The 58510-nt window shown below is 43.5% G+C and overlaps 2 protein-coding genes and 1 long non-coding RNA gene across 3 annotated transcripts; 1 reads left to right on the forward strand and 2 right to left on the reverse strand.

Annotated features, from left to right (window-relative positions):
* Positions 1-206: 206 nt before the first annotated feature.
* On the reverse strand, positions 207-26439 carry LOC142362191 (uncharacterized). Its single transcript, XR_012764786.1, has 4 exons — positions 26222-26439; positions 2209-2379; positions 1569-1678; positions 207-283 (listed from the first exon to the last, which is right to left on the reverse strand). It is a non-coding gene; the product is annotated as an uncharacterized LOC142362191 (long non-coding RNA).
* DBX2 (developing brain homeobox 2) lies at positions 25555-48471 on the forward strand. The gene is made up of 4 exons (XM_075428542.1): positions 25555-26333; positions 38268-38363; positions 43020-43207; positions 46386-48471. The coding sequence occupies exons 1-4, from the start codon at positions 25769-25771 to the stop codon at positions 46704-46706; spliced, it is 1170 nt and encodes a 389-aa protein (XP_075284657.1). The 5' UTR covers positions 25555-25768; the 3' UTR covers positions 46707-48471.
* A 5746-nt stretch (positions 48472-54217) lies between these two features.
* On the reverse strand, positions 54218-58283 carry LOC142362252 (prolactin-like). The gene is made up of 5 exons (XM_075428980.1): positions 58246-58283; positions 58003-58154; positions 57794-57901; positions 56456-56635; positions 54218-54748 (listed from the first exon to the last, which is right to left on the reverse strand). The coding sequence occupies exons 1-5, from the start codon at positions 58274-58276 to the stop codon at positions 54554-54556; spliced, it is 666 nt and encodes a 221-aa protein (XP_075285095.1). The 5' UTR covers positions 58277-58283; the 3' UTR covers positions 54218-54553.
* Positions 58284-58510: the final 227 nt, after the last annotated feature.

The following is a 58510-nucleotide window of genomic DNA, read 5'->3' on the forward strand; positions in this document are numbered from 1 at the left end:
GGAAAGAAAAGCTTTCACTTGCACAAATGAACCTGTGTTACCAAAAATTTAGGTTTGCCAACCCAGCATGGGGGGTGCAACATAGAACAGCACCGCTGTTCACTGCACGAGAATCTGAGAAAGAGACTTCTGGAAAACTGTTCTCCAGTGCACGTGGTGTTGGTCCTGGGGAGTCCTTTCTTGACATCTGTGTGCTGGAAGCACATCCGCAACAAGGAGTAGACGCCCTGCTGCAGCGTACTCATGGAGTTTCCACCCATTCTTCCTCCTAATGATCATCATACTAAGAATTAAAAAATAGGCAAAATTTAACAAAGTGAAAATTAAGAGTGAAATCCTGAACGTTTTGGTCAACTTTAAGCATTTGTATTTTTAGATTTACCGTCTTTCCTTTCCAGCCTTAGCTCACTGAACCCACCCCACCAAAGAGAAATAGGCATTACCCCACATCTTTTTAAAAAATACATTCTTTTTTTTTTTTTAGCTGGGCCACTCCAAGTTCCATTCAGTACAGCTGAGTAGAAGAGGGAGGGTACAGGAGAAGCTGCCAGGGAGGTTACAGCAATTTCTTGAGTTTCATTCACTTACTGCTGTTAGAAACTCATGTTCAGAGACAGGCTTGCCCTGTCTTGTCCTGTTTAAGTGAGCTCTGTCTGGGCCTCCCGTCGGTGGAAAACCAAAGGTGTAAAGTTCCAGTTTGCTGTGTCCAGCTACTCTCAGTCCCTGGTAAGCTCCTTCCTCGACTCAAACACACCTGATTCCCTTTCCAGACAGAAAAGCAGCTGCTTCCACCACCTGGATCTCAGCATAGGTTGATTTTACAGAGAGGGACAGGACTTCCATCATGGAGAGACACCAAGGTGAGTAATTGCAGATGAACACCTAGAGGAACTTTCACTTAGCAATAGATAAGGAAGCAGGACTATGCAATAACATTTTGGGGCTTTGCTCATTTGTTTGCTTTCAAAAGCAAAATCTTGAGTTCTGACCACGAGTCCCATGTGCTGGATAACATGCTTGCCGTGTTGAGAGTGGTGCCTAGAGGCTGCGTGTTCACTACGTCTTCAGTTCAACATATTTTCCTCTGTCTTTGTCTGCAAGGGGCACTATTTTTTCCCCAGAAAATAATAATCCAAAATGGAGGTTATCCTTTTCCAGTACTCCCATCTTTGCCAAACGCTTAAGCAGGAGCAGTAGCCTTAATGGAAGAAATGGGGTTCCTATAGGACCCTATGGGGTCCACTATGGGATCTCTTCTTGCTGTGAAAGTAGTCCCCTAGTTCTGTGTGCTGAAGTAAAGTAACTGGATTCACACAGTGTTTGCCTTTACATTTTACAGTCTTCTTCCTCTACTGTCAGCCAGGAGAAGCAGCACGTTACCTCTGCTGTCACTGTGACAGACCGATACTGGATCTGACTCCCGCACCAGACTGCAAATCCGTTTGTAAACAAAAGGGATTCAGACAGGATGCAGCTGTTATGCAGGGGTGATTCAGATGCTTGATTTTTGCCTACAAGGGAAATGATGTCTCATGGGCTACGAAAAGAGGAAAGGTAGTGGTGCTCACGTGTCCTGTGTTGTCCCTCAGAGCCCTCGTAAGGCTTCCCTCTAGCACACGATGATACACTGCTGTGGTGCTTCTTCCAGGGCAGAAGTAAGAGACCCCTCTGTACTCAGCTGGATGGGAAAATAATTGTTGTTACACGTTTTGCACCTTCACACTAGGAAGAGAAGAGCCATTATTCCAGTCACTCAAGTGTAAAGTTTTCAGGACTTGCCTAGGTTTTAGTCTAGAGTATTTATCCTTCACTTTGTCACTGGTTCTATTTTAATACTTTCTATGCAAATAACTGTTAGTTTACAATTACTGGAGAGACACCCTAAGCCCAGGACACTGACTGTTGAACAGGCAGGCTTTTCCCCCAGGTTACCTATACTCTTGGCAACGTTGGTGGGCAGAGCTCTTGCTACCATTGTTATACTGAAAAATCGTGGTTTTTCACAATGCAAAACTCGATTACAGTATACCATTTTTGAGAAATCACCCTCTTCCTGTAACAAAACAAGCTACTACAGGAAAGGAGATTGCTGATTTAACTGTTGACACTGCAACTTTCAGCAGATGCGAGCCTTTCAGTCTGGGGTCACATCTACTTCTACTCTTGACTACTGTGAGTTGAGTTCGAAGTAAGTCGAGTCAGCCTTACCCTACACATTCTTCTCCACCTGGGAGATGCAGCCCAGGATTTCGGTGGCAGCTGGATGAGAAACCCGGCCACAGCCCTGAGCGGTTGTCTGCCAGCGGACTTGTCTGTTGGCGTCAGCGTGCAGCCGCGTGTGAAGGTTGTTACTGGAAATGCATTTACCGGGCTCTGTCGCTGCAAAGGAATGTGACAGGGTAACAGGTTATTGCTATATTTTTCTTCTGTCATCTTTGTCAGGTAGAAGATTGTGCTATGTTTGCTGTCAGACTATTGCAAAATGGCATATGTTATTAATGTAAATATATTAATATGAGTACATATATTAGACACTACCTCATTCCTGAGGAAAGCTCCCTACAAAGCTAGAGTTGTGTGTACTTCTGGCTGCTGCATCCTGTTTCTGTTCTCTCCATCACCAGAAGCGAGACATACCACCTCTGATAAGATCTGTTCTGGACCCTGTGAGCTGTTACAGTGCTTCTTTGACTGCTGAGAGCGAGAAAAATTTCAGCTAAAAGCTGAGTGATACATGAAACAATATATTATTGGAATGGACACTTACTATTTAAATACAAGAGACTTCAATATCCAAGACATACAGCGATACATGTTCTGGAGAGTTTGCTCCAGTTGCTCCGCGTTTGTTACAGCTCTCTCATTTATGCATACCAGCATAAACCCAGGTAAATAATATTTTTTTTTTTATTTACAGTAAAGCAAGTCTTCTGTAAGAGACTGTGTGTTTATACTCCTGCTCTTCAGAGCCCTGCATAACATAACAGGTTTTCAAAATAACTACTTCCCTTTCAAAACTTGCATAGACACATAGGTCACGCCCTCATATCTAGGCAGAGAGATATAGACTGGAATAAAACTTAGCATATATAAATTTCAGATTCCTGTATTTTACAAGGTATATTTTTTTCCCTAAGTTGTATAATTTTAATATATATATTTATATATATGCACACAGTGTTCTTATTCCTTAGGATGGATTTTTATTCCTCAGACTGAAGCTGGGAGAGATAGACAAAACAATTTCTGGAATCATCTGTGTCGGAGTTTATGATTTCTGTATTTTGAGTGCAGGTCTGCTGCATGCTAGACTGATGTCCAGTTGAGTATGTGCCTCTGAGTGTGGACTGTACTTTCTTACTGAGTTAGAAAACCTGGCACACATGGTTTTCTCTGGAAAACACCAGTGTCTTTAGGCCAAATGAGAACAGCAAGAAGACACATACCACGCTACCCTGAGGAGCCTCATGATTAAACTGCACGGTATGAAATATCAAACAAAAATGAAATTGGCTGAACACAGCTCTAACCCTCATCCTCCAAAGACTGTACAATCTGAAGATGTGATCTTTCTCCTTAACTACTGTGTGACCTACACCAGAGTTCACGAGACATGTGGTCTGAGCCAGATTGTGAAAAATAAGAGCATAGGTCTCTAGTCAATCAGTGTGTCTCAAACTTGCTACCTGAAATCACACCTGATGAGTGATCTAGGAGGCAGAAGTGATGATCAGGAAGCTGTCTAAGCTTAACCAGTGGAAAACACCAGACAGAAAAGCCTAAGCCCCTTCCTTGCCTCCTTAGCTAAGGCATATTTCATGTACTCATGTATACTCATATTTCATATACTTCACATAGCACTTGTTCAGGAACAGCGAGCAGGTTTCAAGTCTTCCTCTGAGTCTGCGTTACTTAAATTCATGATATAATGCACACAGTGTTTCCTTGATGATTTCACCCAATGCTCAAAATAACTTGTGACTTCAGAACATTTTATTCATACAATAATTACTTTGATTCTCATTAAGCTTGATTCATAACTAGATTGCTTCATTGTACCTAGTTTTCCTAAAGTTAGAATAGTTTGGTTCAGATTTTAATTAACTTTGAACTGCTGAGTTCATAATTTTTCAATAAAAAGCTTAAAATCCTGCAGACCTGTTTTCTTTCAAGGCTGCAACATATGTTCACCAACTGTGGGTGGTATGAAGTAACCTCAGATGATAAGCTTGAAAGCCACTTTGTTCTCCTTCTGATCTGATAGTGGCTGGTCACTTTGCTCACATTGCAGTGGGGAAAAAGGCACCCATTGGACCTCTGAGCATGACCTCACTGGCAGATGGAGGAAGTTGGGTTTTTAAGTGCCCGAGTCAAATTCAAAATGAAACAGAGTCCTCAGTCAGCGAAGATGTTCTGAAGATGTTACTGTAATTTCACTCAGTATTCACAACATTTAAGCTCATAGTTCATGCAGACATGCATACTCCTGCACTAGAGCTGCATTTCCATCCAGCATGGTGGTCTTGCAAAGCCTTCTTGACTATAATTTTGGTGGCCTTGTTCTTGAGGTAACTTGCCAGTGGTGCTGCTACTGGAAAGGCCCAGGTTTGGCCAGGTAGGGCTTCTCCATGCAAAGCTTTGCACTATACCAAAGTCTGGGACATCACATTAGAATACGTGAGTTCAACAAGATTTCCTTCCCTCCTCAAGAGCTGAGTTCAAACTTTTAAAACACAGGGACCCAATTTTTTCCAAAATAATTTAAGAATAATGATTAATATTTAAAGGATTATTGTATTTTATGATGTTTGACTGATTACATGAAATGTTAAACCACTAACTTTAAAAAATGGAGGATGAGCATCAAATACTTCTATGAGAGGCAACATGAAGTCATAGAACCATAGAATCATAGGTTGGAAAAGACCTCTAAGATCATCAAGTCCAACCATCCACCCAACACCACCATGCCTACTACACCATATCCCAAAGTGCCACATCTACACGTTTTTTAAACAGCTCCAGGGATGGGGACTCAACCACCTCCCTGGGCAACCTATTCCCATGCCTGACCACTCTTTCAGTAAAGAATTTTTTCTTAATATCTAATCTAAACCTCCCCTGATGCAACTTGAGGCCATTGCCTCTCATCCTATCATTAGTTACTTGGGAGAAGAAACCAACACCTGCCTCACTACAACCTCCTTCCAGGTAGTTATAGAGAGAATACGGTCCCCCCTCAGCCTCCTCTTCTTCAGACTAAACAGCCCCAGCTCCTCCTCATAAGACTTGTGCTCCAGACCCCTCACCAGCCTTCTTGCCCTCTCTGGACACACTCCAGCAACTCAACATCTTTCTTGTACTGAGGGGCCCAAAACTGAACACAGTACTCCAGGTGTGGCCTCACCAGTACCGAGTACAGGGACACGATCACCTCCCTACTCCTGCTGGCCACACTATTCCTGATACAAGCCAGGATGCTGTTGGCCTTCTTGGTTACCCGGGCACACTGCTGGCTCATGTTCAGCTGCCTGTTGATCAACATCCCAAGGTCCTTTTCCACTGGGCAGCTTCCCAGCCACTCTTCCCCAAGCCTGTAGCGTTGCATGGGGTTGTTGTGACCCCAGTGCAGGACCTGGCACTTGGCCTTGTTGAACCTCATACAGTTGGCCTCAGCTCATCAATCCAGTCTGTTCTGACCCCTCTGCAGAGCCTTCCTACCCTCAAGCAGATTGACACTCCCACCCAACTTGGTGTCATCTGAAAACTTACTGAGGGAGCACTCAATCCCCTTACGTAGGTCATTGACAAAGGTAGTAAACCAGCCCAGACCCAAAATTGAACCCTGGGGAACACCACTTGTGACCGGCCACCAGCTGGATTTAACTCCATTCACCACCACCCTCTGCACTCAGCCATTCAGCCAGTTCTTTATCCAGCAAACAGTACACCCATCCAAACCATGGGCAGCTAGTTTCTCCAGGAGGATACTGTGGGGAACAGTCTCAAAGGCCTTACTAAAGTTCAGGTAGATAACACCCACAGCCTTTCCCTCATCCACTACGCAGGTCTCCTGGTCATAGAAGGAGATCACACTGGTCAAGATGGACCTGCCTTTCATGAACCTGTGCTGGTTGTGCCTGATCCCCTGATTGCCCTTCACACGCCCGGTGAGCACACTCAGGAGGAATTGCTCCATAACCTTGCCCAGCACCGAGGTCAGGCTGACAGGCCTGTAGTTCCCAGGATCCTTCTTCTGGCCCTTCTTGTAGATGGGCATCACTTTGGCAAGCCTTCAGTCATCTGGGACCTCCCGTGTTAGCCAGGACTGCTGATAGATGATGGAGAGTGGCTTGGCCAGCTCCTCCACCAGCTCCCTCAGCACTCTTGGGTGGATCCCATCTGGCCCCACAAACTTATAAGTGTCCAGGTGGCATAGCACAGAATCACAGAATCACAGAATGGTAGGGGTTGGAAGGGACCTCTGTGGGTCATCTAGTCCAACCCTCCTGCCAAAGCAGGGTCACCTACAGCAGGCTGCACAGGACCTTGTCCAGGCGGGTCTTGAATATCTCCAGAGAAGGAGACTCCACCACCTCTCTGGGCAGCCTGTTCCAGTGCTCCGTCACCCTCAGAAGGAAGAAATTCTTCCTCATGTTCAGACGGAACTTCCTGTGCTTCGGTTTGTGCCCATTGCCCCTTGTCCTGTCACTGGACACCACTGAAAAGAGCTTGGCCCCATCCTCCTGACACCCACCCTTCAGATATTTGTAAGCATTTATAAGGTCCCCTCGCAGCCTTCTCTTCTTCAGGCTGAACAAGCCCAGCTGCCTCAGCCTCTCCTCGTAGGAGAGATGATTCAGTCCACTTGACATCCTCGTAGCCCTCCGCTGGACTCTCTCCAGTAGCTCTTCATCTTTCTTGAAGTGGGGAGCCCAGAACTGGACAGAGTACTCCAGATGAGGCCTTACTAGCAGGTTTTTAACTGCTTCCTCCTGGATTGTGGGAGGTTTGTTCCGCTCTCCTTCCCTGTTTTCCAGCACTGGGGGCTGACTACCCTGGGAATAACCAGTCTGACTATTAAAGACTGAGGCAAAGCAGGCATTAAGTACCTCAGCCCTTTTCTCATCCTTGTTGCCAATATTCCCCCTCGGATCCAATAAGGGGTGGAGACTCTCCTTGGTCCTCTTTTTGTTGTTGATGTAGTTGTAAAAACATTTTTTGTTCCCCCTTACAACAGTGGCCAGCCTGAGTTCTAGCTGAGCTTTTGCCTTTCTGATTTCCTCTCTGCAGTCAGTAGTAAGTCAGTAATATTAACCCTCTTTTGGTGCCTTGGCAATTACCCTGGTTCCCCATCTTTCCCTAGCAGTCACGAGAGAGGTCAGTGAAGCAATTTGTCTCTTTGCTTTTCATGGCCTCCTCCTCCATTGTACAGCCTGGCTTGCCGTCCAGGCCTGAGAAGTCTGTAAATGCAGACAGGCTCATCAGTTGGCTTTAAAAACACAACTGCTGGGGGCTCAGGTTTTTTGTGCAGTTTCTGCTTCCACCTCTGGACGTTGGGCCAGCCCAGCTCAGCATCTCTGGCCATCTCCCTGGCCAGCTCATGGAAACGCTCAGCAGTGTGTGAGTTTCTACACAAATTCTCTGTGGGAAGAAAGGCACCCCCAGAAGAGGACACGTTCTCCATCAACCCACCAACCTTTAGTTAACCTCAGAAGGAAGAAAAAAAATCTGTATTTTAGATGACCTGTTTGCAATTGTCCTATGTCAGAAAAGCAGGCAATGCTGCTCCATCGTTTTCACTTGCTCACCAAGAGAAGAGACCAGCCCTCCCGTCCCTCCAGAGTCCTCAGGCAGGCTGGGGCCATTCTTTGTTCCCATCATGTGCAAGCACATGCTGGTGAATGCCAGGTCAGAATGATGTCAGGTGCCTACGTGTAGGAAATTTTCTTTTTTTCAAAGTAAAAAGATTTTTTTATTTTTGTGAAATTAAATATAATTACTAACTTTACCAATACTTGTTTTGCTTAATCTTTCTGTTCCCCATTTCAAGCACCACATGTCTATGTGAGGCCTTATTTCAAAGGCACAGCACACACTCCTCATAGAGTACTGCTCCTTCAAGTGTTTTATTGGAAAGTATTTTGCTCTCAGTTAGTCATTAAAAGAGAAAGCAAACTTTGCCCATTGAAAAATCTTTTTTTTTTTAGAAATGCCTTTTTGCCACTTTCAGGAAGTTCGTCAAATCATTATTTAGCTCTACATTTTAATTCTTCTAACTGTGCAAAGTGGAGATTATAATAAAAGCTCCTTATCTACAAATAAAGTTTAATATTTGGCTACTTCAAATATAGTGTTCAGCAGTTCTGGGCTTACAAACATATGCCTATGAAAAGAAGACAAATAATTATTCAATAAGCAGTTGAATTGCTGATCCCTGGTGTTCCTAAATAACTGTATTTATTCATTTGCTTTAATTAGGGCTTTCATTAGCACATGTTACCTTATTGTTTCATATTAAAATGAATGTTAGAGTCAAGGAGGCTCAGGCCCCACATTGGTTCATAATTTAGCATGAGTTCTCAATTTACTTCATTAGTCAGATGAAACATTATTTGCATAAATAAGCATTTCAGGGCTAAACTAGAAGTGAGAATCTCAGCCACTGAATGAATAAACTCTTTGCTCTCATATGCAAATATTCTCTTACTGCAATCTGATAGAGAGGTTTTCTTACATGTAGGTTTTTCAAGGTCCAAGATTAATGAGAAGTTCTGATGAATATTGTTGGCTGGATATGACATTTAACACACATTAATGCAATTAATCATTTAGAGAATGTAGGTAAATTATGGTGTTTATAATACAAGGATGCATTGCAAAGTGTTTCATACATGGGGGATTTTCAAAGTCCCGCTTGATGACATTGATATAGTGCTACTACTCTGTTATAATCTTTGTATATTATTTAAGTGTAACAAATACTTCATTCATTGCCTGCCCTAAACTTTGCATTTGGTGACATTCTTGCTGCTGTGTTAATATCGGGTCTATTAAGCTGGACCTCATGGTCCATTACCCTTTCTTTAGGCCTGACCCCATGAAGTTTAAGGGTCTTGAGCACAGTGTGAAAAAGCAAAGGGTTTCACTCTCACCCAAGGAGCTCATTAGGACTTTATAGAAACACAAAAAATACTCACACAGTACCAACATTTGCACTGAGGGATACTCACCAGACAAACAGCCTGGTGTCAGGAGGTGTTCATTGTTCTCTTTTTCCAGGCCTGCACACCAATTTAGCAGGGTAACTAAAGGGATCGCTCATTTGTAATCCCCCATTTCAGCCTTTGTAGCAGAGATTCATTTGCCAGCATCTTTTAACTCTGCTTCCTTGAAATTCTCATTTCACTTGGGACAGGGTATTTGAAATGAACTGAAATGTGCTGGCTAGGATTACACTTGCCAATTGCTATAGCGGGATTTGGAGGTTGTCTTTGTTTGCTGCCTCCAGGCAAGTAAACAGTCATTCACAGTACGTTTTTAAAAGACCTTTCTGCAAATCACTTATTGACCGAGGGCCAGGTTCTGCTCTGTTTACCTGACTTGAATAATGCTCCTTTTCTCCTGCACTGCAGTTGAGTTACCGAAGGAGTAAGGCTCTACAAAAGCTGCAGAGGCTGTCAGAGTCTGACCCTAACCAAGATAAAGAACTGCTCTTCTGCCATTAACAAAACAAGTTTGCTCTTCCTGGGCTGTAGTCCATCTGTCTACAAGTGTCAGCATCTTTGGCAAATATCCTGTGTGCCACTAGTGGATGGTAACACAGTTCACTATGGCTTTGGGTTCAATATAAAACATCTCCCTATACAAGACACTGGATCGTTAAGGCTTTTGAAGCATTCAGCCTCCGAGCACAATCATGTAGACAGTGTCTCAACCATGTTTTAAACTGGAGTTTTTCATATTTAAGACTCTGACATGGAAACCCAAAGTACTGATTATTAGATAATTTTGCTTTCTTTGAAAGCTGGCACTCATTGCCTTGGGCAGCAGCAAGCAGCTCGCCGGGCAGCAGACTTCAGCATCATTTTCAGAATTCCCACACTTCCTGTAGTAACAACAGATTTGTAAACCAGAGGGACCCACTTTATATCAAACCCCAATGGCTTTTTATTTTTCAGGGAAAGAGGAAAATTGTGTAGATAATTTTGGCTGGGAAAAGTCCTTTTAATATTTCACAATAAGTTATCTTTCCATCAGGAAAACCTATTTAGATTCCTGGCCATTTTCCACCCTCAGTGTGCAAGGTTCTGCTCTAAGAAAGGGCAACTGACATAAAAATAACTACAGCTTTGGGTTTGGCCAGGTGTGGGAAGCTGAAGTAAGAAAATCGTTGTTTGTACATAAACGGCATCTAGGTGGGGTATTCCTTTTATCTTCTTCTGTTGATATACATTATGCTATGAAATCAGTGGAGAAACATATGGCAAGTATTTCTTATTCTGTTTTAACTCTTTTCAGTGGTGCCCAGTGACAGGACAAGGGGCAATGGGCACAAACTGAGGCACAGGAAGTTCTGTCTGAACATGAGGAACAACTTCTTCCCTCTGAGGGTGACGGAGCACTGGAACAGGCTGCCCAGGGAGGTGGTGGAGTCTCCTTCTCTGGAGATATTCAAGACCCGCCTGGACAAGGTCCTGTGCAGCTTGCTGTAGGTGACCCTGCTTCGGCAGGAGGGTTGGACTGGATGACCCGCAGAGGTCCCTTCCAACCCCTACTATTCTGTGATTCTGTGATTCTGTGATTCTGTAATATAACAGCAACACAAAAGTAGCACTGCATGACACCTGTGTATCTTCAGTATGAGCAAACCTAGTTTTCTTAGCCAATGTGGAATTTTTCTACTTGAAAGAGAGCTACCGTGTAAGTTAATTTGGTGCCATCAGTGGATACAATGTAAAATAAACACAAACAAAATAGTCTGGTAAGGAAATGTCATATCCCTTCAGACTCATCAGAATGGATTTGGGTCACTGGCACAGTGCAGGAATGCTCTATATTTGCTGACAAATATGTTCGTAGTCAATTCTTGGTCAATGAACCCTGCTTGCAAATCAGGTGTGATTTATTCCCGATCACTGCCTAACACAGAAAAGCCTGTACCCTGATTGTTTGAGCGCCATTACAAAGCAAAATCCTGGGTCTTCCACAGCCACAGGCTGGTTATTTTTAAGTTCCAATGCCATCTGCGTATAACTGCCTCAATTCATACGATTACAACTCTAGGAGGTCCTTAGCTCCAGCCCCCAACTCTTTCATCTCAGCTTACCTTTAACTAAGCCAAAATAGTTAATGTAATTTTGAAAGGAACTACAGGGAGGAGGAAGACGCCAATGGAAAATTCTGTGCCTCACTCAAAGGCAATTAAATGCGTGGAGGGAGATGCTGAGAAGGGTGCAACTAGGTGAGGTGGTAGACAAGGGAAGGAACCACTGGTTGTCTGGTCACATGCAGTATGAACGGGGAATTTTTGAAGACAGCTGCCAGCTACAACTTCACAGTACCTTCGACAAGTGGGAACGCCAAAGGACAAAACACGAAATCAGTTAACAGCATTCTCAACACAGCCTCAAACCCCAGTGTGTCCAAAATGGCTCACGCGAGGCCTCATACTGTCTTCACCGCAGTCACTGAGCTTATCCTAAACAGCTTTTCGCAGCAAATCAAATTTATCTGATCTTGCTGATATGTGGCTTCAGGAAGGTGCAGAGCCACTTACACAATCTACTTCGGCATCTCGGCTTTGGGGATGTAGAGAAAGGGAGCATGGGCGGGCAGCGGCATTTAAACAAGCACTGGCATTTCTGCAGTGAATGTCTGACCGTGGCCTAGGATTTTGGCCTTTGGCCTCCAAATATATTTAATCTGAGACATGGTCAAGACACTGTAAACAGGAAGGGTCCTCAAGATATCAAATCAATAATCTGGCATTTTCACGTTGTTCTCTCAGAAGCAGCACAAATAAAAAAACAAATGCAGAAAGTGTTCGTCCAGCTGTTGTTTTTAATTACAATGCAAACGAAAAGTTAAGTCAGCAATTAATTGAACTGAGCCCGCTAACAGTCCTTGCTCTTTTACAGCAAAATTACATGGCCTGAAGGCTTGTTAGATAAATTGTAGCATAAAAATCACCAGTAGGTCATTGATGATTTTAATGTTTCCTGTATGGATTTATTGGCATTCTTAAACAGAGGCTGTGTGCAACATTATTCTTTCAACATTTTTCAGGATAATATTAGATTAAACTGTTACTTGAAATAAGCTGCATCTTTACTCTGGGTTCTATTGTGTTCACCAGAATTCCACTCCCAGGTGCTGTGGGACAAGTCCTTGGTGAGACAGGAGCAGCAAAAAGTGAGTGTCTGTTGCACACCACCATGGATGCAAGAAATCAAGTAATAACGTGTTAAAATCTTACAAATTGCATGGGACCCTCACTGCTGCGTTTCAAGGGTCCCCCCTCTATCTGATAGTACTGCTCAACTTAAAAGTTTTCTTCAGACTTACTTGAAATAGAAATGGAGGTTTTTAAATGCTATCAGTGAATAGTCGTAATGTACCTACGCTACATAGAACTCATACCAATTTTCATATCTGCATATACAGCTCTTTGCACAATGGACCACAAACAGCTGATGTCTAGACTTTCCAATTATATTACCACTAATAAGGTAAAAATAATACAATATAGTAAGTATAATATAATAACAGTAATTTGGGTAACTAATAGGACAACTACAATAGGTGTAAAATAAATTGTCACTTTCCAGTGTTACCTTTATAAAAAATAAACCAGATGTACAGCACCTACAATGGTATCACACATGAAATTCAGCAGAACCCCGTACAATAGTATGATCCCGCGCAATGACATAAGAGTGGTAGGCCTTCTAAAGTGGTATCGAATGGCAAAAAAATCATAAGGGCAGGTTTAACTAAGACCAAAGAAAAGGGTGATTGCATGAGATCTGAAAAGAAGCAGAGATTTATTGTATGAAGTGCAAAGGCTGGGCAGAAGTCTAATAAGGGCAGACGATGCTAGGATATTACAAATGCATCTTCAAGCAGAGTTATGAGAGCATACTGAAGTACAGCTATGGGTTTGTTATCTAGAAAAAAAACACAGAGGTAACTGGACTTGGAATCAAGAGAGTAACATTTCTGTAAGTTAGACATGATAGTAAGAGAAAATCCCACATCATCAGCAGCTGATGAGGTATTGCCTGCAAGTGTCAAACAGAAGATCCTGTAGTGGTGACCGGCAACACTGTATTTCAAGTAGCTCGAGAGAATAAAAATGGCCCTCCCATGGAGGCTTGCATGAGGATCATCAGAAAATGACATAGCCATAGACCCTACAAGTAATCTATTTCATGATCACTTCTGATCTTTTGAAACTGCATTCCCAACTGGAATAATAACTTGAGACACTATCATTTCCTACAACGGGAAATTTCACGTTAGTGTTGCCCCTGAAATGTAGATGATTTCACTGTTTCATTTTAATGGGAGTGATTACTTGCCATTTTAGCATCAAAATGAAGTGCCAATAGTAACAAAATCTAAGTTTTCAGTTTTGAAATAAACTTCTAGACAAAAATGATGTGGTGTTTTCAAATTAGTGTTTTCCAACCAAAACCATTTTGTCAGCACGTGTTTGACTAGCTGTAATGACTTTAATAATGAAAAGCAAATAGTTTTTACGTGATACCATTGAGATGTTCTTCATTCTTCTGCAGAGTAAAAAACCACTTAAATTATGTGAGTGCATGGAGAAGAAAGAAGAAGTAATTGTATACAGGGGAGTAGGTGCTATGCAAACACCTGGCTAGATTACAATCTACCTTAATTGAGTAATTGATCACATCCTTTTGACTTCTATTTCAATGACCTGAGAAGAGGGGTTAAATAGGGGTTACTGGGTGCAGTAAAGTGCTTATAGATGGCTAAGGTAGAATCAGAGTTCATGTACATAGGACAGACAGACTGACAGTGAGAGGTTAAATAATGCATGGTAAACATGTCAGAGGGCTATTCCCTGGCAATTACACCTCTTTGTAACATTAGGATATCTCCTAAATAATTTCTCCCTGTTGGCTCAGTGTTTCAGCTAACTGATCTCGTCCCAAGTACGTGCTACCTAGGTATGATTTGTTATATCTAAAAAAACCCCAAAACAAAACACAAAAAATAGTTTCAGTAATTATTTGGAAAGCTAACTGGGAAACATATGAACAGATATGCACTAGTCAGCATGGATATATCAAGGGAAATTGTGTTTAACTAACGTGATTAACTTCTTCATGGGAAAGACAATAAAAACTGACAGATGTGAAGTAGGAGACATCTGAAGTTGACTACAAAGAGGCTTTTTGATTTAGCACCACATAAAAGATTGATATGTAACATCATCAAATGCAATATTGATGGTGATATTTTACACTGGGGAAAAATGGTTCCTTAAATGAAATGAGAGCTGTATTAATGTATAAATTGAGGGACATCATAAGAATTGTAATTAGGCATAGAATTTTTTCCAGTAATATATAAACACTCTGTAACAGATAAGCATTTGTGCAAAGCCAAAAAAAATTGTAAGGCTAAATTTTAGTGAACAGAACCAAATGAATAGTTCAAAGCATTGGAAAAGATAGATATTTTAAAGTAATGAATCTTAGATCACATTTATTGTCAAAATTTATTCTTGCATTTCTGTGAAAATAATCAGAAAAAGGTTTTTAGAGTAATAGCAGAATTTCAAATACATCGATTGATACATGTAAAAATCTGGGAAGGGAAATAGCTTCCTTGCTGTTTGTTTGCTTGGAGAGCACAATGTAAATGAACATCTTCAGCTTGGTATGCTAATTTGGCAGCACGTTAAAAGCAGACAAGTAAGGAATGCAAAAGACACCAAGGGCAGGTAGTAACAGCGCGTATCTCACATCTGAGGAGCTTCGAATCTACAGAAACAACAACTCTTTTCATGCCAACCTGTAAGGTATGAAAAGAAGAAAAAGAGAATTTCTTATATGCAATCCTGTATTTTCACCACAGAACAGTTTTATGCATACAGCCTTGCACTCCATGATATTCTGAATCCCATCACTCTTAAAATATTTATGGTATAACCTTAATCTTAACTGAAAGCTTAAAAGTATTAACACATGCATGAAATAGCATTCCATGTCAGAAAAAAGCCATCAGTATACCAAGACAATGCACATTATTCTAATCTGAAAACAAGTATTCCTAAAACAGATAATGATCTTTTCACTAATTTTGACTTACTCTAAGTCAAATGCCCAAATTGGTTAAGACTCACAACAAAGGTGAGACGGAACTTTCATTTTTATATTTGACTTCACAAACCCTGAGTAACTCTGTGGTTAGGACAAAAAATACTATTGCTGGTTCATACTGTTTATAAAATAGTTAATTTCCAAAGACATAAGTACCCTCCTACTGACTATAATCATACTAGCTACGATTAGCTCCAACAGAAACCCCTGGAAATTTTCATCATATGCTTTCAACCAGATCCTTATCAGATACAACCTTTGAAGTATGTCTGCAGTGCCCTGTGTCTACGGCATGGGCCCCATCAGACTTCTCGCCAGCTTTTGGGCAAGTACTGACCCTGTGTTTTTAACAGTTGAGTGCCCCAGGGGCTCCAAGTTCTCCCAGGGCCCATGGGAGTCAGACACCCCCCAAGGCAGAGCTTGGCACCCCAGTGTCCGTCCCATGCCTAAGCCTTCACTGGAGCCCACACATAGGTTTGGTTTTGCTGACATCTCTGGAAGGGCCCGTTTTGTTCAGCAGAAACCAGGTGTGTACAACGGATGGAAAACCTCAAGATTAAATATAGCAGTTCAGGCCTCTTTTAGCCAAAATACATTCAGTGACAAAGGCAAAACCCATTTTTATACTTTAGCCTTGGGCCAGCTGATGCAAAGCCTAGAAGCAACCTCACAGCAGAATGCGACGACTCGTCCCCAGGTTGTACAGTGGGGCTCTTCTTAATGCCTTCTCTCCCGCCCCAGAGGCCTCCTTAGTCTTCACCGTGCCCAGCTTAAATGCCATGGCCTGTGACATATGAAATAAAAAACCCAGTATTTTGGTCTAAAAAAGGGTAATAGGAGCTTATAATCTTTACACAGAAGATGCCTAAATACAGAAGGACTTGAGGCTTTGTGGACCCTAGTCTTCTCCCAGTACAAGGACCCATAAGTAAGGGCCATAGAGATTGTCCAGAAAGATCTAGGAACATTCTTTCCTCACCACCTTCACTCAGCTTAGGCAGATCTCTCTCAAGGTCCAATATACATTGTAAAGCCTATTTACATAGAAAATTCCCAATTAAAACATTATTAAAAATTTGTTTGATCTTGCAGCATAGTTTACACAGAGCTGTCATCAGGAACTTTGTTCCTGAATACTAGAAATGGCTCATAGGATAATTCAGGCTGGAAAGACCTCAGGAGGTCTCTAGTCCAAACTCCTGCTCAAAGTAGGGTCACTTCTGAGCTCAGATCAGGTTGCTCAGGGCATTATCCAGTTGGGTCTTGAAAACCTCAAGGGATGGAGACTGTACAGCATCTCTGGGCAGCCTCTTCCACTGCACAGTTGTCCTCATGGGAAGAAAGTTTTTCCTTCCATCCAGTCTGAATCTCTTGTTTCAAATGATGCCTGTTGCCTCTCGCTGTCTCTCCATGCTCTGCTGTAAAGAGTCTGAATCTACCTTCTTGCTAACCTCCCCATAAGTACTGCGGGGCTGTTGGTTGCCTCCTGAAGCTGTGTCTGTTTCAGGCTGAACAAGCCCAGTTCCTTCAGTTTCTCGTCACTGGTAAAGTGCTCCAGCCCCTAAGCACCCTGGGGGCTTCCGCTGAACTCACTCCAGTTTGCCAATCTTTTTCTCGCACTTGTGGGCTCAAAATTGGTCGCAGTATCTCACTGAGGTCCAACAAGTGCCGAGGAACGGGGAACAATGCCTTCCCCCAGCCCCACGGCTGCCTCCCTGTCCACACGTGAGGCAGCTGGCTGTCCTGGGTGGGCTGTTCCCGCTGACCTGCTCCCCCGCCTGGGCTGCTGCAGGGGGGGCCTCCCTCCCGGGGACAGCACTTCGCATTCGTCCTTGCTGAAGCTCACAAGGTCCCCTTAGTTCTTGCAGCTCCTCAGCTTGTCCTTTCTGGGGATGAGTGCAACACTTGCCTTTCTCCAGTTGTTATGGATCTCTACGTCTCTAGCACCTTTCAAAGATGACAGATAATAGAGAATCATGTTGTATACAGGAGGACCTAGTTAAATACAATTTGCTCCTATTTGTTATGGGAAAAAAATGTTTTAATTGTGATAGGGAGACATCATTTTGTCCAGAGACCTCAAATACAAGCAGTGAAATCTTGGCTCCCTGGAAGCCTCTGGCAAAGCTCCCGTTGCCTCCAGAGGGAAATGTAATGGCCTTTCTAGTTCAGTTAGGATGTGGGTTTCCTTGCTCCGAACCTGTATTTGTCAGAGTAATCAAAAGCAGCTTTTCTTTTTTTAAATGTACTGGTGTTTGCTCTAAGCATGACTCAAAGCCCCCCAACAATGGAAAGACTATATTTTTTAATGTACATTAGATCAGATATTTAATATGAAAATGTCTGTAATTAATTAATTAACCTTGTTAATCAAGGAAAAAATTAAAACTCTGCAGAGACCTTCTAGCTGCCATGCAAAGTTAGGAGGGTTAGTACTGCTGTGCTCTATATATCTCTGCTATTTTGCATTGCTTTAATTGCAAAAACAGAGTAAATTTTCAGAAGAGATTAAATTGATGCAATGGGTCATTTTTTCTAATTAATCTTAGGAAACTATGCAGGCTTTATTGCTGCAGGAACACTTGTGCTAAGCGTATTTATTGTACTTTGACTACATCTAAAAGTTACTTTATCTGAAATTGTCTTTCTACCTGACAATCAAAGAAATCATGGGTTCCTGTAGGGATTAAGTCAGGAAGCAGTTTTTAACAACAACAAATTGAAACATTTACACAAGGAAGTGTTGCTTTTATAAGTGATGGGAAACTTCAAATTTGATTACAAGCAACCTTTGGCTTCCTATCTGTTCAACAATAGGCCATGTTGTTAAGGGCAATTTCCATGCACAGCATGTGGGTCCCATTTTTTCATCCTTAGACATGGTTGTTTACTGTTCAGAACTGTTTATGCATTTTAATCAGGCTTATTCAGCAGCCCTTAATAAATCACCACTAAGTGAATGTACCAAAACAAGAACTATTATACAGGATTTGTTCCCCTTATGCAGTATTTGCTGCCTCAGGTTCCACTGGATATAAAAATAAAGAGTAAATGGGTAATTGAGTCAAAAGAATAATTATGAGACATATGATTTTAATGCCTTTTGCTGAGCCGTTGCCTCCAGCAACTTCCGCTAGCTACAGGAGCCTGCCTTTAAATTCAGTCCGGGCCAGAATGACTTAACAATTGGAACCTGCCTTCAGCTCATGGCACTGGAAGGCTTTTTGACGGGATGAAGCTGACAGCCCAGTTCCTGCCTGGCAGACGTTCACATGAGACAAGGCTGAAGTCGTATAGATAAGCGCTGCAACATTCAGGTACCTTGGGCTCTGGAAACAATGGAGGAGAGCACTGTTGGTAAGAAATCGGTACACAGAAGAAAATACTTCTTTTTTGTTATTCATATAGGGAACAACCAGAAAAATATTTTTTTCAATAGTCTGGTGAACAAAAAACTTCCAGAGGAATTTTAATAAATGCTAATGGTTTTCTGTGATAACTCTAGTTCATAAACAGAAAGAATTTCCAGAAATGAAGTTATTTAATTTTCAATAAAAGAGTATTTAATCCTGAACGATTTTTTCAATCCTGCTTTTACTGGATTTTACTGGATTACTGTCCCTTCCTGTGAAAAACAGGGGAATTTTACAGACCTATAGATCATGTGCAGGAAAGATGTGACACACATGGCATGGTGCCCTACACATGTCAAAGAGTCACGTCTGGGAAAACCAAAGTAAAACACAACCATAAAAAAGGCTTGCACCACTTAAGGCACACTTTCCCAGAAACCACTACTGAAATGCAAAATATCATTCTGGAGATTACTTAGCAGGATCCTTGCCTCAGTCTGTCAGTTTGCCCCACTGAAGCCACTAGGAGAACTCTGGGTGGGTAGATTTGAGCTCTCTTCTCTTTCCTTTGGGTCAGTGTGCTCGCTCAGGCTGCCCGGTCTCTGTGTTGCTCATAGCAATAAAAGTTTTGTCCGGCAGTCAGCAGCCATGCAAGATTTCCCACCTACTCGCCTGCTGGACCATAACCCCTACTGCAGCTTCACAGACCTTTTCTTCTCTCTCCCTGCCCCCCAGATTGTTTGTGAAGCATTTACGCTTCTTTCCTAAGAAGCAGGATATTTGGGGGTTTTGCTTCAATCTGTTATTGTTTACCATGATAATGAAAGGTTGCTTTGTGAGCAGAAAAATTGCGACAACATAGCAAAACTCTGATAGCTAAATAGTGAGATTTCCTTTGGGAAATTATAAGGGCCAGTTCTCCAAAAGCCTAACTAATACGAACGATTATCTTGACTTTAGTGGTGCTCAGCTACCATGATCAGCACGGCATGTAACCTTTCAGCTAGCTGGTTCAGGTAGGCTTGAACCTTTCAAGAACACCAAGCTGAAATGCTACTGTTTTCTTCAGTAACACCTTGGCTAGACCTTCACAAAAGATGGTCCCTAAATTGTGCAGGCAAAGTGCTCAATTACTAATACCAAACTGGCAATTGCACCATTCTTCCTTTGAAAATAGATTACAGTCATTCCACCCGCAGAAAGAGAAAAGATGTTGTCCTTGGATAAATGAATGGTTATATTCAACAACAATGCTGTTTTATTTAATTGCTTGTTATTACGCAAAATGTGGCCAAACCTCTGCTTCTTGTGCACCACTTGCAAAGCATGTCCAGCTCAGACCACATTGTCCTCTTTGCTCTGAATTTAGATTTCTTTCTTGCTATTCTGGTAACACCCTTGCTTGTCTCGGTGAAAAAAATAAAATGTCCGTGATGTTATGATGGTGTGCGGTGAAGAGAAACTGCCACAGGACACCAGTCCAGTACTTTCTATGCAGTGTTACCTGAGCGGGACTTTTGCTTGACTAATGGACCACGTAATTGTATTGTAAATGTTGGGTTGAGACCTAGCTGTCAAGATGTTACTTCTTTCACAACTGCAGAAGCTATTTGTGTTTTTCTTTGCCTTGAAATTTCATTATACTACCTAACACTTCAGTTACGAAGTGCCAGAGTCATCCAAGTCAGCCATTTGGGACCTCACCAAATTATGAACCTTCACCTCTCAAATGGTAAAATCCTTCTGAATGCAGTAACACACCTCACGTTTGTAACGATATCAGTAAGTGGGCAAATATTGTCTTTTTCATATGCACCCCGCCAACTTGATTCTCTACTGTTTTTTGGGAAACAATTATTTCTAATGTTTGAGGAATAATGTTTTACAAATAACTGAAGTTGTTTTTTTCAAAGGAAGCATGAAGAGGGTACACGCCCTCTGATAATATGATGGTAACTGATTTCTCTTTTAATAGCATTATCTGCATGTGTCTCCCTGTAGGGCCCTTCTAGATGCAGTAGAGAAACTAGTACAGTAATTGAAAGATATGCGGGGAATAGAAAAACTCTGTTCATCTGTCCCAGTTCTCTTGAGACAGCCTTACCTGTGCTGGAGCAGTGCAGCAGCATGCTGCACCCTCTGACCTGAAGATGTTAAAGCTTTGGGAACTGTGGCAGCAGCCATAAAACAGGAAATAGGGGGAAGATGAACCATAGGAGAGAATGGACAGAGGAAGCCTCCTGCAAAGGGAGGGGAAATAAAGAAAACTGTGACTCTCTCGCCTTCTTTAAACTAGTTAAATCTGTAACTTGTTAGAAGGACATTTAATAATTTAGTCTTTTGCTAAAAATACAGCCTGAAACTATGATCTGTGAGAGGACTGCAGTGCTCTGATCATAGAAATAGCTGGTACTTTTGAGGACTACTTGGATTTCAGCTGGTTAATCCAATATTGAACAACATTCTTTAAAAAAAACTACACAAGTCTCTAACACCATTGCTTTCCCAAGAGGATGAAGGTACTCACTAGAAGCTGTGTGAAATACCCAAGACATTGTGAAAACACCTTGCTCTGTTTTTTATATCACCAGATGCCTTAAGTATCGACACTGCTGTAAATCATACCAAGGTATAGAAGACAATGCTGGACAGACTATTGGATAAGCTCTGTATTTCACATCAGCAGAGCTGTAAATATGATTTATTCTTAGGAATATAAGTCATCTTCTGAGAAATTACTGTATGTTTTATATACTGCCTTCTGAATCCTTTGTATCAGAGTGGGAGCAGTAGATCCTGCTACTGTCTAATTAAATGTGAATTACAAGTTCCATTACATAAGCACTCTTTCACATGCTCCGCTTTATTCCTGGTATGTCACAGAGGTGAAAAAAATTCCAAACTATGAAAATGAAATTTCCAAGTAAAATCCTGTAGGATTGAAGTTTTCCATGTGTGGTTTCTGCACGGAGAAGCATAGTTTTAAAAGCTTGAGTCGCATCCATATAGCTAGCTTTCAACATGTGTTAAAATCATGCACGAATGTCAGGGTGCATGCTGTGCACATCTGCAACATAACTTCACAAGGAATCAATTTCTTTTCACACTTCAGCATTTCACTTCTGTGTATTTTTTTGCAACTTGCTGAGATTTAATGCCAAGTCAGATTTGACGGAAATGACTTCAGTCATTTGAAACTGAGCTCTTGAAGCTTTTTATGGAACTGGATTGAAAGACTGCTAATTCCATCTGTGTTTGTTCAGAATGATGGTGATTCCTAAGCACAGCAGAGTTTCCTGGTGAATGGTTAAGTTCAGCCGGGAGTGCTGTGAAATGCTTTAGCTAAATCTAGACTTCTCAAAAGCCTGACTAACCTGGCAAAGTTTATATTGCTTTCAGGATGTCAGGACTGTAAAAAAAAACCCAGCAGGAGTCAGGAAGAGAAGTAAGTGTCAAGGCGAACTGCCTCCTCAGAAATTAAAATGGCAACAACAGGGTGCCCCAAATCTTCTAACATTGTGGGCTGGATGCCAGTTTTGCTTCTCCCTTGTAAGGCAGCTGTGGCTTTTGAGGTTTGGGAGGCTTGCAAGTGGCTTGTGTGGTCAGCTACAGTGGAAGCCCGTACCCAGCACAAGCCCACCCAGGCTCTCCTTGAGGCTGCCCATGTCTGCTGCACGCAGAGCAAGACAGCAGCATAGTTTCCTACTCTGTTTTCTGAATGCTGCCTATGTCTCCCAAAGCACATAAAATATTTCCAAGCCAAATGGAGAAAATGCTGAGCTGTGACAGGACCCCAGCCTGGCCAGAGTGCACAAATCTAATTTTCCTCTCTGTCCGCACCCTGCACTTTCCTGGAAAGAGATACCAAAGGCTTCCCCAGGCTGCCTGTGGGAGACCCATTCATAAAGCAGTGTAGGAAATGCTCGTCCAGAAAAAGTCTGCACAGTGTAAGTCACTGCAACATTATTTGGTGTAAGCTACGCATAAGAAGTCAGCTTATAACAGGTTCATGCCTCACATCAGGCAGGTTCCATACTTTTTATTTGAACTGTGTCCTAAGCTTCATGGTACACCAAGCAGCAGGTGTAAGTCAGAATAGTCTGGGGATGGCACAAGAACAAAGAAACAAACTTATGGTCAAAACTTAAATCCCTCCTGCAGAGCTGGAGCTGTGCTCCTAGTTTGCTGAGTACTTGTGCTACTTCTGCCACTGCTGTTCTGTGGTATCTTGGGGCTGGAACTAAGCAGAGTGGTTTGCACCCCGGTTAGCACAACCTGACAGCGAGTTGCTTTCTCAGGCCAGGACACTCCTCCTCCCCATATATGATCCCCCATATATGATCATCATCACAATGTCAAGGGAGGGATTTTTGAGTGGGGAGGGGAAATTTAGAGCAAAATCTGCCTAAAAATCTACAGCAGCTCTGCAGTGATGACACCACCCAGCCTGAGCTTGCCAAGCTTGCTATTACTTTGAAGAATGTACTTTTGCAGACTGCTGTCTACCATGCTTAGGTCAGACAAAACAGTGTGAGACACCCACCTCCAAGGCTCTGGAAGACGCATCTAACTTAGAAGATGGCAGAAAATTCTTTTATTAGAAGTGCATTTAGATGCCTAAGTCCAGGGCATTGTTTTTGCCAGAGAACTTCAGGATCATTCTCAAGAAGTGCATGTCACTGACAGGATTTGTGTATTATTGCTTTGGCTGGAATATGTCACTCCAAAGCTTACAAGCAGCAAGTAGAGAGAGTGTGGCATTATTTTTGCCGGAAAAGCAAAGTTGGAAATAATGAGTTCAGATAGATGTCTCTGAAGTGTCATACACAGAATCCAGTAAAATTATGACAAAATTTGCTAGCTATTACTCAGCAGGGCCACAGGCATATGTCTCAGAGACAAAGTGCTCAGAGGCTGCCCTGGTTTAGTGAGTTCATTCAGCTATTCTACTGTACCACGCCTACTGAAGCTCACACCAATGGCTTTAGGTCTGCACTGGGAATCTCTTGAAAAATAGTATTTTCTGTGTTATTGAAAACTTGGACGAGTTCTCTGATCTGGTTCATGGTGCTTTGTTGGTACAGCTATGAGAGCAGAGCCAGAATATGAGTGAGAGGCCACTGATAAACAAAAATAGGAGAGAGGAAGGGAACTGCTTGAACACACGTTGCAATGAATGGGTTGAACCCTGGAACTACTGACGAAACCTGACATGAATTGTTAACCCATCACATGGCAACCGATCTCTCTCTTCCATGGAGCAGAGCAAATTGTCAAATGCTACATGTTTTGGGCTTGTAATTCACAGAAATGCGCAACTACCTAATCATACTTTACAGAACTACACAGCTGAGATTCACACAATAGTAGCCACTTTGGCATGAGAAATGGCTTTGGAAGAAACCAAACCCCAAGCTGGTCTTTGAAGGCTACTGTCTTTGACAACCGTCTCTTCCTTGGTGAATACCTTTTATTCATGCAGCACAGCTGGATGGACTAACTGCACTTTCCCAAGTGTTGAATTATGGTTTTCAGTGTCTCAGGCTCTTGGGAACTCTGTTAGAACTCGATCAGTGAAAGGAAAGACAGAATAAATCATTAAGTGTAAACAAATTTATGAGGGGTAATGGGAAAGGCAGCTACTTGCAATGCTCAAAAGCAGGTGCTCTCCTGGGACGACTCGCTTCTTTCCCTTAGAAACATGATTAATATGTATCTGTGAATCTTAATATTGCAGTGATGCATATTATCTTCAGATGTACTTTGGGATCTGCCAGGCTAGATTCTGTCCTTTTCTATGGCAAGAGGCAACTCGGTCTCAGAATGCTCACAGGCAAAATACTGGCATTGGTATCTTGAATTTACAAAGATTAAGGCCTTCAGATCTGTAAACTTAAGTGCTTAAGCTGTGGAAATCCTTTCAGCTGAGAACAGTTAGATAATGGGAGTGTATCAAGGTAAAACTATCAGATAAGCTCATCTTGGTCTTATTCTTCCTCATACTTTGAGGCACTCCTGAAGGTAGAAGGTCAGACTACATGGGCCCCTGGTGTGAAGCATTCTTATCAACTCCTGGGTTGCTGTTCACCACAGGTAACATCTTCTTGCTGCCAAGGGAGTAAGTGCCAAAACTCCGGCAGGGCCAATCTACCCAAGGATATGAAGGAAAGCTTGGGACATCCGAGCGCTTCATTCACATCTCCCACGGTTACTACTTAGTCCCGCATCAGTTAGACCATCCTCCTAGTTTTGCTGCCTGAGGACCCACTTCTCCAGCTGGTTTTAGCTATGAACTACCCTGACGTCCAAGGGGTGACGCCCCCACTGCTATACAAAAATAAGGGACGCACCTGCTCCAGAGGATTTTGCAGGGAATATCCCCAAGATGAGACTGGTGAACAAATGCTTTGAAATAAAAGGCTTTCTCTGCGAAACAGGGAGGTGCTTTCAGGTCTTTGGGAAGAGCATCCCATTTTAACTTTCTGCATCTGTGTTTGAGCTGGAAAGTGAGACATCTTTGCCACATTACACGGTTTGTAAGAAAATAAGAATACATGCAAGGAAGCAGAAACTGAGCCACCCCCGCCAATGGGTGTTTATGCCCACAGAAAGCATCGTCCCACATCTCAAGGAAAACACAATTAACAGCACTGCGCTGATCCTCATCAGATTTATTAAGACAAATGTTGAAAAACCAGCGTGCATCTGTGTGGGTAACTAAAGGCGAAAAAAGAAAAAAAAAAGGCCAGATAAAAATGCCCAGAGGGAGTGAGCTAATGACTATCTTCCCATTACCTCATGGGATCATTAGGTCGACGTGACCTCGCCGCGGCCAGCACCGGAGCCACCTCCCCGCCGGGCCGGAGGCCGGAGGCCTTTCCCTTCCCCTCCGCACAGGTGCAGCCCTGCAGCGGGAGGCCGGGGCGGGTACGGCAGGGCAGCCACCCCGCGCCAGGACGCTCAGCTCCCCGCCCTACCCCCCTTCCCCGGGGGGCTGCCGGGCACGGCGGCATTGTTGGCCGCGTCCATCACTCCCCGGCCCCGGCTGACATAATGAATGCGCTTGGACACACCTTCCAGCCCGGCGAGGACGCGCGCAGCGAGCCGTCTCCGCGGAGAGCCCCGCCGAGCTCTCCCGCTCCCTTCTCCTCAGCCCTCGGCGACGCGTCCCGCAGGCCCGCCCGGCCCCGCAGCCCAGCGCCCCGTCCCAGCCCAGCGAGGGGCCGCGGCGGCCGGGCCGGGCCGGGCCGGGCAGGGCGAGGGGGCGTAAAAGCCCTCGCCATGCTGCCCAGCGCCCTGTACTGGGACCTGGTGGGCTCCTCGGCTCTGCTCAACCTGCCCGCGGCGCCGGGCTTCGGCAACCTGGGCAAAAGTTTCCTCATCGAGAACTTGCTGCGGGCCGGGTCGCCGCCGAGCCCTGCCCAGCTCCGTCCCCTCCCCGCGAGCCCCGTCCCCCTCAAGCTGTGCCCCGCGGCGGAACAAATCAGCCCCTCAGGGGGTCCCTACCCGACGAAATGGGCTTTCCAAGCGCTTAACTCCTCCGCGGCGGACAGCGGCCGCCCGCCACCGCGGGCTTCGGCGGCGGAGAGAGGCGGCGTCTTGCCGCCGGCGGCCACAGGTGAGCGCCGGCCCCTTCCCGCGTCCCGCCGCCGGGGAGACGGGGCAGAACGGGCTTCGCGACCGCTCGGCTCCGCGCCTACGCGCGACGGGGAGAGACGCGGCCGTTCCCCTCCGCCCCGGCGAGCCCGGAGGCGGCGGGACGCCCTCCCCTCGGGGGGGGGTGCTGCCGGCGGGCCGCTGGCGACGGGACCCCGGGGCGCGGGCGAGCGGCCGGCCGTGAGGGCAGCGGGCCGGCGGCTTGGAGCGGCGCGGGCCGGCGCACCTGCGGAGCCGTGCGCTGGTGGTGACGGGCGCTCCTCACAGCCATTAATCGCCGTTCCGTCAGGTCTGCGAGTTCTTGCCAGCCTGAAGGGATGGTGCAGGAGCTTCGCCGCCAACAGGCGCTCCGGGAGGGTCTGGAATTCCTGCTTTGGGGAGAACGACGAGCGGTCGCGTCCCCCGCGGTAGCGACAGCGCGGGAGGCGGGAGGCAGCTGTCCCCTCCCCGGGCGCCCCGTCCCTGGGTGACAGCGAGGGCGGAGGGACCGGGCTCTTCCTACCAAAAAGAAAATCGGCTCAGGCAAAGCAGGCAACTTTCTGGAAGTTTTGACAAAACCAAGGGCGCAAAATAAGGAGAAAAATCTTTAACGCTGTGTAGAAGGTCTGTAGCTGGCAGTCGGGTGGGGTGTTGGGGTACCAGCCCGCGCCTCGCTGGGCGCTGAGGGGAGCGGTCCCGGCCTGGGCACGGCCCGGGCTGCCGCCGCCTTGCCGCCCCCCTCGGCAGGCCCGCGGCGGCGAGCCGGGCCGTGCCGCTCGGCGGGGAGCGGTCGGGGCGGCGGGACCGGCCTGGGGCTCGCAGAAACGCGCGCTGGCTGGACGTGGAGCTGCTTCACGGCGCAGTGCAGGAATGCGCGCTCTGGCAGTCGGGGAGCTGTTGGAAGTTGAATTCAAAGTTGATTTATAACATTCAGTATTAAATGACTCGCTGTGTATCTTGTATTTTGCCTTTCCGTTATGATATATAAATTCATTTCAGTCTTGTGTGCTGTCTTCAGAGTTGTTATATGTGATCATGCAGTTTTAATTGTACATAAGACAAACAGAATCATGTTTATTGAAGTAAGGCTCTAAGGTATGAAGCCAAAAGGCTCGTTTTAGAACCAGAATTAATAACAGTTGTTTTCTTTTCAAACATAATTTTACTTGAATTAAATCCTGCAAACTGTTCTGCAAAATCCCAAACAGTTTTTGATCCTTTAGCATGATGTACTTTAAAGGTAGGCAAGAGAGAGTCAAAGAAGTGTACATTAATATTTCCAACTATTCCAGACCACAGCTGCAGAAAGTGTTAAGTATATCAGTTATTTAAATATGTTTATTTTAACCAACTATAGGCCAGGGCAGAAAATAGGACAAGTATCATCTTTCTGGAATTAGGTGCGTATTCTTCACCCCCAAGAAAAAGCTCTAGAGAAAATGCTACATTTATGCGTACAGAGCACATGTAAAAGGGGAGATAGTAGGCGCCCCAGCACCCACTGCTATAGGTGAACTTTTTCTAAGTATTACAGGAGTTCCCGAATGCCAATTTTTTCAAATGCTTGCTTCCAGGATTAGTTCTTTATTTGATTGGCCTACAGTGGTACTTGTGAACTTAGGAAAGTGTTGTAGGTCTGCCTAGTGATTCGGAGCCCGATCCTACATTTCTTCTGATCCCACACCTCCCCGGGATTTCAGAGGGAGCTTTGCACAAAAGCACCAGGCTGTTATGTTTGAGCAGTGGGAAATGCTGGGTTTCCTCATGCATTATGCACTCGGAAAAAAAGTCTCCTGCAAATGTAGATGTACAACAAAGGTGTCTATATTCTAACAGAGGTCTGTTGATTCTGATCTGAATTACACGTCTTAAAGTGATGAGGGCTCTTAGGTGTCTGAACTTTAATAAATTTAAATTAGATTTGAACTGGTGTGCTAAGCCAGATTTTGTGGTTTCTAAGGAGTCTCTTCTTTCTAGTGTAGGTGTACACTGGGGGAACTGTTCAGACTGGGCACTTGCATTTGTGAGTAAGGCTGGGGTGGTCAGTCTGTGTGTTATATTTCTTGTTTATGCAGTGACAGGAACAAAAGAGTGTTTTGCCAGAATAAGAATTTTAGCTTTGAGGGACTAATGAAGGTATTTTAGCTAAGGAGTTTGTACTAGGTAGGGTTTTTTAATTTACTGATTTTTGTGAGTGTTCACTGATTTTTGTGAATTTTTTGAGGAATAAACTCTTTCCTATTTGGACCCCTCAAATCATACGGCATTTTGGAAAATTTTGGTCTAAGTTTTAATGAGACTGTAGAACATGATAAAATGTTTTTTTAATATTTCTGAACTAGCAAGTGCTTTATAGATCATGCAGGGACTAAAAGTGCTCTAACAAACCATCTTGCCATAATCCAGGATTTTTAAAATTTAAAAAAAAAAAAGACGTAGAAAAGAGAATTGAAAAAGGTCAGATTTTTTTGAGTCGGTAATCTGTATTGCTCCTATAGGCCCAAATTCTGGTAAGGTCACCAAAGTTCTCAGAAAGGAAGAAATATAAAATCACATCAGGGACTGAACTGAACAAGCTGAACCTTTTTACAGTTCCAAAACCAACACACATCCACAGCACCTATCAAGGAAAGACATGAAGAAAGCACTCCATTTTAATGTAGCTTTTAACACACCATCAAAGTGCTAAAGAATGAAAATCCTGTGTTCTTGCTGTAAGCTGGAAAAGCCTTATCCATGGCTGCAAAGGAGACCAAGTGGGATGGCACTCTTGATCTGTGACATTTGGTCATGGTAGCTTTTCCCTTTGTAAACTCCTCAGCAGCAGAGTTTTATCAGCAAGTTTCCATTCCCATAATTTACAGGTTTCAAAGGATTTAGTTCTTCCATTTAAAGTGCTTATCTGCATACGTATTTTGAGAGTTCTTCTCCAAAATTATCCTAAATGAAAAACTGAAAAAGTACTCGCAAAATATCACACCATAAGATACATCATCTAATGACTGGGCTTGAAGCAAATATGTTTTTGTTGTCTGTAAAAAATTAAAATCACCACTTTCCATTGTTACACTGATTTTTAAAACTGCAAAGTAATCAAATCATAGGTTTTAAAAATTAATTTTATTTTCACTTAAGAGTACAACCACATGAACAAGCAGCAAATTACATACAACTTAAGAAGGAAAAACAGAAGGAGCATTATTGCTAGATCATAAACTCTCTTGCCTTTTGTGATGGTGTGCTGGTTTATACTAGCTTGGGATTCCTGCCGGCTTTCTGGCGTCTTGCTCTGAAGTCCAAGTGCTGGTAGTGAGACACTGAGCATGGCCCGCTAGCTGCAGTGGGCATGGTGAGCGCTGTGTTTCTGTCTAGCTGGACTGAGTTTCTCCTAACCTGTGCATTATGGGCCTGATTCTTCTCTTTCAAGACCTTTTGCAGCAATAAAGTACGTGCATAATGCTGTCTTCTGCTTTGTGAGAACTTTGCAGAGAGCGTGTGTTCATAGCCCTGACTGCGTAAAGCCGTGCAGAATCTGGTTGTGCTTTGTAAGCACTGGATGCCCAGACTGTTCTGTGTGGCTAAAAGCTTTTAAAAATGCAGTGTTGTAAAGCAGCGTTTCCCGGTGAAACATATTACAGCTAGGCAGTTTATACTTGCACTGCCTCTTAAAGGTTGAGGGAAGCTCCAGGTAAAAGTTCTGAGCAAGCTAATAGACTCTTAGGTGTGGAGGAAGTCCTCAGTTTCTGCTTGCTAACCTGGGATTTGGTCCCTCTCCTTGTACTCCAGATTTATCATTATCATCTGGATAAATCAGAAGACTTTATAGTTTTCCTCAGTGTTTTCTGACATAGGAAGATTATCCAGAGGATGCTGAGATGCAGTGTGCCGTAGCACAGGTGCTTTACAGAGGTCTACTCAACATCTTTCCTCGTGACTTGGTTTCCAGAAGTATTGGCTGACACCAGGTCAGGTTGACCTCCTTGAGAAATGCAAAGTTACTCTGCTACCTGAAATTATTTTCTGAAAACCACTGCTCTTCTCAAGTAATTTGCCCTGGAGAAGGATGACAGTAAGCGTATATGTGGCAAGAATCTGGCTTTCTACTTTTGTTTTACCTCAGCTCCCTCTAGGCTTGCACTAGCCTCTGGAACGTGCTACCCTCACTCAGGCAACAAGCTGACTACCAAGTCTCCAGATTTTCTTGTTTTGTAGGTGTTTTCTGGGGATAGATAGTTTCTTTAGGGCGGGGAGATCTATTTGGCATCTTTTCTTATGTCTCGATTGCCAGGAGCGCTGAAACACCTTCATTCTTTTAAAAGTTTTTCTTGGGAGATGGAGTAGTTTCTGTATCAGAAATCCCTGACTGTGTGCAGCATTTTTTCCTGCTTCCAGTTAACTCTCTGAGCCGTTTGATGGAATCAGTTTGGGGTGCCCAGCATAATTAGAAGAGTGGTTGCAAAGTGGCTGTTGAAGAACAATCGTTGTCCTCGCTGTAAGGTTGCCAGAGCTAGACCAGCGCCAGCTACTCTCCGAGCCAGCCACCAGCCTGGCAGCCTGGGCCTGGCAGGGAATACGGGCGTTGGCTGCGCAGTGCTCTCGCCTCTGGCGACTCGTGCTGTGCCGTCTCTGAGAAAGGAAGAGGATCCCCAGTTTGGTCCTTTGTAAGATTTAAGCGCTGCCAGAAGATCTCAAAGCCGCACTAGGAGGACCAGTGGTGGGCTTTGCAGAAAAGCAATTCATTGAAGGGAAGCCGTGGAATCAGTCATGTCTACAGTTAGGGAATTAATTTCTGTAAAATCTGTTTTGTGTTGCAGAGTGAGCTGGTCATCTGAATCTTGTAGTATATTCTTTGTGTTTTTAGAAAACACATGAATGTGATCAGGCAAGTTCGCTACTAGAGTGCAGATTTCAGGTTTCGTTGTACTGTGATTTTTTTTTCACAAATTGCCCTGAATTTTGGAAGGCGAGTTCTCTGCCTCCATTGCCCACCAGAGGTGTTATGCGCTCTTGTATAATACAGCTCTGCAAAATAATTCTTACTCTTAAATTTTCTAAATGGTACTTTTGTGGTCAGTTGTGACCCATAGCAGAATTGGGAAGATAATTTTTTCAAAATGAAAAGCAGTGCAGGTATGTAGAGCAGTAAGAGGCTGTTTCAAATGTCAGATATGTAGACCCTGATCCTTATAAAGTTAGGCACCTAAATGTTTTCAGTTACTTGGTCTGTGTTTCTTTGAGATGAGTCATTGTGTTGGAGGGTAAGTGGCCTTTGCTTTGTGCTGAAAAGCTGATGAAAGTTTCCCTTGAGAGATTGCCTGTTTCTGAAGTTACACCACGTAGTTCTGTAGAGGTGTTTTGTATGTATGTTGAGGATTTTACTTCTTCTGCATGAATCTTAGACAATTTTGTGTTGTTAAAGTCCCCACCTCTGGAGTCTTGTGACTATGTGAATATCTCAGATTTCAACTTGAAAAAGTACTTCCTTGTACAAACGTAAAAAGACTAAAAACCTCATTTGTTAAACAAAAAACAAAAAGAATCCACTGTTTGGTATTTTTTCATTCAGACAGTGTTTAGCCAGTCTTAAGACTTTTGTCTGGTTGGAGCTGGCAATACTGCAACAAGTACAGATTGGTCCAGGCAGGAAATTTTAGCTAATCAGTGCATACCACTGCAATAAATGGTGCATTTTGACCTATGGTAAGATTTCAAATTAGGGCTGCAAAGATGACAAGACAGTGAATTGTCCTCTTGCAGCATATGACCCTAATTTTGCCTTGCTTGAGGAAATTATTTCTACACAAATTGTAATATGTTGAAAGTCAAAGAAAATAACTTTAGTGCCTTTATGGCTGAATTTCATCATTTTTTACAGAGTCTTTATGACTGTACAGAGGATTGTATTCTTTCAGTGTTACCTATGAATGAGAAGAATGTCACAGTAATTCAGATGTTTAATAAAAAAATAGTGTCTTGTCTAATATTGTTGTCTAAATAGCTTGTCTAATCCATAGTCAATAGAAAGAGACACCTCTGGAGGATGACGCAATTTATCTTCTTAGATGTCTGTTTTAAGGTGATGAATCATTGTATAGAGCTACTTATCTCTTCTCATTGCCCATACAGGAGGCCCAGAGAAGGAGCTTAGGCAACACACTGAACTTTCAGACAGAGAAATGGCAGTAACACCCCTTTTGACAAGAGCTGGTAAGCAGAAAGTGCTGAAGCACACTAGCACGTGGGCATCTCTTTCAGGAGAAGCACAAAGCTGGTAAATCCACAGCTTTCCAGATCCCCATCTTTCTTCTCAACAGCAAGGCTGTGTACAAGGCATGGAGAGGGTGGAAGCCACCTTTGCTGCTGACCCCAGGAGACCAACGGAGTCTTTGGCAAATGGTGTAGGGTTTGGTTGTTGCTTTGGGTTGTCACAAAGGTGAAATTTGACCAGGCATTGTCACCAGACTGAGGCATCTGTGTTTCCTCAGGTGGAGAAAAACCGATCATACATATACAGCAAATCATGTCCTAATGGTAAGGCATGTGAATGATGCCTCTGAAAATTGACAGTGATTTACATGATCTCCACTAATCCACAGCATGGTTCTGTCAGCCACTGCGTTGCTACAGATGCAAGGAAACGATGCATGCTGCTAGCACATTTCAGGCCCTTTTTGGTGTGATTACTCTGCTATTTTCTGAAAGCCCTACCGAGACCCAACATAAAAATTCAAGCCCACTCCTCACATCCGCTTTTTGTGTAGGATTTCAAAATATATATTTAGAACTTCAGAACAATTTCTATAAATGCTTGCCAATATTTTAAAACTGATCTGCACATGCTCCTCTGGTCTGCCCTTTTGGCTTGACTTCTTTGAGCATTCACACAGCCGTGCTTTACAGGGATGAACAGGAAGCGAATAGACAGTGACTTTGGGAGTGCTGGAATGCCAGCTCTGAGGAATCTATACCACAGGCTCTTGCGGTAACTTTTGCCAGGTCCATGTGGTGGTGATTGCCGTTGGTGGGATATGGCAGTGACTGTTGCTCCCTTCTCATGGCCGGGGGCTCCCCTTTGTGCTTTGGGGCTGCACAGCTGCTGCTGGAGCATTGCACTCTAAACACGGTAGCTGCTGGGGACAGAGCCATGGTTCATTGTGAGGCCCAGGGCTTGTGGTCCAAGAGCAGAAATGGTGGCATGTGGCTCAGCTGGACCACTAGCCTGGCAGAGCTGCTGCTGGGCTGTTTGCAGAGAGCTCTTCATCGCATGAAACTGTCCTGCAGCTTTGCAAAAGCCTGCTTTAATCACTGCCAAGAATGGACGTAGGCAGCAAACTGCAGTTTACTTGTGCCCATTCCATGGGCAGAAACCATCCAAGTTTCTCAGCTGAAATGGGATCGTTTTAATGGTAATATTTTTAATTTGCCTGGCAGTGTTGGAGCCTGGGCATCACTGTGGAAAGCAGTTCATGTGGGCTTAGCAATACTTGGAGAATTTAAGGGCTATGTTCATGCAACTTGGAGTCTGGCTGTTCCTGTGCTTACTGTTTCTTGTTAGCTGGCTCTGTGCAGCTTTCTGAACACTCTTTGGAGGTGTTGCAGCTCTCTTCACAGGATTATACCACGTTTTTATCAGTTAGCTGATAAAAAACCCAACAAACTAACAGCATGTGCAGTGAAGGAGCCCTGTAAGGGTAATAGCAGAAGTTGAGCGTCGGTTCACTTTTCCTCAGTAGCCATTTTACCTTTGCCCGTTTCCCCTTTCCTGCTGGCTAATGGCCTACACTACTTCCCAAGTAATTTTGTAACACTAGGATTAGGAAAAGCAAACAGTGTCTGGAATAATAGACCATTTAAAAATTACATACCCATGTGAACTGAATTGTGCTTAGGAACCTTACTCTCAAAATAGTGGATAGTTACAGGGAAAGCTTCTAGTCCCACTGTTGGCATGGCTTTTTAGTATGGGAGGGCTTTTGAATTTAGAACACCTTCAGAGCTGGCAGTATATTTTAAAATATCAGTATCTGAACTAGTCTCTGAGTTTTAGCACTGGATGAGCTTGAGGTCCATTTGCATGTTTAGTATCATTTTATTGTCTGTTTGTAAAATGCTTTGAATTCACAAAGCTGAATGTAAATGAACATTATTACTAAAATTTTGTATGCAGCAACAGTGTCAAAAGAATCTGTTTTGAAAAATAGAAATAAATTATTGATTTCATTTTAGATATTTCATCCTATTGTATTTATGACCCAATAAATTTTCTTTTAACACATATAGTATGTTTTTTGGAGTGTCAAAAGGCACTTATATGCTACTCTGATACTTCATTTTCATGCATCTGTGAAGCTAAACCTCTGAAGTCTCACTCTTGCAAAATGCTTAGTTCCACACAGTCTGTGTTTTTATGAAATGGGAATGCTAAGCAGTAAAAGAATTAGGTATCTCGAATATGGATTACTAGGATTTGGCCCATGGTTAATGTATATTCCACATGGCTGGAAGCAACAGCTGCATTTTGGTTACAGTGTACTTCATTTTGGCCAAGCAATATAGAACTAATATTCTGACATTTCGGCAATTTTCAGCCTTATGTGAACAGCAAGCAATGTTTGCTTCAGATCGCTTGACCAACAGATATTGGTAGAGTGGCCATGATAAAAGTTCCCAGAAAATAAAAGCATAGGCAATGCTTTCTGTGTGTTGTCATCAGCACTGATAGGTATTGTGTCATTCCTACATGTACAATCCCAGTATAATTCTGAATATAATTCTGAAACACATGTAAGATACATAATTTTTCTCTGAGTAATTTTCATTCTATTAATGCAGTTTCATGCAGACGATGGAAGCCATTTAGTGCAATGAGTATTCTCTGCTCTTTCTATCAAAGATACAAAACACACTTGCATGTGTTAGCTTGAAGAATTAACATTTTTCTCTGCATAGGACTCCTAAGGTAAAGTCGAGTATCCCTGTATTATGCCATATTTTTTACTGATGTAACTCTGCATAACTGCCACACATTGGTTTGAGTACAACAGCTTCAGCAGACATGACCTGAGGATGTAGTTTGTTATACCTAATGTACAATTCACTTGTGCATCAGTGTAGCTGGATCGTGTTAAAGAAGTTTGTAAAATAGACATACACATTAGCTGTAGGCTTAGGGAGACATAATGCCATTGTTTATTCCACAGGGTCTAGAATAACTCAATCTTGAGAAACGGTCTCAGAAACCACTTGGTTCAGAGTTATTTGAAGGAATCACCTGTATCTTATTTCTTAGGCAAATGTTCTGCCTTTGAGGGATATGTGCCATGCAGGCAGAAAAGACAGCAGCAGTTGGTTGAGGGAATTAAATAAAATACCCAAGAAAGAAGCGTGATTTCTGTCAGCTTGAGCAGAATTAGGGCACATGTGCGTCATGGTGCTGTGCTAGTGCATTAAATCATTACCAGCAACATCCATGGAAATATGTGACTTGTTTGGGGTTTCCTTAAGCAGAATGTGTCATGTTTTGACCCTGATCCATCTCCTGACCTTTATGCTTGCAGCTTGCTTCTTCAGAGGTTTAGTGAATGGCGAAAGCCTATCCTTTCCTATTCCTCTATCTTTATTTACAGGAGCATGCTATCCATCTGAAGCAGTAACTTATTCAATTCTGATTTATCCAGATATCTTCTGGCTGTATCACATAGCATTATGAACACTGCATTATCAAAAAAAGAGCAAGGAACTGGAGAGAGCTAAGAAACCATAACAGGGAATCTCAAACACAGGCCAACATGTCTGATGGAAGTTGTATGGCACAAATAAGGTGCTGGAGCAACGATTAAAGGGAATAGGGCATTGTGGCAGCCAACAAATATTTGAGATGTGTGAAAAGGAAACAGAGAAATGTAGGGTAGGACCTTCTGTATATGTATATGTATATGTATATGTATATGTATATGTATATGTATATGTATTTTTAGAAGTGGATGACTGTAAGGGAAACTTGATAATGGCATGAGGAACATGGCTGTCAAGGAAGGGAGGAAAAGCTCTTCACCTGCGAGTTTGGAAACTGGCAGATAAAACGATAGCGGCAGATAAAATGTATTGTCAAGAGCAAGCTCTCGTGTTCAGGAGGGTGGCTGAAGTTATCTGGCTGGTGTTTTCCTTCTCCATCTCCTGTGCTCCTTCAGTTACAGTCAAATGCTTTCCAACTTAGACACCCCACCAGCTGCATTGAAGCCCCTTGGATATGTAGAGATAAGTAAATTTGCCTGCATGTTCTTGACTCTTTTAAGCTCCCTAGGATACAGTTCCACATTTGATGGTCTCGTGTGAAAGAGAAGTTTTAGAATACTAATGCCTGATGTAAACTATTCCTTTTTGTAAATGTTTTGCAAGCATACACCTCAAAATAAGAAATTAATTCCCCTTGGAGTATATTTATGTTTCATTAGAAATAGTAAAGTGTTGATGAAAAGCTGTAGTAATAAAAGGCTTATCAATTTGTAATTACAGTTAAAGGGATTTTCGCCTAAGCTTGTAAGAATTCAGAAACATATAGAGGTAAACATTTTAAAAATGTTTAGACTTGGGCTTCTACAGCAATAGTTTATTGCTTTGGAAGATCAGCAGATTTGACGGTCAGAAAACTTATTACGATGCCCTCAAATGTACTCGGGAACCTAATTTTGAGTGTTCTTTGTTTTTAATTCTAGTTGAAAAACCTTTAAAAATTAACAACATGGGTTAGATATATTTGTCTGTTTGACTATCTTTCTTCCTGATTATTGATTTCCTAAATTTTTTAAATTTAGATATGTAGTTACTGGTTTTTTTTAATTAGTCAAGTTGTTTCTAGAGATTTGGACAAACTACAGTACAGAATATAGAGCTGTTTGTTTTCTACCTAAACCAAAACAGGAAGGTGACGTAAATGTTTTGATACTGATCACCTTTTACAAGCCTATAGTTCTAGCAAGCTTGATGTATCTATTTTCAAAAGAAAAAATATTCCAAATTTCGTAGTTGACTAGTATGAGCAGAAATTAAAAGGTAATTAAGATTAATGGAAAAGCCCATGAGCTTTATAGAAAAAAATTAAAAAGTTATTAGATAATGAAGGCTTTTCTAAGATTTGGAAGCACTGTTTAGACGTAACAGAGACTTGATTCATTGGTTACAAAAATTCTGTAGAAATTTTGCCAAATATTACTTAATTCTGTGGCATGATTTTACCATTTTTTATTTTATTAAGCAGAAACTTCTTCAGCAAGTGGTTTATTTAAATTTAGAGCACTTTCCCAGCAAGAACAAGTTTACCATCAGGATAGCAGAATCAGGCCCTGTAGTTTGTGCCTGTAGAGCTCAGCTGGATCATGTCATTGCATTTCGTAGAATTTGTTCATAAAAGTTTCCTATTTATCAAAGTCCTTATTGGTTTGGGTACTAGTAACAGCATTGGAGCACAAGCAGAAGAGACAGGATTCACTTTTAGATTCTGTTTTTCCAGGGTGTCATGCTTACTAGAGTTATTTAATATAACTTTTTCAGATGCATTGTGCTCATTATTTTGACGATATATTATTTAAACAATGTGTTCAATCCAAATATTTAGGAAAAAACCCCATAATTATAGCAATTACAGAAGTAAATTTCAAACCTGCAGAGTTTCATTCTTATGATAAATGTATCGAGAGTTTTGCATATTACATGTAAGCTACATGTGTAAAATGACCTTGCTAAATTAAAGAGCAGTTACTTGGCTTATCATTGTTTGCCTGAAAAATATCACCATCTTGCAAAAAAGGAAAAAGAACTTGTGGGGCAGGACTTTACACACTGACTTTTCGGAGGACTGTTGTTATGAATATCACGTAAGCTCAATGGATAATCAATTAGATCTATGCTTTCTCTGCAGCTCTTTGCAAACACTTTTTTCTGCGAGCCCCGCCATTCTACTCAGCATGCTGCGGTGGGTCCTGTCAGCACCCTGCGTCCCCCACTGCTTTTCCAAGTAAGTTTTTATGCTTCATCAGTAATGCTTGAGTTATTCTGTAAACCAAAGCAGCGGGATTTAATCTCTTCTGGAAAACTAATTGGTGATGCAATGGCAGCAGCTAATTCCTTAGTAAAATCACAGCAATCCTATTCAGAGGGCTTCCAAAGATTTATCAAACTTAAGTACACTGAGCAATTGTGAGAGGTTTCTAATGGCATTGAGACACCCAGACAGAGCTAGCCTAGGAAAGCTCCTTGTTTTCAGTTTGCCAGAAAAGATTCTTTAAAATCAGTAACTCCTTTAAAAATCTGTCTCAATAAATGTTTGCAAATAGGAAAAGAAAAGAGCTGAAAGATCTTAAAATGGATGCTGCATTTTAATGTCTCTTAGGGATAAATTATGGTTCAGGAAGCCCTAGCATTATTTAATTAAAACAATCATTCTTTTCATAGCAGTCAAATGCATGCACATGTTTAATTTGTTTTTCTTTTTTTACTTATAATGTAGAAAACTGAAGAAGTAAGTGGAGGACAGTTTTGGCCAGTATACACTGTACGTTCAGGATTAAGACCTGGCACGCACTCCCATTTAATCCAAATCTAAATTTAACCTTTATTGTGAAGGTTGCGTACCATAGTGTAAGAATGGATATTCATGATTTTATGTGTTTATGGGTCAGGAATACAAACAGAAGAGGCATTTCCTAGTCTTTCAAAATGGAGAAGAAGCACAAATTGCCTTGCAAATCCAAATGAAAATTGGAGCTTATGCGTGCTCCAGCATATACTTTTTTATCACAGTTGCATTCAATCCCTTCCTGACTACGTGCATGCGTTTTATGAATGTTTCAGAAGGGCAGTTGCTAAGTTGAATATTCTTGACAAGTGAGGCAGCAAATGCTGGCAGTTTAATGAGCTGCAAGTTTCTGAGCACCTCTTTAGGGGGCTGACACTTTCCCACAGAGCGTTTTACATGGCCCCGGCTCTCCCACAATGGCTGACAGCACCATGACCAATCACTGCTTTCACTTTACTCATCCACACGCGACCTCACCACAATTTTTCACTGTGCAGATGAACTTTAGGAACCATTTCACACTGAAAAGGCCTGGGCAAGGGTCAGTTGCCCTTTTGTATGGCCATAAAGCAATACTCTGTGTGCCAGTCTTTTCTCCTGTCTCACATTCCAAGAGATTTTCTGGACACCATTTAAAGCACTTGACTGAAAAATAAAGCAGTGAATGAAACTGACTTTTATAGACTCATTCTAGCTCATCTTCCCATATAACCCTGTCTACCTGAAAAGGGATTTAGTGGATGAGCTGAGTGTATACAGGGACTTGCTGAATACATAGGCCCATTATCAACTGTGGGGATTGTTTATTAACCAGGACTGATACACTACTATTTTGGAAGTGACCTATTAATTGTCCATTTAACTAGAATGTATTGAATTCAAATGAAAAAATGGAAACCATGACTAAAGCTTTTACTTGCTCCTTCAAGGTGGTCTCTGCCATGAAGGCAAATGAAGATTGTTCCACAGATTAAGAGGACATTTATCACTATATATTAGGATACAAAGGAAAGACTTAAAAAAAAACCCCAAAGCAAAACAAAAATCAAATCAGCACCGTAGGAAGTAGTTGGTAACAGATTCACATTTACGTCAGCAGGGCACTGAACCTTTTCATGCACATTCAGAGCGACAGGCTGCAAACTGACTGATTTCATTTTGGTAGAATTGTTGTAACGTATGAACGGCTGCCTGTCCCAACGTACTGAAAAATCCTTTAATCCACAAACCGAAATTTAGATTTTGTGTGAACAGTTGGAATGCACTTTGGAGTATGGGGTATTCCTAAAAAAATTCTCTAGTCCAGTCAGTTGGGCGTGAGTATTTGTTATCCCAAACACGAGTTTCAACTTTTTTGACCCAGTGGCTGTTTGTAGTGAGCATTCTGCTCATCATTAAATTTTGTTTAGTTAGGCTTTTAAAATCAGTCACATACTGTGCCTTAGAGTGTGTAGATTCTTCACTATTAAATCAGTCTAATACAGGTGTTAAGCTGTACCCTGCGTACTGCCTGTACGGGAATTAATTGGCGCCTTGGGGCTCCAGCAGGAGGTTTTGCTGATTGACTGTTAACAACCAGCCAGGCAAGACAAATTTTAAGGTGTCACATAATCTGATGCTCTCTATCCTTGGCTGACAACTCCATTGTGGCATGGAGGCCAGGAGGCAAGGACCAGCCCTGTAACGCCTCTTCCCTCGCTGGTGTCTCTCGTCCCACGGTGGGGATAAGAGAAAGTACCAGCTCTTCTGCTGTCAGACTGTACCTTCTGGTAAACTCGAGGATGGCTGATGATGCATCAGAAATTACTCGGAGGCTACCTGGAAAAAGGTATCTAAATTCACCAAATTCGAGCAAGAAAGACAGAATACATGCTTGAGGAAGAAGGGCCAGTGTTTTCCCCGGGCTTCATGGGCAGGATGGGAGCTCAGGGTGAGAGTCGTGAGGGAGCTGTTCTCTCCTCAGAGAAATATGAACCCAGCTTGCCCTTTGCAGAAACCTCCATCGTGGCATTTTGACTTTTGTTCTGCAGATAGTTTATTTTTGTTTGGATGGAGTCTGTGTCTCACTGTGTCATAAATATCAGGACAGTAACCAGTAGGTTATGATTTTTGTGTATGATCTCAAATATGATTTTGAAAATTGAAATACATCTGTATAAATTTCGACTTCTTTATGTTGTAACATTTTAAATCCTAATAATTACTTATTGCCACAGGCTGTTATGGAGGACACATGTAAAGATGGGTTCTTAAGGTGTAGAAAAATTCAAGAAGGGCATGTCTGGCAGACTGCAATGGTCTGGTCTCTAAATCTGTTACGTTTGACAGTGGCAGTGTATTTTAGGGAAGGATCATTGCATACTTGCTGAGCTTCTAATATCCTTCCTCTGCTGGTCACAGCTGGAGGCAGGATACAGCGGTAATGTATGTAATATCAAACGAGTCACACATACACCACAAAAGTATCTAGTCAACTTTGCAAGACATACATGTGTACACTTTAGTTTCTCAGCACTATACATACATAGTTCTACAGTATCCTCAGTGTGTGCGTGTTTGTTTCTCTGTGGGTGTTTAAAGATACACATACCCTTGTGTACATATGTATAATACACAGAAATTGAAACGTGGTGTAGCCCCAAGGAGCAGTTTGTGAAAGCTGCATCTGGATTTAATTAGTATTTTCAAGAGCACTACAAATTGAGCAAATGTATGTAATCCCCCCTCACCATTACAGCTGACTACAATAGATAGACTTTTCCGTGAAAAAATGTGTAATCTTTCAGAGAATCTGCTTTACATGGGGAATTTGCTATTGGCTTTGATATGAAAATGATCATATCCTTGATAGAAATGGAACAGCAGCACACCTTTGCAGCTGCTGTCAGTATAAACCGGGGTGGAAATCTTGGTCCATTTACGTGGGAAGGTGGGTGGCAGGAGGACAGCATGGGCCTTTGCAGTCTGAGTTGTGTGAGGTACAAACTAAAGCCACCTTTGTGGCTGCCCTCCTACAGAAAGATCATAGGTATCAGTGGCTATATAGCCATGGCACAGGTTTCTGAGTGAAAGGGCAGCTCTTTTCTGGCCTACTCGCAACAGCTTCATGCAGTTGTCACATCCAACGCTTGGTGACAGGCCCTGTTCAACTAGCCCCTGGTACTGCTCCCTGGGTGAGCATTTGGGGAAGCCGGGAGTGCTGGAGGCATACCAAGCCTCGCCAGGGACTGTTCCCTGTACACCACGTCCTTCTAGGGGAGAGGGAGCATGGGAAAGCTTTATTAGGTGTGAGGAAGGCAAGAGATTTATCTGGATTTGGGTTTTCTTTACTCTTTGTGAGGCCAGTGAAGGGAGAGTGCTAGCACTTCTGCTTCTCCACTGCAGGTCTGTCCTCCAACTTTAAGGCTGTTTTCCAGGGTGGGGTTCTCTCTAGGCATGGATCGAGGGATGTGATTGGATTGATTGAAAACTGCCCTCCCAGGACTTGCGGTGAGATGTCAAAGGATTAGAAACCAGACTGAAAGGAATAAGTTCAAATACTCCCCAAATCCTGTAATAAAGAAATTGCTGTGGTTTCCAGAATAAGCAAGTGAATGGCCAGGGATTTTCTGAGAAATAGTTCACTCTGAAAGCCTTTCGTTAGTAAACAAAACTAAAGAAAGCCTATTTAGTTTCTCTGAATTGGTATTACAGACCACTTTTATCTGGTTCTCCATTTCACACAAGGAGAAAATAAACTCCTAGGAAAACTTACTGCAGTTTACTCAGTGATGATGATGGGCAAATGAAAGTGGAGAAGTTTCTCCCTGACTATATTTGAATTTTACAGTAGCATGGGTCCTGTGTTAATGTTCCTCTATGAACTCATCTGATTTACTTCTTACCATGTCAAGGGGAGACTCTTGACCACTGACAACACCTCTAGATCCAAGTGAGGATTTAGTCCTTCATGAACATGACTGAAGCATTACAACACACTTATAACACCAACAAATCAAAAATAGGACAGTAGTCTGCTGGCATTATAATGAACAGCAATTAAGTCTCTCTGATATGTGTTCGATATTATGTGAAACTCTCATCCATTTCCACTAGGAGAGGAAAGCGTGTTGCCTCTTCTAACTCAGGAGTCTAACTCCAAAGCCCGGAGAGGTATATTAAGAAGAGCTGTCTTTTCCGAAGACCAGAGGAAAGCTTTGGAGAAAATGTTCCAGAAGCAGAAGTACATCAGTAAAACAGACAGGAAGAAACTGGCCATTAACCTGGGTCTAAAGGAGTCTCAGGTAAGGAATGACAAAACATCTGTGACTTTCTCTCTTTGAGGAAAAATCTTCAAAATGGCTTTGAAGGAGGAAAATTGAACAGCACAGGGGCAGCCCTGAGCTCCTTCTGAGAAAAGACCTCAGTAAATCAATGGCAGTTTTAACCAAGGAATGGTTGAACAAGTTCCTAGTTTATTTCCTGAAGGTGTGCATTCAAAAGTTGATTGCTCCATTTTCACACAAAGTGGGAGGAACATGAATTCTACATTTCATTTCCAGCTCCTGTTTTGCTGTCTGACAGAGCCCTCTCGGGAGCTTTGGGTTAGGGAATGGTGGTCTATCCCACTGACTGACAGGCAGTGCTCCAGGCAGAAAACAGCAGAGCACAGAGACCTCCTGCCTTCATCTGAGCACCCTTTGCACTCACAGATGAACAGCTAGTGACAGTGCAATCAACGCAACTTGCTCTGAAACCATTCTGCCCCAAGAACCATAGAATAGCTTGGGTTGGCAGGGTCCTGTAAAGGTCATCTAGTCCAACCTCCCTGCAGTGAGCAGGGACATCTACCACTAGACCAGGTTGCTCAGAGCCCCGTCCAACCTGACCTTGAATGTTTCCAGGGATGGGGCATCTGCCACCCCTCTGGGCAACCTGTTCCAGTGTTTCACCACCCTCATTGTAAAAAATTTCTTCCTTATAGCCAGTCTAAATCTACCCTTCTTTAGTTTAAAGGCATTACCCATTGTCCTGTCGTTACAGACCCTGCTAGTAAGTTTGTCCCCATCTTTCTTAGAAGCCCCCTTTAAGTACCGGAAGGCCGCAATAAGGTCTTCCCGGAGCCTTCTCTTCTCTGGGCTGAACAGCCCCAGCTCCCTCAACTTCTCCTCACAGGAGAGGTGTTCCATCCCTTGGATCATTTTTGTGGCCCTCCTCTGGACCTTCTCTAGCAGGTCCATGTCTTTCCTGTGCTGGGGGCTCCAGAACTGGATGCATGACTCCAGGTGGTGTCTTACCAGAGCAGAGCAGAGGGGCAGAATCCCCTCCCTCGCCCTGCTGGCCATGCTTCTTTTGATGCAGCCTGGGATACAGTTGGCCTGCTGGGCTGAAAGCGCACATTGCTGGCTCATGTCAAGCTTTTTGTCCACCAGTGCCCCCAAGTCCTTCTTGGCAGGGCTGCTCTCAATCCCTTCACCTCCCAGCCTGTATTGATAGCGGGGGTTGCCCTGACCCAGGTGCAGGATCTTGCACTTTGACTTGTCAGAGGCAGGCAATGATCCCTACAGAAACAAACTTAGCTGCACAAGAAAAGAGATCCTTGGGGCTGAGAGAAACTGTAGAAGGAAAAATTTTGCAGGGTGACCTTCTAAAATGCTCCCACTTAACTTACCAATTCACATTTCACAAGATTTTTCACATGAGTCGGAGTTGGCCTACTGCAGGGCATTAGAGTGTAGCTGAGGATCTGATACCTCCAGTGAGCTGTTCTAACTGAACGAGTACATTAACAGTGGTGCTGAGCAGCAGTAGCCCAATCTGGAGTCTCAGGGGCCTGACCTAACTGCAGATAAAAACAAAGGAAAAGTGCCTGGCTTGAAGAGCACAAAACCTGAAAGAAACTGGAAAAAAAAACTTTGTGGGGCCATGTAACAGCAGAAAATGAACATGGTAGCCACTGGCAGGTGGGATTCTGAAGGTGCTGTGCTGGAGGGGACACAGATCTCTGGAGTACATCTGAAAGACAGTGGGAGAGTGACGGTACAGTTTTATTTCTTTGCATGCAGCAGGAGTGAAATTGCTTAAGATACGTATGGCGGAAGCTGTCCGGGGGGCAGAAGAGCCTGGGAATGGCAATGGGAGCTCTCATCATCTTTATCGTGGAGATTTTCAGAACTTGAAAAGGCCCTCCACAATTTGATCTAACTTTTCAGTTGGCTTTGCTTTGGACAGAAGGTTAGATCTTGTGTTCTGGAGTGGTTCCTGGCAACCTGAATGACTGACTCTATCACAAGCACTGCAACTATAAACAAAAAAAGAAGCAGAATGTGGTGCTTCTCAGTGTGGAGAGCAGAGCTGTACTCTCTGCAGGATAAACTATTTCAGTGAAAATGTGCAATTGCACTCACCAGTGTGTTGCCTAAAAATTTCTCAATATGTAGCCAAATTCCTATTATTTTCCTTTTGAGTGTTTCATCTTGATATTCAAGAGAGACCAGGGGAGTAAAAAATAATGGAATGACACATAGATAACAACTACCACTACAGGAAAATAATTTCATGATAATGATAGACCAGATGATGTCTCTGTGATTTTTTTTTGTCTCCTCATGAAAGGAAGAGCAGTTGCTGTGAAGGTTACTTCTTCAATTTTCTGAGCAGTTGTGCTGGAGGAACAGTACCTGCCATCTAAGGCAATGATTCTCAAACCTTTGAAAGCATAGCCCCTTTGTCCTCATATCAAGTATCTGAATACTAGAACCAAACACAAATACTTAAGGCAAAATACAACACAATCTGAATAATCTGATTGATCACCTGCCCCCATTTCTTCTCTTTGTGTAAAACCAGTTCCTAGATGTGCATTTCCCCAAGGTTTTCCCAGCATTTCATAAATGCCTTTGAACGCTCATGATCAGGCTTTGCAACTCACAGTTTTTGGAAAACAGGTTTTATCTCAAAAGCATATGGGTTCTAGGCAACTCCTGGAAAACTGTATTTAGGCAGACAAACTGTCTTTAGATCCTCACTGCTGTGTCATATGTCATAACACGCATTTTGAAGCTATATGGCCAAGCTGTTTTTAGCTATGCTTGTGAATGGGACAGTCATAGTTCTTAGAGCCTCTTTTAAATAGAAGGCTTCACATTGCCAGTAATATCACTTAGTTTTGTTAATGACAATTCTAGTTTACTCTGAGAGTCCTTTTCTGACAGGAATCCTGTCCCTGGCCTCTGGGATGTCCTTTTTCCAGTCTAAGCCAAGTAATCACTTGTTTGAGGTGGAGAATATTTGGCCCTACTGTAGTAAATAGTGATGGGAAAACCCTCGGATAATGTCAATCAGTGAGCTTCACTGGATCTACTATAGCAATGAATAAGGAAGGAACATGAAACTAAGGGGATGGAAAGGAAAAAAAAGCTTGTTAGGGCAAAGTTGTTTCAAGAGAAGAATGATAATAAACTCTCATTAACTTGCAAACAGGTGAAAATTTGGTTTCAGAATCGAAGGATGAAATGGCGAAACTCCAAAGAAAAAGAAGTGCTTTCAAACAGGTGCCTCCAAGAAGAAGGTCTTCAGGAGAACTACCTCTCACGATCCGCCATGAATTTTACCTCCCCGTGCCCATCTGTGTGGGAAGTGTCTCAAGAGCAGGCAAGTCCAAGGTGGAGGGAGAATTCTCCAGGAAATTCTGAAAGACTGACTGGTACACAACCACCTCCACGAGCAAATTCATCGCAGACCCCACTGTATTTGTATCCTGACCAAGACACTGCAAATATGGCAGTTACATCATCAGCTTAAGGAAATAGGGGCAGTTTGTAAATTGAGTGGAGAGCACAGGCTTCAAATGAGCAGTCTTCTCAGACTAACAGTATTTGGATGTTGTAAAGCTAACTAGTTTATGCCCCATAAATTTGCTAAAGTCTAACACCATTAAAATGACAAACAACTAATGATTTAAGAAGTATTCTTCAATACTCGGTCTTTTCTTGTGTCTTTTCCAGTCTTGTACTGACCTTAAAAGTGAAATAGGAACTGCTGGTAAGTGAAATGAAGTGAAGAGCGTGAAGCTGAAGTTGTGCTCTGATTTACGGATTTGCGCTGGATATGATACTCATTAAAGACACACTGATAGAGAATCACTTTTATCTCTCATTGCGGTCAGACCAATTAATTTGTTTTGTGCGTGAGATAAGAATAACCCAATTTCCCTCAAGACAGCAACTTGCTTTGAGTTCTTTTTGAAATTCACTAAATGACACAATAGGTTCATACTAGTAACGTAAACATTTTTAGTATGTTTTCTCCGTCTGTCTTCACCTATATCAGTATTCAGTTAGTTTTAAATGGCATGGCCACAGGTAGGCTGGTAACCCTAGTAAAGTATTCAATACTAGAAGACAACCAACCAACCCTATAAAATATTCTGTGTTTAAATCACCTTGATTTGAATGCATACTGGGAAACACAATTCACCAACTCCTGTCTCTTCTGTTGTGGATGAACCTTCCAAGCATTCTTAACTCTGAATTTCAGTGGCTTTTGTCAGACTGTTAGTGTGATCTCTTGTAACTTCTTCTGTAATGGCAATATGCAGAGTTGTAGCCCAAATGCTCTAAGCAACTGAACTATAACTGGAAAAACTGCCACAACAGCCATCTCGGAGACGTACTTAAGGAGATGGCATACCACAGTAGCCTTATTCCTTACTTATTCCTATTTAAGCTGGTGCCAATAAGTACACATTAGCATATGTCTGTATCAAAGACAGGACAGTATTCTGTGTAATACAAGTAGCCTGAAATAATAATATTATTAAAACTGCTTTACTTAAAATGATTTGCTTGCTTCATCCACTTTAAGGAAATCACTCTATGAAGTTAAGTATCTTTTTTTGTTTATTTGCAAGACTTTATCGCTCAAAATGGGAGCAGAACTTTTTTTAATCATACACTTATGAATGCATTTGTTAAGAAGAAAGACTAAAGGTGTTGTATGTTACAGGCAAAACCTTTCAGAGAACATTATGGTTTCACAGGGACTATTTCATTTCTGGCAGATTCATGTATTTTGTAGTCAAAAGAGATGATTATGATAACCTAGTCTGGCTTTCCTTATCATGCATGCCATGTATGTTTCTAATTACTCTTGCCTTGAGCTCCAGAGCTTTTTGAACTGTATTATATGTCTTTCAAAAAGCCATACAGTTGTTATTTAACGTTTTACCCTTTGGTGGATGATCTACTGTTCCCCTTGTTACGTTGTATTATCTGGGAGGTGAAGTTTAGATACATTTTCAGCTAAAAAACTTGAGATTGCAGTGATGAAGCTTGTATCATAAAGTTAATGCGTGGTCAGGCGAGTTTTACATCCCGCCTTGTGCATGTCCTGCCCTCTAAGTGGTCAGCTGTGCAGTCCTAGCCTTGCACTATATGTCATTCTTTGCATGTGATTTCCTACGCTTGTAAAAAAAGAAATTACATAAAAAATAAGAAGTCATCTCTTCTGGTGGTTGCAAACCCTCATTAGCGTAAGCTGCCTAGATACCTGCCCTCAGAAGGCACTTGAAGACATTCAGCATGCCATGCGTTATATGCTGTTCAGTAACACAAGAAGTTTATTCCTATCCTGCAATTGAAATCCCAGAACCAACTCTTACTCTGCCTAAAACCTTTAGGGGTGGACAGAGAGACTGTGTACACATGGGCATGAATTTACTGTCTCATTGTCCTGTTGAAGTCATGGTCCTGCCCTGTTTCACTAACTCCTACCTGAAGGACCAGCAAGTTGCTGGTGGTCCACATTGTTCTGAAATGGCATTTGCTAGGGTCTGCCTGCAGTGAAAGGTGTGCAGGTATTTCCAAATTACCGTCAAATGACCAAGTGGAGGTAAATGTGTGTGTGGGTATTCATCAGTGCTTCCCCTTTTGGAGGAGATCAGTGTGTGGTGGGGGCGACTGGGGTTTTCCCATCCCACCTTTCAGGGAAAGGGAGTCTTCACAGCTGCTCATACTCTGTTACTGCAGGTCAGTTGAGGATCAGTGTTAGAAGCAACACTTCTGGAGAGGGGAGATGGGATTCAGAGTGCTCCCTGGGAAATGCTTTCAGCTGATGGTGTTGCAAGCACCGAATGTGAACCGCTGTCAAAACTCTGAGCTGATGTGCTAAACAGAATACGTCTGTCTGAAGGATGTCTCACTTGAGGCAAAGATCAAGCAAGGCTCATGCAGGATTGGTTTCACAGTTATAATGTTATACATGTTTTAAATTCTACAAGTTCTGGTTTCACTGTAGCCTATTAAAACTTACACCATTTCACGGCCCTCCAAATCTTTTAAAACCTCCTACCAGTGTTCTTGTTCCACAGCTAGAATAAAGTTTCACTATGCCAGACAAAACATTCTTTACTTGAAAATGCTGATCAAGCTTTCTTAAAAACCCTAAAAGTATACATGTGAATTTTGAATTATGCCTAAAATAGTCTAATTCAGTTAGTCAAAATGTATTTAGGCCCATGACATATACAACCTTGATTACTCTCATTTTGAGCCTTTTAAAGGAGAAGTTTCCCTTCAGTCCATACTGTGAAAACTTCGTAAATGAGAAACAGCACCCAGTATGAATAGAAAAGTATGATATATTTTCAGTGCCAGTCTTTTCTGTGTGAAGGATCAAGTAGTATTTGTTTTCTTCAAATAATGTATGCACACTAGTTATAAAAGAACAAAGGGAGCACAAATTATGTGCAAAACCCCCAGCAGATATTTGAAGTGCTTCATAACAGCCACATTGCAGAGGTGCAAGGCGTAGAATGCATCTGGTATTATGGAGTGATGTGATAGATACCGATGGCACCTCACAGTTAAAACCAGCAACACAGCACTTTGGCTTCGAAGGTACGACCTATCGGATGACCTTGCAGCATGGTTGTGTGGTGTCTGAGGTATTTCCTACGTGTGGTATTTTGAGACTATAGTTCAGGCTGTAGAGTATTATGAAGGACATTTGTTGGGATCCTGGGGCTGTGGAGAGTTCCGGTACCTCAAATTGTGAACTGCAGCTAAAAAAACCCCAACTCTTCAGAGGCCACAGACAAAGCAGATACTTACGCTCGCTGGGCACCTCTCTGTTTTGCCTGGCAACTTCTCAGTGCTAATGTAACGCAGAATACAACGGAAAGAGAGAAGGGGCCGAGACTCCGTGCGGGCTTTGTTACCGTGCTGTCAGGCTGTGCTGCTGACAGGGATCTTGCTGTCCGACCGAGCAGCCTCAGGAACAGGAGAGGCTTTGCTCACCCCACCTGTTGGAGATCCTCCAGACAGGTATGAATGTGGGTCTTGAAAGTCTGTTCTTAAGGTCGGGCATTCAAAGGAGCTTCCCTGATACCTAACAAGAAGGTGCCTATTTCCTCCTCTAGGTCTGGCTGTCGGTCTTTTAAAAGGTGTCACAAACGATGCAGACTGTGCCAGTGTACCTCAGGCAGGGCCACAGTCACCTTTTACTGCGTGTGAACGACGGGGAGACTGTGAACGTGAGAGGCCAGCTAGCTCCTCCACGGACCTCGTACAGCATTGCTAAGAGCTGGATTTGCTGACCACACCTGTGTCAGCATTTACACGTTGGTTGTACAGATGTATAGCATAAAACAATTTTCTGAAAGTTCCCTTGTTTTTATTGATTCTTTGCCAAAGAGGAATTAATTGTTATGATCTGCTTAGGAGAACAGGACTGCTTGAAGGCACAAGTCTGCATTACTAACTTCAGTGTCAGAATGATAGTGCAGTGGTCAAATGTCGCTCCTGAGCTGCAGTAATACATCAGATTTGTTTTACCCGCTGTGATTTACTGGTACTGGGTTTTAAATACCAGCTGCCATCACTGTAGCCACACGGCTCCTCTGACGAATATATGTTCCACAGTCAAAAGATCGACATAAATCCAGTACATTCACATGCTTCTCAGCAGCCTCTTACCAATAAGACTGTTACTGATTTTCACAAACTGGAAGGGAAGACAAACCAATTTCAAGCAAGTTAGCTGTAATTTCAGTGCCCTAAGAAAGGCCCAGAGAGAATTTAGGGCCCAGTTAACTTGAGACTTGGTTTTGGACCATGGGGAGACCAAAAGGCCCCTGAAGAGAGGTTCACAGTGGTCGGAATTGCCACTGACTGTAGAAATCTTCAATGCCCGTGCTTTGAAGTTATGACCCTCACAGCTGCTGCTCTGTGAGATAAACTGAGGTGCGTAAGCCTGGATCTGAGGTGCTCCCCACGCAGGCTTGCACCCAAGTTAGCTGCCAGAAAAAACAGCAGCTCCCACTCCTTGGTTCGCTGTGGACACTGGTTGTGTTTCTAAGCAATGAAGCTGGGCATGGTGGACGGGGACGTCACAAGGCAACATCTCAGCAGTGATCCTCCAGCGCTCACCCAAACGCGCAGACAGCTCGCCTTTTATAAGCACCCAGCCCTTGAGGAATTCTTAAGTTTTTCCGAGTCATTTTTTAATTTGCACGTCAACATTTGAATGTGACAAGAGGTAGCTGAAAGTTAATGCGTATCGTTCAAAGAAGTCTGTTTCCATTTGCTTCTGCTGTGCTGTCATATGGTTTAGAGTTAAACTACAAGTCTCTTGTGACATCTGCTACTTAATCTGTCATGCAACCATCAGCACATATCAGAGTCAGTCTAAATTTAAGACACACTCTCAAAGCCATTTAGCACATTATGAAAGAAATGAGTTTTCAGTCACTGGGAGTCTCTCTGTCATATCCTTCATCATCCTGAAAAAATGGAAAAGTTAGGACAAGGAGATCTCTAATGTACAAAAGCAACTTCTAATAACTGAAAAAATGGATTGGGCTATAGAAAAATGTCAGTATTCTGCGGTTATCCTGTAACACTCCATGTAATAAGATCTGAAGAACAGTGGAGATGTTTTTAATTCTGAAATTTGCGTGGCTGACGAGCAAAGTTAGTTGAAACATGTCGTTCCACGAACTGAAATTACACCATGACGTACCTATAACATAGGTGGTTACAGATTGCTGCACAGGAGCCCGGCACTTCACGGGAAGCCAGTCGTGATTCTCTGATTTTCCATTAATTTGCAAGGTTGTTTCTTTTAATATTCTCAGATGCAAATGATGCATTCTTAAACTCCAAAGCATTTTATTGAAGTGCGCAATTTTACAAATATTCCTAACTATTTTCTCTGCTGCCTTGGAGAGAAACCATGCAGGAGATGCAGTGTTACCCTGTGTCAGCGGCGGCCGTCACCGGCATTTCTGTTTGGGGCACGCGTGGCCACGGAGAAGAGCGCGCCCGTCGCAGCCAGCTGCTCCGTGGCTTTCCCGCTCAAAAAGGGAGGAAGGCGACCTCGGCAATGCGGGAGGGCTTCGGTTTTACCAGCACGGCAACGGCACATCTCGAAATCCAGCAGCAGCGGGTACGACTGACTACGGGTGGTGCTTGGGCGCGTTGGCACCCGCGGCCTCATTTTCTCTGCTCTCGCATTTCTCCGCAGCAAAACGCTCCCAGGGTTTGGCTCTTTGAAGGAGACGAGCCTTACTTCGATGGTCTGCTCCATCCGCAGCGCGTTCTCCACCCGACCCTCAGCCGCAGCCCCTGGGGTGTCTTCCCGGCCGCGTGAGATCGTAGCAGCCGTTACGGTTGGTTTCCGAGTCCCCGGGCCCCGAGCCCGCGGGGCCACGCCCACCGCCCGCGGGGCCACGCCCACGACCATGCCCACCACGCCCTGCGGCGCCCCCCAGTGGCAGCGCGGGGCGCAGCGCGGCAGCCCCGGCCGCGGGGCCCCGGGCGACGGAGCGGGGCGGTCACTGCCGGTCCCGGGGGGAGCGTCCTCCCGTCAGCCGCCTTCGGCCCGGTAACCCCCCCCCCCCCCAGCCCCGTGTCTGTCACCTTTCGCTTCTGACGGAGGGTGGCTGCTGCGGGGCTGCTGTGCGCAGCGCCGGGTTTGCCGGGGTGTGGGGGGCTTGCACCCGAACACCGTTTTTCTCCTTAATGAACGCACGCTTGCCCAGCTTCAGCATTTCAGAGACAGCCATAAGCCTTGCTGGCACAGGAGACACACGTCAGCGTGCTGCTGTACTCTGGGATAAATGCTATAACCGTTAATTGCTGCATCTTCCGTGACTGCCGATGTGTACAGGCGGAGTGGGCATCCCTCTCTGGTTCTGTTTGCCCAGAGGAGCCTTCCTTCACTCTCATTGGAGCTGTGTTTAGTTTCTAGAACGCCTTCAGAATTTGCATGTGAATGCTGCTGTTTCCTTATGTGTTTGTAGTATCTTGCTGCTTAAGGAATTGCAGAGAGTAACTTCCTCGGGGCAGCCACTGTACAACCCCTTGCATTTCCGCTATACCTGGCACAACAGGGACCAGATGTGGATTGTGAACACTCACAGCTTTTGGCTGAGAAAGTACATCATCTGTCTGCAAGGTAGTAGATATCTGAGGATATCAGCAGTTACGGAGGTGTGGCTGAAAAGGTTGTTCTTCTGCATAAATGTTTATCTGAAACGTTTTCCTGAGGAGTTTCTCAAGCCCAAATCCAGTATCATTATTAAATAATCATCGGCGTTTTATTCTCCATTCTTGGCAGCCTGAGCTCCAGCTGCTGTCAACAACCATCAAGATCAGGGGAGGCCAGAAAAGAGCATTCAGGGATGAAATACTCAAGAATATTAAAGATAAATCCATGTTGATTATAAATGCCTGTTCAAACAGCTCATTTCGGATCTGAATGCAAAGATGTTTTGTTCTATAAAGAGCCATCGGCATGACCCCACTGCTAGGAAAATGTGATTGCGATAAAATATCTGACAGCTTTTGGATTTTTATTTGCTGTGGAGGTTGTCATCATTACTGTAAAACTCAGGTGCTGGGTCAGGATCTGTTAGGGAAGGAGACTGATCGCTACGTCAGCCACGCTCAGCTCTCGGACTGAAGTGGTGTTTGGACCAGAATTCTGACTTACCTTTCATACAGAAACTTTGTCTTTGGGAGTTTCCACTGAGATCGGTGAAGCCGTTACAGGTATAAAAGAGCATTCAAAGTGAACAAAAGTGCTAGGAACTAGATCTTATGGGGCATATAAGGCACACAGAAACTAGTAAGAAGTATGATGTGAAGATAAAAGTGTGCCATGGGCCCGGCAGTTACATGAACTGACTGACAGCAATACCACTCTTTGGTGTTAAGCAATATTCTGCAGGTATGTATGTATGTAGAAATTGGGGGGGGAAACTAGTTTTGGTTTTTTTACATAAAAATACACTTTATTGATAGTATGTAGACCCATTTGTACCAAGGTTTAACAAACTGAACTTCACTTTCAACTATGTATAAATCTAAACTGTGTGAATCAGCCATAACATAGTCTGTCACAGTGTAATGTGCCAGGACATTTATTTGTCTATTGCTAGAGTACTTCTTATCTGGTGCATTAACCCACATACACACACAATGCTTTATTTAATAGTTCATCTGCACAGGTCAACTGTGTCAAGTAGCTGCCAAAGAATTTCAAAACCACCTTCCTATTAAAGCTACTGTAAATATGTTAATTTAAAAATTCTATTTTTTCATCTTTATAAACAACACGTTGAAGACTACTTGTCAAGAGATTACAACTCAACAACTATTTTCTGGCATAATCCTACATTTAAGAATTTTTAAGTAACTTTGTACTTTATTGGAGTCTCTCCTGAAACAGTGAATAAAGTCGGAGTCACTCATCGTGTTTGCTTCATTACTAATTGATAAACCAGCCGCTTCAGAAGATGCCATTCCATTTAATGAATTGCTGATGATCCCCATTGACTGCATCTGTATTGAAAACAGGAAAAGAAGCACAACTTGTAACTACACATAGGACAAATCTTTGAAATACAAGTGCAGAAGTCAACCAAGGCATCAGTATGTCGGGCTGTTCAACTCCAGACCTTTCACACACCTATTGAAGATGTATGTAAAGCTCCTTACAGAAAATAACATTGTCTTTTTATCTTAAGGGTATCTGTACAACCTTTAGACTGGCCTGAAATGATCTGATATACTAGTAACGCAAGAATACTGATGTATAACTCCGAGTTGAAGTAGAAGAACCCGTTTGATAATCATTATTCCTCTTGAAGTAATATAGCAAATCACTCTTTTGAGATTTTTTAGCCATTTATTTTAATGACTTTTGTGAAGGGAAGCTTCTAATGTGAGCATTCACCACTGCTGTTTAACCTGGTGAACTCTGCAGGCTGTTGTCACCTCTCAGAGCAGAAGCTTCACAACAGAACCAAGCTCGGAATTAGTGTCTTAGAGAAAAACACAGCTGCAAAATATCGGAATGCATTTGCATTGCTTGCTTCATTTTTAATACCTTGTGGTATGTCCATAGTACAGAGAGGTCAAAACTTCAAAGCTTTCCTTCTCTGTAATTCCTCCAAAGGTGTTTTAGAAAAATAAAATCATGTAAATATAACAGAAGTGTGTAGCTCGCTTAGAGTTTCATGGTGTACTTCACTTACCGAATGAAGCAAACCAAGGTCAAGCTCTGAGGCTGAATACCTCTGAACTTCAAGATCGTTTTAACCCAAAAATGTGGCTGCACTTGAAGATGGAATCCCCACTGGTAACTCTCAAGAGTCACCCTAATCAGGGCTGCATTTTAGAGCAGGGTGCAATTCCTCCTATTCTCTAGTGATGAGCTGCTTTTCATTTTGAAACTTGTATTCCCCACCTGTGTTCATAAAGCTGAAAGGTGATCTACTACTGTAAGATACTAGTTTATTATATTTTTTTTAGTGAAACAGACACCTTGGCTGTGTAGCCATTTCAGCCCTCATTTGTTTAGCCAAAAGTACAAAGAAGTGTAGATATGAGTGCACAAGAAATACAAAGATCAGGACTTCTAGCTAGTAATGAGAAGACAGGAATGGAAATAACAAAAAATTGCATCCAGTAATTTATGTATGATCTGCCAGAATTTGGAGTGGAGTTTTGAAACTGTTTTGTGACTGACATCTGACTTAAGCAATCCCACTGTTGTCTTGAAGAACTTATCCCAGCATAAAATTGCTGCCTTAGGAAGGAGTTCTTTGCAGCAGACAGCAGCGATACTTGAATTACTTAGAATGTAAATCCAAATAAAACTGAAAACAGTAATTATTTGTTACGGTCTACCCACATCTCCTCTACTGCCCTAGAAAAGTGAAGTCATTAATGGTTCATAGATGAAGCTGTGAATGGCTCTAGTCTTTATACTTGTGTCTTTCATATATTTCATATTAATGAAATATCGCTCTACACATACGAACATACATAACGTCATCTACATATCTGCCAATCCATAAATAAAGTCACATCCTTTGGCTGAAAAATTCCTGTGTCTGTAACAAAGCCCAGCGCTGCTGGATCCGAGCCTCTGTTGGTGTGAAGGCTACAGCCCAAGGGAGAGCAGACATCGCCCCCTCACCCACCCCCCCCAAGTCACTCACGCCACTTGACAGGTATAAGCAAAAGGTACATTGAAAATCTTACCTTTTGTGTTACTTTCTCAACTCCAGTCTTCAGCTCGTGTACCATATTGCTGATTTGCTTAGCTTTGCTTATGCTGTCATCAGATAGCTCTTGATGGTGCTCAATATGCTGGTTAAAGTGGGAAAGTGGTTCTTTCCAGGCTTGCAGAAGTTTCAGTATCAAGTGAGTTAGTTCTTCTCTCTTATAAAAAGAAAACCAACAGCAAAGAGTTTCTGTGTTAGTTTGCAGCAGGTGATATGAACACGGTCAGACAGTCTCACTGTGAAATCTCAGTGGGATAAAGATTTACACCTGCAGTTCAGTAGTTTTCAAATACCCAGAACTTAGGGCCACTCTGTCTCTGGTTATTTGCTTGGATATAAGCAACACCCAGAAGTTGTATTGTCGTGTTTTTAGCTTCCTTAGGCTCCTGAGCTCTGTAATACCTAAAACTGTGAATACAACATTTTGCTTCTCTAGCAGAATCTCGGTGGCCATAGGACCTCTCTTGCGATGCAAGTTCAGAAATAAGGGTGACTGATTCAAGATTTCTAAAGCAGGCAGGGCCTCCTTTCCCACCGCCCTTCCAGGGGAGCTTCTGAACGTCCTGGGGGAAGCTCCGCACTCCATCGCGCCCAAAGAGCGAAACGCTGACATCGCCTGTCTGCTCCTAGAGGCTAAAGTTCCTCCTGCTGCTGTGTCTTACAATCGGCTTCTTCTCTGTCTAAAGAAACTCTTCCTCCTCTCCTCTAAATTAATAACGATTTTTTTCTCTTTGCCATTGCATCTGTCTAAAACAATTGGCTGTTCGTTTCCCCTTACCTAACTACCGATTCAGAGATGATGACTGTTATTTCTTCCTCCCGATTGCCTTTTGTACTCTGCAATGACACTGATTAATTTATCTGTCACATGCAGAGTGTTCTAAGTCTCTCTTCCACAGAGCCTGCCACAACAAAATCAGAGGGATGTCTGTCTGTCCGTCAGTCATCTGGAGGAAGTACTACCTCTATTATAACTAATAAATATGATTTAAACATATGGAACCATATGCAGCTTTTCCAGCAGAACGAGCTAACGATCCGTCCGCAGTGCCCCTGTGATGTGCACCTCTTTCAGGTCCGAATTTATCAGCTGCTTCCAGCCAAACTGCCGACGAAGCACCGAGGGCACGAAAACCCCTCCGCCTACCCCCAGCCCGACGGGGCCGGGCCGGGTCGGACATGGGCCGGGGGGGAGTTTTACCCTTTCTTCAGGGAGGGGATGGGAGGCGGTGTGACCCGCGGAGCCCCCCGCAGCACCCCAACCCCGCGGGGCACGGGCTGGCCCCCCTCCCGCCCCGTCTCCGCTCAGCCTCACCGGGATTCTTTGGGCGTATTCCTTGCCGTTGGGGGTCGGCATCCCCGACGTGTGGCACTTCCGAGCGGGCTTCCCCAGCTCGTTGTCACGAGGAGGAAAGCGCTTTTCCTACGGAGGAAGGAAACCTCAAGAGACACCGAGAGCACCGCCCCCCCCCCCCCCCGCCCCGGCAGCCGCTCCCCGGGCGGCGGGGTCGGCCCGGCGCTCACCAGCTCGGCGCCGAGCGCGGCGGAGAGGCTGTGAATCCTGCCCGAGTGCCGGATCACCCGGTCGAAGAGCTCGGCCACGGTCAGGGGGCGGCAGCCGGCGTCCCCCGGGCCGAGGAGCAGCAGCCACAGCAGCGCCAGGGCCGCGGCGGCACCTGCGGAGAGCCCGGCGGCGTCGGGGGGCAGGGGGCCTCGGGGACCCCCCGTTCCCCGGCCTGGCCCCCTCCCTCCCTCCGCCCCGCTCACCTGCTCGCCCCGCCGCCCGGGCGAGGGGCATGGCGCCGCGGAGCCCGCTGCGCGGCGCGGGGCGGCCCGCGTCCCCCAGCATATATACGGCGGGTGGGGATGTGCGTGGGGCGGGGGGACCTCCCGGCCCCTCCCGACGTGCGCAGCCCGCGGCCGCCGGGAGCAACCCGCCCGCAGCGGGACCCCCAGCCCCCCAGCCCCCGGGGCCCGGCAGAACGGGGGTGTCTCGGGCTGCGTCGTGGGCTGCTGCCGACCCCCGCAGCGC

Source organism: Opisthocomus hoazin, chromosome 8, assembly GCF_030867145.1.
Source record: "Opisthocomus hoazin isolate bOpiHoa1 chromosome 8, bOpiHoa1.hap1, whole genome shotgun sequence".
NCBI lineage: Eukaryota > Metazoa > Chordata > Aves > Opisthocomiformes > Opisthocomidae > Opisthocomus > Opisthocomus hoazin.

Coding starts and splice junctions, on each gene's coding strand:
- DBX2 (XM_075428542.1), top strand. CDS start 25,769: ATGAATGCGCTTGGACACACCTTCCAGCCCGGCGAGGACGCGCGCAGC. Junction 26,334..38,267: donor CTTGCCGCCGGCGGCCACAG/GTGAGCGCCGGC, acceptor CTTTCTCTGCAG/CTCTTTGCAAACACTTTTTT. Junction 38,364..43,019: donor GTCCCCCACTGCTTTTCCAA/GTAAGTTTTTAT, acceptor CATTTCCACTAG/GAGAGGAAAGCGTGTTGCCT.
- LOC142362252 (XM_075428980.1), bottom strand. CDS start 58,276: ATGCCCCTCGCCCGGGCGGCGGGGCGAGCAG. Junction 57,902..58,002: donor CCGCGCTCGGCGCCGAGCTG/GTGAGCGCCGGG, acceptor CTTCCTCCGTAG/GAAAAGCGCTTTCCTCCTCG. Junction 56,636..57,793: donor AATACGCCCAAAGAATCCCG/GTGAGGCTGAGC, acceptor TCTTTTTATAAG/AGAGAAGAACTAACTCACTT.